Source organism: Sus scrofa, chromosome 8 (genome assembly GCF_000003025.6).
Source record: "Sus scrofa isolate TJ Tabasco breed Duroc chromosome 8, Sscrofa11.1, whole genome shotgun sequence".
NCBI classification, from domain to species: Eukaryota; Metazoa; Chordata; class Mammalia; order Artiodactyla; family Suidae; genus Sus; species Sus scrofa.
Window position 1 is genome coordinate 55,786,803 of NC_010450.4, and position 71,608 is coordinate 55,858,410.

At 45.9% G+C, this 71,608-nt stretch overlaps 1 protein-coding gene across 1 annotated transcript; it reads left to right on the top strand.

The window, feature by feature from the left end:
• Window positions 413–43,578, top strand: THEGL (theg spermatid protein like). The gene is made up of 11 exons (XM_021100537.1): window positions 413–851; window positions 1,096–1,169; window positions 7,491–7,564; window positions 7,654–7,735; window positions 14,554–14,633; window positions 21,835–21,959; window positions 24,441–24,582; window positions 26,967–27,081; window positions 37,754–37,885; window positions 40,335–40,510; window positions 42,777–43,578. Exons 1-11 carry the CDS (start codon window positions 413–415, stop codon window positions 42,889–42,891), a joined length of 1,554 nt encoding a protein of 517 aa, XP_020956196.1. The 3' UTR covers window positions 42,892–43,578.

Consider the following 71,608-nt stretch of genomic DNA (forward strand, 5'->3'; position numbering starts at 1 on the left):
TGGGGTTGTTGGATGGAAATCCTATAAAATTAGATTGTGATGATCATTCTACAACTATAAATGTAATAAATTCATGGAGTAATTAAAAAAAAGAAAAAAAAGAGAGGGGAATTACGTAGTGATAATGAGGTCGACTCTCCAAGATGTAATGACCCTAAGTGTTTAAAAAGAGCCCGTCCCTCCCTCCCCCCGCCCCGCGGATTCACCTGAGGCTCCGCTCCTTGGGGAGGGCCCGTTAGCTCCTGTGGATCGCTTGTCCCCATAGCAACGGGGAGGGGCCTGGGCGCGGGGCCTGCCTGGAGGCAGCTGTGGCCTGCAAGGTTGGGGCAGGCGGCCCCTGCCTCTGGGCATCTCGGGGCATCCGAGCAGGCGGCCCGCGAGGCGGTCGTCCAGCTGAGCTCCTGGGCTGCCCATGGGGAGCCCAGAGTTTCCGAGCCCTTCTGGGCTGTCGGACGGGTGTCGGACGACAGAGGTAGCCGCTGGCTCCGAATCCCCCCAGAAGCCTTTGGTAGTCAGGATATTCAACGTGCACAACCGGCCAGAGGAGTCCGAGGGGACGGACGAACAGGACCAGAGAGGCGAGAGGGAGGAGCCTGAAGAGTCCGACGAGATCCTCGAGGGCCACGAACACTACGAGCGCCCCAAGCCTTCCAGACACTGTGCACACTACAAGACCCACAAGCCCTCCAAATCCCAGGCACCCTACAAGCCCCGGAAACCCCAGAGCCCCCACGCTCCGAGTAACCCCCACAAGCCCTACGAAGCCCAGCTGCTTCCTGGAGCTGGCGTGATGGTCTCCCCATCTCTGGTGAACAGATTCCAACCGCGGATTCCGCCCTCTTCCCTGAGCGGTAAGTATTGGGGTCCCTCTGGGACACTGACCTGGGGGCTCTCATGGGGAGCATGTGCCTAAGAGGCCCGTTTTGTTTTCAGGGGAGATAACACTTGTGCCATTGATCAGCTGCTTTGCAGTGCTTTATCTTGGGACCTGAGGAGACTCTGATGGGACATCGAGAGTCTGGTCATGAAGCAGAATCTCCTCACCCTGCCCTCACTCCACCTGGTCCCTGTTAATCACTGTCTCTTCTTGTCTAGGCCCCGCTTCAGCCTTCTCTGCAGGCAATCATTGCAGTTGCCGCTTTGAACATATCTTCATGGCAGCACTTAAGGTTTTGTTTTCTATCACTGTCTCTCTCCAACCCAGGGACCAGGTCCTTAACGGGAGGCTATTTTTTCAGTGTTTGGCACACGGTGGTGCTCACTAAATGCTATTGCATTGTTGGAGTTGCAGTAACACAACACTCATTGAATGAGAATTCAGGGAGTACATTTATTGAATGTGTGCTGTATGCTCAGTCTTCACCAAGTTCATGAGAAAACGGCATTGATGGGACTTGGGTCTAAACAACCTCTGCTCTGACAACACTAGCTCACTTAAGACCTCTCATTGATGACCCCAGCCAGAAGTGTTCCTTATCCATACCGGGCTTCCCATCCCTTGGCTGACCACGTGTTATCTCGTGTCCTCCTTGACTGGTCTGTCTGAGCCGAGGCTCTGTCTTTCAGTTGTTCACTTAACAACATCCTCTACCACCAGACCAGCTGTTTGGTTACTTCCCACGCCTCAGCACTGGCTAAACCTACCCCCCCACCCCCACACCCAATGCTGGCATCTGAGCAGCTGATTCTTCCTGGAGCAAATCACACAATCATCCCGTTTTTTTTTTAAATTTCCGTTTCATGACCACAGATCTCCTCTGGTCACGAGGCACTGCCCAGCAAGCCACTTTATTCACCTCGTACAGTTAACTCTAACTCTAAGATGACTAAATGCTTTCTTTTCACTCCTCCAGCCTTCACACCTTTGGCCCTAAACAGCTGAAGCCTTTGCCTCATGCTTGAGAAAACAGACGTGATGTCACGAACTGTCTTGTTTTCTTAGCACCTTCCTCGAATCCGCGCCCCTGGCTGCCTCCTCTCTTGTGTCTCAGCAAATCGTGCCTCTCTCTGAAAAGCAGCTTCCTCCACCTGTGCTCTGCACTCCACTCCTGTCTTGTCTCCTGAGAACTCTTTTTCTTTTGTCTTTTCTAGGGCCACACCCACAACATATGGAAGTTCCCAGGCTAGGGGTCCAGTCGGACCTGTAGCCGCCGGCCTATGCCACAGCCACAGCAGCGTGGATCCAGGCCGCCTCTGTGACCTACACCACAGCTCATGGCAACGCTGGATCCTTAACCCACTGAGCGAGGCCAGGGATCGAACCCACAACTTCATGGTTCCTAGTCGGATTTGTTAAACACTGAGCCATGATGGAAACTCTGTCTCCTGAGAATTTTGTTGGTATAGTCACCCCCTCTCTCTCTGACAGCATCAGTTTCACCCTTTCTGATGACTCCGATCTATGAGCAGACACACAATCTCTAGAATCTTCCATCTGGAAATAACCCTTGACCCAGTGTCTTGCTCAGACCCTTCCTCCCACCATCAGCATGCTTTATCTGCACATCACTGCCGAGCTTGTCATAGAGTTGTCTGCCCTCTCTGCTATCCACCTACTCAGGCTTCCTTTTTCTCTGCTCCTGATATGGTGCTGGTCTCCTGCCCTCTGTCCACCGCTGACCTTGCTGTCATGTCCTGGATGGAGATTTCAGGGTCCATATGGATGATCCCCTTGGCTTCTTAGTTCTTTGATGTCCCCACTTTGAATAAGGGGATCCTTCACCCCGTTCCAGCCCCCACCACACCAGCCTTGGATAATGTCTGTTACTGTACCGTTCCCAAGACCTCTATTTCAGCTACATTCGTCTCTAGCCATGACCTTTCTTTCCAGCTCGCTTACAATTCCTTGTAGTCCCAGTTCTTCAGCTTCGAAGGGATGCGGAATCCGTCGATGCTGTCACCCTTTTATTATGTATCACTGCTTCTTTCTGTCCTATCTCCCCTTACCTGACAGTCCACGGCCCACCTGTGGATTCAGCCCCTTGCAGGTGTTCTTAGCTCCCTGTCTCCCCCTCTGTGATTCATGCCTAGTTAAATCCAATCCTTGCCTGCACTTGAAAACCAGATGATGGCAAGAGAAAACAAACAGCCGTGTTGACTAATCTTTAAATCCGTGACCTTGAACTTCATTGTACTTGCAGTGCTCTCCGTGCTGCTTGGCGATCGTACTGTATTTCCCTCATCTATTTGTTTTCTAACATGGAACCTGTGAAACTGCCAGGTTCTACACAAATCAACTCGACCTTTTCTCCTGTTAGTAATGGACAGACTATCTCTGTTCTTAACCAAAAAAGCCATTCTCTCAACCTGTGTGTTGGATCCCGTCCCACTTAACTTTAAGCTCTTTGCTCCTAAAATCAGGCCCCCTTCTCTCCTGCAATATTTTATCTTGCTCTTTACTGGGTCCTTCCATCAGCACAAGGACATGCAGCAGTAACTCCTATGTTGAAAAACCCAAACCTTCCCTTAACCCTGTGTACCCCTTCAGGTACCACTCCTGTCTCCTCCTTTTTGGAGAAAAATTCCTCAGAATAGTTGTTTACAAGTCGTCATCTCCATTTCCTCTCTTCCATACTTTGAGAACCCATTTAAGCTTTCACCCCTCTGCTCTGCTGAGTGCTCTTATTGAGGTCACAGTGACCTCTGCCCTGACAGCTCAATGGCTCTTTCTTCATCCTCATTGTCCTCATTTGACATCTTCCTTCCCTCCTTCTGGGAAAGCCTAACGTGACTCCTGGGATCCCACTGCCTTCATTGTCGTCCTGCCTCATCAGCAGTTCCCGACTCAGTTTCCTTTGCTTCTCTTCCCAGCCTCTATGCCAAAGTGGGCAATGGCTCAATTTTCTCAGATTCTTTTTTTTTTTAATAATAATTTTTTTTATTTTCCCACTGTACAGCAAGGGGGTCAGGTTATTCTTACATGTATACATTACAATTATATTTTTTCCCCCACCCTTTCTTCTGTTGCTCTCAGATTCTTTAGAACGCTCCACATTTCCAGGATGATGTCGCTAGCTCTGTGGCTTTAACTGTATGCTGATGACTTCCCAGGTTATCCTCAGCCTCAGTTTCTCCCTTTAGCTCCAGAGTTTTGTAATCACCTGTCCCTTTAACATCTCTACTTGAATCATCTCATAGGCATGTAAAGTTTAACATATCCATAACTGAACACTTACTTCTGCACCCAAACTCGCTCTTCCTCCATTGGTCCCTGCTGTAGAAAATGTCCCCATTCATCCAGGTGCTCAGATCAGAAACCTTGAAGTCATTCTTGACACCTGTTTTCCCCTTAAACTTTGCCTCTAAAACCTTAGAAAACCCTAATTTTGAAAGCTGTCATAATGATGACCACTTTTTAACATCTAACCCATCATCATGTCAGCAAGCCACTGCCCTCCCCCACTTGGTTGCTTTGGTGGCCTCCACTCTTGCCCAGGTGCCCTCCCCATGACCTGCTCCCATCAGCTTGTGGCTGGTATAGCTGTCACAGGCCTCCTATAGAATGCACACCGTACACACCTCCCCTGCCCTCACCTCTCCTGAGGTTGGTAATGTAAAGTCCTAAGCAGGCTACCAGATCACTAGATCTAGTCCTAGTACGGGTACTAGATATACTAATGCTAGTGTGCTAGATCATTCTGTCAAAAAGACACTCTTGGCCTGCTCATGGCTCCCCTGCCCCAATTTTAAGACTGCATCTTTGAGATATGGAAGCTCCTCAGCTAGGGGTCAAATTCGAGCTTTGGTCTACACCACAGTCACGGCAACACTGGATCCAAGCCACATCTGTGACCTACACTGCAGCTTGTGGCAACACCAGATCCTTAACCTACTGAGTCTGGGGATGTAACCTGCATCCTCATGGAGACAATGTTGGGTTCTTGACCTGCTGAGCCACAGCAGGAACTCCTGGTCTGCTTGGGTTTTAAACTCCCACACTCACGGACACCTCTGGATATATTGTAGGCATCTCAGATGTAATATACTTTGAGACGGAGGTCTTGATTTTCCTTCTAGTCTTGTTCCTCCCTCAGTCTTCCACCTGGATGCTTCTGGAAAATAGCATCCAGCTGCTGAAGCAAAAAAACAAAAAAACAAACAAAAAAAAAACCCAAACAAACCAAAACCCACCTGTTTCTCTCTGATTCCTTTTTCTTCAGCCTCAAATCCAGTATGTCCAGTGCAGGTTCTGTCCATGTTCTGTCCGGATGACTGCCCGAGTCCATTCACTTACACTGTGACCCCCCTCCCGCCTGTGGTTCACACCTCCCCGGGCTTCTGCAGGAGCTTGCTGCGTGTCTCCTTGATCCTGCTTTTGTTCCCTTCAAGCTCTTTACTCCTCAGCTGGAGTGAGGACTTGAAAGGATCACATATTTCCCATACTACCTGTCCTTCCTGTGGTTTCCCATTGCTTAGCACAAACCCACGCCTTCTGTAGGGCTCTCTGGCTGCACCTGCCACTCTCCTTCCTGTTTGCTCAGCCCCAGTCACACTGGCTGCTTCTCTGTTCCCCTGAAAGGCCTTGCCTCGGCTTCACAATTTTCATGTGTGCGTTTCTGTCTCTAAATGCTTAATGTCTTCCCAGGATCATCTCATGATTAATTCCTGTTCAGGTTTCAGTCCATGTTTCCAGAAGACAGGAAAGCCTACCTTTTAGGGGGTCTTCCCTGCCCATATAGCCCTCCCCACCCTGGCCGTTGACAAAGTAGCTTGATTCAGGGACTCTCTAGCCAAAGTTTTCTAACTCTTCTTTAGAAAAGACTACTTGAAAGCTTCCTGTCTCCTCAGGTTGTCTTCTCAGTTTTCCTTTTTAAAAATTCTGGTAAGTTTTTATGTTAATTCACTAAGCAACTTGTATACATTTATATAATACTTACATCAGGTAGTGTAAACATGAGGCCACATTTAGTCAACGTGTCACTATGCCCCTGCTCACTCGACAGTCCGTCAGGTGGAGACATCTACTAAGATGCTCTGCTGTGTCCTGGGAGGGTTAAGGTGACTGCGTTGTGGCACTTTGGTTGCGTGCACATTTTAGGATGTAATCATCACGTCCTCACTCCTGTCAGTTTATCGAGCATTTACTGTGTTCAGGGCACAGGCTCTGAGCTGTAGATGAAGCAGACATGGATCCCATCTTTGAAGGACTGTCGGTATGGTGGGTCCCTAGCACGTCCCCAGAACCATATAAAGCAGACCGAGTGCCCTCAAGGACCATCACTTCATTTTTCTCAGTTAAATGCTGACCCCTTTTCTTTTATGGCTTCTATTTTGAATCATAATTAGAAAAGTCTTTTTTTACTTCTAGGTGATGAAAGAATTCCCCATGGGTTTTCTTTTCTTAAACATTTACATCTTAGACCTATTTGGAATTTATCCTGGTGTGTGGTGGGAGTTAAAAACTCAGCTTCCTTAGTGCCTGCTTAGTTGCTTGTGCCATCTTGACACTGGTGAAAATGAACAAGAAGCACATATTTGAAAGTAGAGGAAAAAAGTTGCCAAAGCGCAGTCTTAGGAACGTGGGAGGAGGCACAGCTTCTTCATTAGCCCGGGGATGTGGTTTTGAGCCCCAGTTTGCAGGGAGGTGCCAGTTCTTGTTCTCGTTGTTGAGGAGGTAGAAGGGATTTTCCCTCTTCCTGCCTCTGCCTTCTCACCTGCAAGCAGAACCCTCTTGTACGCGCTCCCAATTCTTGCGCACAAGACTCTGAGCTAAGGCAGTACGGGGCACAGTGCTAGGGAGCTGTGCCTAGGAGAGGAGAAAGGAAGGATGAATAGTAGTCATGAGCACAGAGCTAACCTGCCATGTCAGAGGGCCTCTGCTGGCTACACAGTCATGCCTGCTGTAGAACTGGGCTGCTATCTACGGTGGTCTTCAACACCAGCGCACCTGAGACAAGCACCAGGTTTACTTGAGAAAGCCCTGAGGAGGAGTGGAGGTCTTCATACCTTCAGGGAATTCTGCCCTCCGATGCAGAGCAGAGCCTGTGGAGATGCTCCCGAGCTTGTCTCTTCCCAGGTCCCCGTCACCAGGACAGCTGTTCCCTGCAGACACCTTCTCTCTTTCTTTTTTTTTTTTTTTTTTAAACATTAGATAATGTAATGTATTTTCCTTTTTTTTTTTTTTTTTTTTTTTTTTTGTTTTTTGTTGTTGTTGTTGTTGCTATTTCTTGGGCCGCTCCCGCGGCATATGGAGGTTCCCAGGCTAGGGGTTGAATCGGAGCTGCAGCCACTGGCCTACGCCAGAGCCACAGCAACGCGGGATCCGAGCCGCGTCTGCAACCTACACCACACTCACGGCAATGCCGGATCGTCAACCCACTAAGCAAGGGCAGGGACCGAACCCGCAACCTCATGGTTCCTAGTCAGACTTGTTAACCACTGTGCCATGACAGGAACTCCTTCTCTCTTTCTGTCAAGCTCCAGCTGGCCCCTCTCCTGCCTTTCTGCCCCTAGACCTCTTCTGAGACATGTGCTCTGCCTTTTCTTTTTAGGTTGGTGGGATCTCGCTCGGACCTGAGAGTGCGCAGCTCGGACCTGGGCTTTTAGGAGGCAGGGTAGCCGGCAGGTGAATATTTGTGTAACTCATGTTACACAGCGCCTTGCTTCTGTAGTGGCTGGAATCCCCGTGCTTTGCACGCGTGCTTTTCCCGGCAGGTGGCAGCCTCCTCCGCGGTCGGCCTGGAGCACAGACAAGACCAGCCCTGCTGTTGGTCTTGGTGGTAACTGGAGCAGTGTGGTTGGTATTCTGGGGAGTAAACACAGACAAAATGTCCTGGTTGTCTCTGCGAGGGAGACGCTGTTCATCTCAAAATCCTTTCTCGGCTTCTTCCTGTTGGCTTTGGAAGAGAGCCAGACTCTCTGAGGGGGCTCATGGTGTTGTGAGCCTTGCCCTTTTCCCTCCATCGCCGTGACTACAGTCTTGCTGTGCCTTCCCTCATCCAACCCCCACCTTTATGCTTGCTCATTCCTCAGTCTGAGATGCTCCTGCTCTCTTGTTCCCCTTTCTCCCCATCATCCTGGATCTGTCACCTTCCTGGCTCTCAGCTCCACAGGGAGAGGGTCATTTCCTCCCAAGACGCTACCCTGACTTCTGAAACCAGGTGCCCCTTCCTTCTGTGTGTGGTGCATCCCCGTCATGCTAGAGCGTCCTCTTCCTGAAATTGTTCACCTGCTGGTGTCTGTCACCTGAAAGGCAGCTGCCCAAGGCTGACACAGGACCTCATCTTAGCCCTTTTCTAGTCGGAGCTTAGAACAACTAGATGAATTCCACAGAAATCCTTCATATGGACACTGTCTAGACTTATCCAGCTGTTACTGAGCTCACAGAAACCTGCCAGCAAGTATCCTCTATTCAATATTGTCTCTTTTTGCCTCAAAACCACCCTTTGAAATAAGTACTCCGTTGCAGAGGAGGAAACTGAGAGAGAGGAGGTAAGTGGCCTGCCAAAGTTGCACATGCATGCACACGCACACACACACGCACACCACATACACACAGTGCGTGCACACTCACGCACACACTTGCATGCATGCACACACACGTGCACACATGCACACACACCACACACGTACACATAGTAACAGAGCAGAGAGGGCCCAGGCGGTTGCCCACGGTCTGCCCATATCACTCCCCCCCCCACCCCCACCCCATGCTGTGTGCTGTGGGTGACATAGGCTAGGAGGCGGTAGAGGGAAGGAACTCAGTGCAGTGCTCAGTAAACATTTACACCTAGTGGGAGTTCCTGTCATGGCGCAGTGGAAACAAACCTGACTAGGAACCGTGAGATTGAGGGTTCAATCCCTGGCCTTACTTGGTGGGTTAAGGATCCAGCTTTGCTGTGGCTGTGGCATAAGCTGGCGGCTGCAGCTCTGATTAGACCTCTAGCCTGGGAACCTCCATATGCCTCCAGTGTGGCCCTAAAAAGACAGAAAGACCAAAAACAAAAACAAACAAAACATTTACACCTGGTGCGAAGTAACATTGTCTATTCTGTCACCTGTGTGAGAACATTGTATGCTGTGAGGAGAACAGAATCAAGGTGAGTCTTACCACATCCTCTACACACAGGTCTTCCCATTCTTGTATCCCTCTGCAAAGTGTGTTTTTTAGAACTCAGCGTTAATTTTTTCCCTGCAAAATTTGGCTGTGTCTGCAGCATGTGAAAGTTCCCAGGCCAGGGATCCATCCTGTGCCACAGCAGTAACAAGGCCGGGTCCTTACCTGCTGAGCCAGCGGGGAACTCCTGCAAAGCATTTTTGTCTTCGGTTTACAGATGAGAAATCTGAGACTCTGTACTTTGTGGACATGTAATGGTGGGACCAGTGTTCAGATTTCCTATCACTTTGATCCAGAGCCTGTGAAGTGTTGCCGTGGCTCGACAGGTGAGCCCTGGAATGAAAGAGTGAAGGAGGGAGAAGAGAGGTACTGCTGTTACTCCCCGGGAAGATGGAGCCAGGAAGTACATCGTTAGGGTCGGGAGTGGTACTGGACTTGCAGTCAGGAAGGTCTGCCCCTCAGGATGGGCCGGACATGTGAAATCCTGCCCTCACCCCACAGTGCTGGTACTTGACCACTGCTGTGCCCAGGTCACAGCTCCAGCCTCACCCAGAGATTGTATCTCAAGCACGTACTTGGTAGATGAGGAAGCCTGGTACCAGCTGGAGCACTGAGCCAGGGGGGCATCACAGCTGCATTTCTGTTTCCTTCCTACACTGCACACCTCAATGCACAGGTCCAGTGCCAAGAGTCTGGATTTTAATACAGCTGCTTAATTTCATAGAGCAAGATGTTGCTAAAGTGAGATTACTATATATTCTTGAATATAAGGAAATTTGGAAAAAAAAAAAAACTCCAGCCAACTTTTAGGGATGAAGATAAAATAGACAAATGTTTATTTAGAATTATGTTTAGTTATACCTATAAAATTAAATGTTATAAGAGTTCCCACTGTGGTGCAATGGGTTAAGAACCTGACTGCAGCAGCTCGAGTCAATGAGGGGGTGTAGGTTCAATCCCTTCCTGGTACAGTGGGTTAAAGGATCCAGCATTGCTGCAGCTGTGGTGTAGGTTGCAGCTGTGGCTTGGATACAACTCCTGGCCTGAGCACTTCCATATGCTGTGGGTGAGGACATAAAAAGAAAGAAAAAGGAAGGAAGGAAGGAAAGAAAATTTTTTTAAAAATGATGTAATTTAGAATCAGTTTTTTCTTTTTTCCTTTTTTTTTTTTTTTTTTTTTTGGCTGGACCTGAGGCATGCAGAAGTCCTGTGCCAGGGATCAAACCTGTGCCACAGCTGTAACCAGAGCCACAGCCGTGACAACACCAGGTCCTTAACCTGCTGAGCCATGAGGGAACTCCAACATTTCTATTTGCTAAGAAGTTAAAAACAAAATTATCATGATATTATTTATACTGAACAAAATTTACAATTATTCTTTAATACTGTCTAATATTTAAGCTTCCTTAATTGTCTCAAGAGTGTATTTTTACAGTTGGTTCATTTGAGTAAGCTTCAATAAGGGCCATACATTCTCTTTTGTTATACTTTAACGCTAACCCTGATCCTCTCCCCCTTTGAAAAACACCACTTCTTTGTTAGAAAAGTAGGGCAAAACATCCCATATTATGAATTTGATTTGTTCTTTGTGATATATTTAATTTATTCTTCTAGCTCGCATGTTTTTTGCAAAGCATCTATATTAAGAGACTTGGCTTGGATTGAAAATAAAATGTTTTAAGCAATAATTTTTTCCCCTCACCTATGGCATGTGCAAGTTCCTGGGCCAGGGATTGAATCTGTGCCACAGCAGCAACCTGACACACTGCAGTGACAACACCAGATCCTTAACCCGCTGAGCCACCTGGGAGCTCCTGTGATGGCTGTCTGTATCATAACTTCAATTCTTACTGAGTCTAATTTTTGCCTTTGCTTTTCTTTTGCAGATGTTGATCTCTGTGATTTCATAAGGAAACGGTAAGAATACAGATACAGGACCTTTTCCCAGACATTCCTGAGGGCCAGCCTAGCTGGATGGGCCACTCTGTCTGGGGCATTTGCAGTGAAAGCCTATGTTGGGGGTTTTGAGAAGGTTACTCTGCTTTCCCCTTGTCATAAGACCCTTTTCTAGTGGCAGTTCCTGGGGGAGAGGGAGAAGGGAGAAAGCGGTTGAGATGGAGATGTAAGAGAACACTCCTCACACTCACTTGGTGTCTGCTCAGTGCCTATGTGTCACAGAGCAGGGTTGAGCCTCAGGGGACTGGGGATTCTGCATTAACAGTCTCACAGCCTCGTGAGTGGGTTTGTGAAGCTCCAGGTGAACACACCCCAAGCCTCTTGCCTCTGATTCAAATACAGCAGCTAATGACATTTCAGGAAAACGCTCTCTATGAAAAAAGTATGTGTGTGTGTGTATACAGTGTACAAACTAGACACCTCCCTATAATAGATACTTACTCCTGGTTTGGCTAAGATGTACTTTGAAGAGAGAATAGAATCATTGAAGAGAAAATACTGAAGTTCAATGGTTTGTATGGATAAGTTAATAATACCAGATTTTACTTTTTCCCACTCTTCCCCTACCCCCATGTGATATGCCAGGTTCTGGGTATCCACTCTTTTTTTCTTTTTTCATTTTAGGGCCACATCTGAGGCATATGTATGTTCCCAGGCTAGGGGTCTAATCGGGGCTGCAGCTGCCAGCCTACACCACAGCCATAGCCACGCTAGATCCAAGCTGTGCCTACAACCTGCACCACAGCTCATGGCAACCCTGGATCCTTAACCCACTGAGTGAGGTCAGGGATCGAACCCATGACCTCATGGTTCCTAGTCAGATTCATTTCTGCTGCTCCACGACGGGAACTCCTGGGTATGCACGCTTTTAATAAGTGGATTAAAAACATTTTTTTTTTAATGGCCACACCTGGGAGTTACCATCGTGGCTTAGCAGTAAACAAACAAGACTAGTATCCATGAGGATGTGGGTTTGATCCCTGGCCTCGCTCAGCAGGTTAAGGATCCGGTGTTACCGTGAGCTGTGGTTTAGGTCACAGATGCGGCTTGGATCCTGCATTGCTGTGGCTGTGTGTAGGCTGGTGGCTACAGCTTCAATTCTCCCCCCAGCCTTGGAACCTCCATATGCCATGGGTGTGGCCCTCAAAAGACAAAAATAAATACGTAAATAAATAGCCGCACCCACGGTGCATGGAAGTTCCTGGGCGAGGGATTGAATCTGAACTGCAGCTGCAGCCTAAACTGCAGCTGTGTCAAAGCTGGATCCTTTAACCCACTGAGCTGGACTGGGGACCAAACCCTTGCCTTGCCTCCATAGTGACCTGAGCTGCTATAGTTGGATTCTTTTTTTTTGCTATTTCTTGGGCCGCTTCCGCGGCATATGGAGGTTCCCAGGCTAGGAGTTGAATCGGAGCTGCAGCCACTGGCCTACGCCAGAGCCGCAGCAACGCGGGATCCGAGCCGCGTCTGCAACCTACACCACAGCTCACGGCAATGCCGGATCGTTAACCCACTGAGCAAGGGTAGGGACCGAATCCGCAACCTCATGGTTCCTAGTCGGATTCGTTAACCACCACGCCACGATGGGAACTCCCATAGTTGGATTCTTAACCCACTGTGCCACATCGGGAACTCCTAAAATTATTCATAGTAATTATTATTTCACTTATTTTGCATTTTCTGTTTACTATGCTTTCTGGTTGTTTTTTCCTCATCTCTTTCAGGCCGTAAATACTGCTAAATTTTTATGTAAATTTTTAAGTAAATTTTCGAACAAAAAATTTTTTTTTCACAAGAATTCTGAGAAGTTGATAGTGTAGATATAATCAACTAAATTTTGCTGAGAGAAAATGAAACTCAGAGAAATTGTGTCACTTTCCCAAGGTATGTGATGGCTGAATAGAAGATCCAGTAGACCTAGCATTTACTGAGTATTCCTGACTTCCCTCTTAAAATACCAAATTACTTCAAATAAGCATGTGCTGAGTGAGCAGACTCTCCTGTCATTAAATCGACAGTGAGATTGTTTACATCTAGTTAAGTTTTTACACTGTTTTAAATCTGTGAAGAGGATGTTTTTAAATATATATATTTTGCTGTTGTTGTACTATTTCTTGCTTTTCTTCAGTTACCTTGGTGGGATTCTGTAAGGAAATTGTTCTGTCTCTATTACACATTCCTGTTCTAGCCTCTAAAGTCATCTTCTAACAAAGGTGTTGTGCCTGAGATAATTATTTGAATCACCCTTTCAGCTCAGACCTGAAATCATTTCCTTAATTGTTGCTATAGAAACATATTTATTGCTCTGCACCCAAGAAAAGAATTTCCAACCTTTCTTAGCTGTTGGCAAATATAGGAGGCTGATTATTAATGAAGATGTGGAACAGCAAAGTAATCCTTATTAAAAAAAAAATCTTCCTGCAAGAGTGCTAATCCTTCAACCACATCCTTTTGTTTGTGCACAGGATCAGGACTAGGCATTGTGAGGTAACGTAACACCTGAGAGGGAGAAAGGAACTCATGGAAAAGATGAAGAGACGTAGCTTGAGAATGTAGCTATGGTGACATAACGCACATTGAGTAAATGAAAAGGAGACAGAGGGCTCCGCGCAGAATTAGCAGATGTCAGTGAGATCATTTCCAGTTGAAGTGACAGGTCACTGTATCTACAGCAATCAAGTAGGAAACTGGCAATAGTCTTGTGTAAAATGATGCATTCAGAGAACATTGTTTAGCTGGTGAAGGGAAGGTGGGGAGGGAAGTCTGGGCTTGGAGGAGATGACGGAAGCCAGAAGCTAACCTGCCTGCAGAGACTAACACAATAAGACATTTTGTCTTTGCTGTGGCTGGCTCCCTCCTCCACCCAGCTGTGCTCCTTGGAAAGCCGGCTCAGGCAGTCTCCATGGCACAGGCAGTACCTGCAGGGCAGAACCATTCTGTGGTTGAGTAAGCATGTCCACTTTTTTTCTGGCAGTGGACAGTGTCTTCATTGTTTCTAGACAGTAACCCACATGGTCTGGGGTGCATCGCATCAGTTACAAGGCAGATCTCACACATTTTGCCACAAAAGAGTCTTGGCTGTCTCAGCCAAAAGCTCATGTTTGCAAAGATTTTTCGTTGTTGTTGTTTATTATATTTGTTAATTTTGTTTAAGCTAAGGACATGTGTAAGTATTAAGCAGAGTCGCCTATAGCATGAAGTAACATGGAAACGATATAGTTCAGAAACAAATTTGGTGATACTTCATGTGAAATTGAGAGTTTTTCCCATTAAGTGTGCAATTGACCTGGATTCTTTTAGGGACAACATGCTCTTGGTTATATTGTGTATTTGTTGTCTTTGTTTTACTATGTACTATATTTTTAATGATTTTAGAGGTAAAGATTTGGGGTCCACAATATTTTAGAATACTTTGAGCTTTTTAGTACTCTTTAAATCATGTGAAATAGGACATTGATTTTTTTTTTCTCCCTCAGATGAGATTTGTTTGAATAGGAGCTATCTAATGTCATATTTTTCAGTATTTTCTTTGAATTAATCAGCTGGTCTTTGTTAGTTCTTTTTCTAGGAAGAGAATTCAAGATCTTTCTAGGCCTAAGAAGCAATGGGGAGCCCCAGACAGGTAAGGCAATATTCTATAGTCTTGTTTGTAATGATGGATTCCTTACATTAAATAGGTAAGTATTATTCTTACCTGTCCTCTAATGCCACACCACAGGAGTCTCCACCTGTTTGCCCTTCTTACCTGTCCACTGATGCCCCACCCCAGGAGTCTCTGCCTGTCTGCCCTTCTCACCTGTCCTCTGATGCCACACCCCAGGAGTCTCCACCTGTCTGCCCTTCCTACCTGTCCACTGATGTCCCACCCCAGGAGTCTCCACCTGTTGCCCTTCTTACCTGTCCACTGATGCCCCACCCCAGGAGTCTCTGCCTGTCTGCCCTTCTCACCTGTCCTCTGATGCCACACCCCAGGAGTCTCCACCTGTCTGCCCTTCTACCTGTCCACTGATGTCCCACCCCAGGAGTCTCCACCTGTCTGCCCTTCTCACCTGTCCACTAATGCTGCACCCCAGGAGTATCTACCTGTCTGCCCAGCTGGATCACTGAACTAAGATGGTCACTTCAGCTGAGTCCACATAGGGAGGCAAACCCTAGATCAGTGTCCCCAAATTTGTTTGCATGTTGGGGTCACCTGGAAATTTTAAAAACTGACTTAGGCTTGGGGACCATTCCCAGAAACCCTAACTTACTGTGTCCAGAGTGCAGCCTAGGCTTCCCGAGGGTTAAAAGGTCCCTAGCTGGTTCCAGCAGGCAGACAGGCTGGAGAACCACCTTTCAGGACATGACTTATATACTTCTTTGAAACATTTGTGTCCATCCTCCAAGTTCAGCTTTGTCGCTTCCAACATCAGGTCCATCTGCCTGTAAGCCTTTGCCTAAAGCACACCTGTTCTCCAGGTCTGCAGCAGGCTGGCCCCACTGTCTTTCCACTCATGGTCACAGGATCACCCCCACCCCGGCCCTGTTCTTTTTTGTCTCCTGAGTAAAGCCCGATTTTTTTCACTTTTTTCCTAATGTCCTATTGCTTTTTAATTTTTTTAATACATAGATTTTATTTTTAAAGCAGATTTAGGAGTTCCCTTGTGGTACAGCAGGTTAAGGATCTGGTGTTGTCAGTGCAGTGGCTTGGGTCGCTGCTCTGGCGCTAGTTCAGTCCCTGGTCCAGGAACTTCCACATGCCATGGGTGCAGCCAAAAAAAAAAAAAAAAAAAAAAAAAAGCAGTTTTAGATTACAACAAAACTGAAATACAGAGAAAGTTTCTATATTACCACCCCTCCCTTAGAGCTCCCTATTAGTAGCATCTTGCATTTGCATAGTACATTTGTACAATTAATAAAGAAATGTTGACATTATTATTAACTAAAGTCTGTAGTTTACATTAGGGTTCACGTTTTGTGTTGTACAATTCTATGGGTCTGGACAAATGCATAACATCATGTATTCACACTGCACTGTCACACAGTACTTTCATTGCCCTAAAAATGACCCGTGCTTTGCCTAGTCATCCATCTCCCTCTCTTCCTCCTCTCTGAACTCCTGGCAACCACCGATCTTTCAATTGTGGCCATAGTTTTACTTTTTCCACAATGTCATATAATGTTGGAATTGTGCAGTATGTACATTTTCCAGGCAGGCTTCTTCCATTTAGCCTATGCATTTAGGGTTCTCCCGTGTCTCTTCATTGCAGGAGTGTGTTTCTTTTTAGCATTGAGGAGTATGCCATAGTCTGGATGGACCAGCATTTATTTGTCCATTCACCTGCTGAAGGACATGTAGGCTGCTTGTGATTTTTGGTAAATATGAATAAAAATGCTGCATGATGGTGAGCCTCTTAGACAAGCTTATCTGCCTCTGTATCTCATCTTTCATAAAGTGTCTGTTCAGATCTTCTGCCCTCTTTTTAATGAGGTTGTTTATTTTCTTGTTGTTGAGTTTTAAGAGCTCTTTGTATGTTTTGAACATCATACTTTATCAGATGTCATAGACTGAATGCTTGTGTTCCCCAACTCATATGTTGAAATCCTAACCCCTTAATGTGTTGGTACTTGGAGGTGGGGTCTTTGGGAATTGATCACGTCATGAGGGCGAGACCATCATGGGTGAGATGAATGCCCTTATGGAGAGGGTCCCAGGGAGCCCGTGTCCCTTCCACCAGGCGGGCACACAGCAGGAAGAAGCCCCTCTATGAGCCAGGAAGTCAGTCCTCAGCAGACACTGAGTCTGCTGGCACCCCAATCTTGGACCTCTCAAACTCCAGAGCTAACAGATGCAAATGTGTGTTGTTTATGAGATGCCTCATCTGTGGTGTTGTTCTAGCACCCCGAATGGACTAAGATTTCAAATATAGTTTAGCAAATATTTCTCTCAGTCTGTATCTTTTCATTCTTGTAGTTGTATCTTTTGCTGGCTGAACAAAGTTTTTAATTTTAATGAAGTCCAGCTTATTTTTTCTTTCATGGATCTGATGTATTATTTCATGGATTCTGATGTATTATAAAATCCATTGCTAGATCCAAGGTCACATAGATTTTTTTTTCCTGTGTTATCTTCCATAAGTCCTTTAATTTTGCATTTTGTATTTTAATCTATGATACATCTCAAGTTAATTTTTATGAAAGGTGTAAGGTGTGGATCTACTTCTAGGACCTATATTCTGTCCCATTGATCTGTTTGTCTATTTCACCACTATCACACTATCCTGTTACTGCAGCTTTATAGTAAGTCTAGAAATCAGGTGGTGTTAGTCCCCTGATTTTCTTCTCCTTCAATGTTGTGTTGGCTGTTCTAGGTCTTTGCCTCTCCATGTAAACATCAGTTTGTTAATATTCACAAAGTAACTTGTTAGGATTTTAACCTTGTTTGCATTGGATCTGAAGGTCAAGTTTGGAAGAACTGACATCTTAACATTACTGCGTTTTCCTATCTGTGAACATGAAATGTCCTTCCATTATTTAGGTCTTTTATGTCTTTCATCAGAGTTTTATAGTTCTTTTCATGCAGAGCTTGCATATGTTGTTAGATTTAGACCTGTGTATTTTTTTTTTGGTGAGAATATAAATAGTGTTATTATTTATTTTGGCTACATTTGCACCTGGGCACATGCTATTGATTGATTCTTGAAAGAGACTCTACCTAAGGAAACTCAGACCAGGCAAGAAAGGGCTAGGAAAAACAAGGTCTCAAAAGCCAAGGAAGAGAATTATTAGAAGAAAAGTGGATCCTATGAGGACATATTCAAAGAATTTGTGGTCGGTCAGACTCTCAGAGAAAGATTCAACACTGACATCTATCTCCAAGGACGTAAAGCAGTCTAAAGAGATAAAAGCAGAGTTCCTGTCGTGGCACAGTGGTTAATGAACCCGACTACTAACCATGAATTGTGGGTTTGATCCCTGGCCCTGCTCAGTGGGTTAAGGATCCAGCGTTGCCTGGAGCTGTAGTGTAGGTCACAGACGCTGCTCAGATCCCATGTTGCTGTGGCTGTGGTGTAGGCCGGCAGCTGCAGCTCTGATTAGACCCTAGCCTGGGAACTTCCCTATGCCGTGACTGTGGCCCTAAAAAGACAAAAAACAAAAAATAAAAAACAAACAAAACAAAAAAAGAGATAAAAGCTAAATAAATATTTGTTACAATAGAAGAGATTATAAGGATTTCAGAAAATAACACCCTGGAAATAGGCTGATGAAAGTTGTTTTGCGTTGTCTGACTCAGGGAAATTGTGAAGAGACGAGAGATTTAGCTGCTCAGAAAGCGATGACAACACGGAAATCACTGGGAACAAGAGAACCCATTTAGTTCCATTATCTAGAATTCTGGGGGTGTGCCTGTGCCAGGCTCTGTTATATCCTGAACCCTTCAGATGGGTATGGTATGAACAAGAATCCTGTGCTCTGTGGCCAGGTCCTTGACAGGGACCACAGAAGATGAATTCTTATTTCCTTGCTGTTGCTGGTCATGAAACAGCAGCTGGTAATGCTTCAGTACTACCACAGTAAGTGAAGGACCATGTGCGTAATAAGCTGCTATAACAGGTGGACTGGTCTCCCCGCTTCCTGGTGAACTGCATTCATATTTTTCTTGACTGGACAGTCTCTGCCCTTTCTCCTTCCTCTGCTCCTCTCTTTCCTTCTTTCTTTCTTTTTTTTTTGGTCTTTTTGCCATTTCTTGGGCTGCACTGTGGCATATGGAGGTTCCCAGGCTAGGGGTCTAATTGGAGCTGTAGCCACTGGCCTACACCAGAGCCACAGCAACGCCAAATCCACAAGCCATGTCTGTGACCTACACCACAGCTCCAGGCAACGCTGGATCCTTAACCCACTGAGCAAGGCCAGGGATCTTACCCGCAACCTCATGGTTCCTAGTCGGATTCGTTAACCACTGAGCCACGGCAGGAACTCCTGCTCCTCTCTAACTTACTTTGAGCAAATCATCTGCCTTTTACATAATCCTCAATACTTTTGGTTTTATTGTGTGTTTTCTAGTTTTTAGAAAACTAGAAAAATATTTAAGCAGCTAATAACCTCCTGAGTATTCAGTTCCTGGAAGGCATTATAAAGACTCTATTTTGTGGGTTTGATTTAATTGTCGTGTCTAAATACCTTCTGCTTTGACTCTGAAGTGGTGATGGCAGTTTGTGTGTGTCATACCTGCTCGCTAACCCCGTCCCTTCGCCTCTCCTCACCCACCCAGAGTTGTCCTGCACATCTCTCTTAGGCTGGGGACAGTCTCATGGCCAAACCCTGTTGTCTTTTGCTCTTCTGTTTCCATTCTTTTTTGATGTCTAAGTTATATGTGCTGCTTTTTGATGCACCTTATCTTGAAATCTTCCCCTCCTTGACTTCCATTCCATGGCGCTCTTACCCACTTTTCTTTCAGAAGTGTGTATTTCCCTGTCACTCTTACCCTGGTGCTTGTCACCTGAGGCCCCCACTTCCTTGTTAGCCTCTTATTCTCCCTGCACTCTCTTCTGTCATCTGTTCCACATCAGCATCAGGCGAGCGCTCAGTTTTCACCATTAGTTCATTCATCAGATATTGGTTGAGCACCAGTTGTGTCCACTGCTACACTCTGCCAGGGGGAACCTCCAGCAGATTAAGACCTGATCCCTCCTTTGGAAGAACATATGGTTGGAGAGGCAGGTGTTCTTTGTTAAAATTGTGGAGGTCTTATAAGCTGTAGTACAGGGCTGGTACTTTATTGTAAAGCTGATGGGAACCTTTGAAGTGTCTTAAGCAAGGGGGTGAGCTGATCAAGTTGGAGTTGAGCAAGTGGCAGTGGTGTGGAGGAAGGGTGAGAATAATGGGATCTGGAGAAGGCAGGTAGCAACAGAGGTGATGAGAAGTAGACAGATTTGAGCCATAATTAGGAAACAGAATCAGCAGAATGTAAGGATGGGAATATTAATTGATAAATTACTAAGTGTTTCTAATAGTGATGCTGTCTGAAGCTTATAGTGTAGAGAAAGGTTATATACAAAAATATAGGCAAGGGAGTTCCTGTTGTGGCTCAGTGGGTTAAGAACCCAACTAGTATCCATGAGGATGTGGGTTCTATCCCTGGCCTCGCTCAGTGGGTTAAGAGTCTGGTGTTGCTGTGGCTGTGGTGTAGGCCGGTGGCTGCAGCTCTGATTTGGCCCCTAGCCTGGGAACTTTCCTATGCTTCAGGTGCAGCCCTAAAAAAAAAAAGAAAAAAAATATATAGGCAAAATTGGAAGAAGACCTGATTGGGGCCTTTTAAAGAGGTAAACTTAATTGGTTGTCGAAATCAGTCTCGTGAAAAAGTCAGGCTACCCAGGTGCGTTTTTTGGACTCTTCAGCCAGCCTCCGAGGCCCCCCTCCCTGTCTAGCACCACGACCTCTTATTTCACAGAATGGCCCCTGCTCTGCCCCAATATGCTTTGTCCAGTACTTGATTATTGCCATTTCTCATGCCGACCCCCGCATGGAAGAGGCCTCATTTCTGGCAGTCTGTGCCTTTGCTTTCTCCCATGAAGCCTTTGCAGGTTCATTCTAGACTGATTTCAGCTAGTATTCATGCCTGTGTCACAGGGCCATTGAGACTAACTAATTGAATGTATGGAAAACACTCAGCCCAGTGCCAGGCCCACAGGAGGTGTTCCACCAATAGTGACAGTATTCTGTCACTGTTGTATTTTCCAGTCACCTGGTACAGTGCTTCACCCCAGGTGGGGGCACAGTGTCAGTGACTGGCGTGCCCATTTTATGCCAACCTGACTATAAATTACAGTGTTAATGACACGGTGACAGAAATAGAACTGTGTCTAACAGGTGCATTTTTGGTCATCACCTTTCCAAGACAGTAGATAAAACAGTCTTGTTCTTTTTTTTTTTTTTTTGTCTTTTTGCCTTTTCTGGGGCCGCTCCCGCTGCATGTGGAGATTCCCAGGCTAGGGGTTGAATCGGAGCTGTAGCCACCGGCCTACGCCAGAGCCACAGCAACGCGGGATCCGAGCTGTGTCTGCAACCTACACCACAGCTCACGGCAACACCGGATCCTTAACCCACTGAGCAAGGCCAGAGATCGAACCTGCAACCACATGGTTCCTAGTTGGATTTGTTAACCACTATGCTACGACAGGAACTCCAACAAAAGAGTCTTGTTCTTATTGTAACTTCCCTAAGTAGTTTACCTGCTTCTGATGCCTGGACACTGTAAAATTCTATAATAGAGATAGTTGGGTTTTTTAAATTTTTTCCCGCTGTACAGCATGGGATCAAGTTATTCTTACATGTATACATTTTTCCCCCACCCTTTGTTCTGTTGTAATATGAGTATCTAGACATAGTTCTCAGTGCTACTCAGCAGAATCTCCTTGTAAATCTATTCTAAGTTGTATCTGATAACCCCAAGCTTCTGATCCTTCCTACTCCCTCCCTTTCCCATTGGGCAGCCACAAGTCTATTCTCCAAGTCCATGATTTTCTTTTCTGTGGAGATGTTCATTTGTGCTGGATATTAGATTCCAGTTATAAGTGATATCATATGGTATTTGTCTTTCTGGCTCATTTCACTCAGTATGAGATTCTCTAGTTCCATCCATGTTGTTGCAAATGGCATTATGTCATTCTTTTTTATGGCTGAGTAGTATTCCATTATGTATATATACCACATCTTCCTAATCCAATCATAGAGATAGTTCTTAAAGTGAGACATGAAAGCAGTAGAGAAGCCACCAAGAGCCATTTTTTAAGATGTCAATTAGCAGTAAATTTCTTACCATTGTATTTTTCTGTTTTTAACAGAAAACTGCTTTGGGGAAACCAAGATCCTATCCGCCCTGTTTCCCGGGGTGCTTTGAAGGCTCAACTGACAGAAAGACTGGACAACCTTGCCCAGCCTAAGGAAGTCTCCCATCGACACGTGCCGACAGGTTATGTGTGTTAGCATGTTATGTGTTAGCAGGTGTGTGTTAGAGGTGGTGTGTTAGCGGGTGTATGTTAGCAGGTGGTGTGTTAGGTGTGTGTTAGCAGGTGGTGGGATAGCAGGTGTGTGTTAGGTGTGGGTTAGCAGGTGTGTGTTAGGTGTGTGTTAGCAGGTGGTGGGTTAGCAGGTGGTGTGTTAGAGGTGGTATGTTAGCAGGTGGTATGTTAGCAGGTGTGTTAGCAGGTGGTGTGTTATGAGGGACACAAAATTTATTGAGAACTAGGGATTTTGTATCTGTTTCCAGTCTAACACTACAGTAAAACTTTTCCAGAACAATATCTAGTATTTAGCTACTACAGACTTGAATTGTATCTTACAATGTTTTGGCTTATCAGGATTTTGATTTTTTTTGTCTTTTTGTCTTTTTAGGGCCACACCCATGGCATATGGAGGTTCCCAGGCTAGGGGTCTAATCAGAGCTATAGCCGCCGGCCTACACCACAGCCACAGCAACGCCACATTCTTAACCCACTGAGCGAGGCCAGGGATCGAACCTGCAACCTCATGGTTCCTAGTCACATTTGTTTCTGCTCTACCATGGCAGGAACTTCTTGATTTTCTTTAATAAAATGAGGGTCTTATGAGGATGTGTACCGTATATAACACTGATGTGGGAGAGCTGGTGTATAACATGCAACTCTGAACTGTGTGTATCAGCCATGGGCTGGGTACCCTGAGCCAATCAGGGCCTCTAAAGGTAACAACATCGTTAAGGCTTTTGATGCCCACTGCAGATCTGTTTTCAGTGCCTGCTTGTGGAATGACTGCACTTTCTCTTGCTTGGCTCTTTGAGGAAAGCTGTGGGGAGCAGGCAGGATGGGTACAGGCAGCACCTGGAGTTTGTTCAGTGAATGAATCAGGAAATGTGTTTCCAAAGTGTTGTTATCTCTAAATGGCAGAATAATATATCCTTTTTGTTTTTCTCTTTTCAACTTTCCTTCCTCTTACAAATTTTCTATAATAAATATTTATCTCTTTTACAAGGAGAAAAATGCAGTGCACTCTATTTTAAAATAATATTTAAGCACCTGCTATGTTGCTGGAATTATGAGAATTGGGTGTGTGGATGACATAGGAGGGGAGAAGCATATAAAAGCAGTAGCTCTACTTCCTATTAATTTGTGGTATCTATAAGGAGAAAAGATATGCACACATGAAATTTAAAATTAATATACACATTGGTTAATAATAAAATTTTGCTTGCATAGTGCTTTGTAAATTATAAAAGGACTTCGCACTCTCTTATTTAATCTTCCGAACCATCATAAACTATATTATTTGCTCCCTATTCTGGAACACTCATGCACCTCTGGTTATTGGCAGCCCAAGGCCTAAGTATTATAGTCAGTACATTATAGTCATGGCATTTGGTGGTGGCTGCCCTCACCTGAGAGACTTTTGAATAATTGAGTTCTGTCTCTGGTGTCCTGGGGTCTTTGTCTTCGCATTCCCTGCCCGGGCTTCTACCCTTTGCCCTGTCCTCTGAGCTGCTCACCCCTTCCTTCCTCTCCATCTCTGAGATGCCTGTTGCTCACTTCCCTCTCTTTCTCCAATTCCCAAACTCAGCTGCCAGATCCTGCAAAATGCAGATTCAGGTGAGTGTTGGAGCTTCTTTGCTTGTTTGAGCTGTGCAAGTAAGTGGCTGTGGCTGAGTCTGTTTGATCAGGTGGTAGAGCAGGGCCGCGCGCTCTCAAGCCCCTTGAAAACTAGTGTGCGACGGTGTGGACGAGCTTCAGGTCCAAGTTGCTGCAAGCAGGAGAAGTACAGGCTTCTATTAGCAACCAGCAGGCGGAGGGCCAGATAGACAAAGGCAGACCTGCATCCGAGAAGGTCCTAAAAGAGAGAGGTCTTTGGAAAATCATGGAAGCAGAAGTGGGGCTGATCTGAATGAACACCTTCCCCAGAGGAGCCAGTACCACTTCCTTTCCCACTAATGACTCTACTTTGATAAAGGAAAGATTGAGGGACAGGAGTGATAAGAAGAATATTATTATTAAATCTTAGTAAACACAACCCCATAATGATTAAATAATCTGCATACCATGGTCAAGTAGAATTTACTCCTAAACTAAGAGTTCTTTAACACAAAGAAAAACATCTATGTAACTCACTCTCTTAACTAAAAATATAATAAAAATATTTAAATTGTCTATGTAAATGCTAAAGAAAATATATTCTTCAAAAAACAGCACATTTTCTCTTCAAATAAAGATGAGCTTTATTTATTACAGAAAGTTGTCTGTTTTGGAATAGGAGATAGAAGCCAGCTGAAACTTGTTGGCTGTCTCCCTACGTAAAAACTAGCACAGCAGTGAAGGGATAAACTGTGCTCCCTGCTCCCCTACACCTGGGGGTCAGTGTTAGAAATTCTGTGCTCATCTAAATTCATGCCTGTCTCACTCACTTCTTTTCTCTTCTCCAACTCGCAGGGCTCACTATTTTTATAGCTGCGGTAGAGAGTCTGTAATCTGGGAGATCCCTCCTCCTGCGCTGCTTTGCCGACCTTCCAAAAGGATCCAGAAGCTAGCAGAGCCCAACAGATTCAAGACAGGGTATCTAATAAATAGGTAGAGTATCTTAGCAAAACATTCTCTGACATCAGCCTTACAAATGTTCTCTTAGGTCAGTCTCCCCAGGCAGTGGAAATAAAAACAAAAAAACTCAATGAGACCTAATCAAACTTAGAAGCTTTTACACAGCTTTATGGTTTCCATAAAAAAAAAATGAAATGACAGGAGTTTCCATTGTGGCTCAGCGGTAATGAACCCAACTAGTATCCATGAGGACGCAGGTTTGATCCCTGGCCTCACTCAGAGGGTTAAGGATCCGGCATTGCTGTGAGCTATGGTGTAGGTCACAGATGTGGCTCGGATCTGGCGAGGTTGTGGCTGTGGTGTAGGCCAGCAGCTGTAGCTCTGATTCAACCCCTAACCTGGAAACCTCCGTATGCTGCAGGTGTGGCCCTAAAAAAAGCCAAAAAAAAAAAAAAAACAATAATAATAATCCTACTGAAGGAGCTCAGTTCCCTGTGGAGGGAGGTTTGATCCCACCCAGCTCAGTGGAGTAAAGGATTGGGTGTTGCTGCAGCTGCTACTTGGATTCACTCCCTGACTCGGGAACTTCCATAGGTACCTCAGGTACAGCCATGAAAAAAGTACATGTGAGATGCTAGGTATCATCAGGTGTCTTGGAATTGCACATTAAAATCATGAGACGCTACATCATGGCAATGATAATACTTAATAAACAGGAAACAACTTGTTTTGGAGAAGATGTGGGGAACCGAAACCCTCATACGTCACACATGGGAATGTCACGTGATGCCACTTATGAGGACCGCTCTCCAGCTGCTCAAAATGTTCAGCACAGAGTTATCATATGATCAGCATGGAGCCCCCAAACTGAAAACATGTGATCACACAAAAACTTGTGCATGGGTATTCACAGCAGCATTCCACGATAGCCAGAAAGTGGAAGCAACTACATGCTCACCCATGGGCACATGGTAAACAAAGTGTGGCAATTCCATGTGAGGGAGAACATTCAGCTGTAAGAGGAATGACACAGGGCTACATGGGTCTTTTCTTTTTTTCTTTTTTTTTTTTTTTTTTTTTTTTTTTAGGGCTATACCCGTGGCATATGGAGGTTCCCAGGCTAGGGGTCCAATTGGAGCTGTAGCTGTCGGCCTACCCCACAGCCACAGCAATGCTGGACCTGAGCTGCATCTGCGACCTACACCACATCTCACGGCAATGCCAGATCCTTAACCCACTGTGCAAGGCCAGAGATCGAACCTGCGTCCTCATGGATGCTAGTCAGGTTTGTTACCACTGAGCCATTACAGGCACTCCTGATACGTGTATTTTGAAAATATGCCGAATGAAGGAAGCCAGACACAAAAGATGACATATTTGTATGACTGTTTATTTGAAATTTCCCAAACAGACAAATCCACAGAGGCATAAGGTCAATTGCTCATTCCTAGAGGTGGGTGGGGTGGGGGAATGGGGGGGGGGTTGCCCATAGGGATGGCTTCTCTTGAGGGCGTGGGAAACGTTCTGAATTGAGGTAGTAGTGATGGTTGCACAATTTTGTGAAAATGCTAGAAACCACTGAATTGTATATTTAAAAGGGTAAATCCTATGGTATGTTAACTATATATCATTTAAAAAAATGAACAGACTACCCCTAGAGGGTAATCATATTTATTTAATAAAAACTTTTTCCTATATTAGGTTTGTAGGTTTGTTTGTTGATAGGTTTCTGTTTCTGGGAAGGAAGATGTGGGGGAAACCACCTCTGAATATCAGCCAGGGCGCTGGGAGCTGTGACCAGCACCGTCTTGGACTGCACTATGTCCGACTGCACTATGGGCTGGGCTGGCCGCCATGGAAGGCTCCTTGGTAGTGACTGGAACTTTTATATCGGTGTTTCAATATGAGGTTTTGGTAGGAAGTAGTGTTTTTAAACTGCAAGTCTCAACCTGTCAGTGGCGCATGAAATCAATTCCAGGTTTTTTAATGAAATCAAACAAAAATGGGAGTGCATTGCCTGGGGAGAGCATCGTTGCGTGATTGTTTTGTTTCACACGCACAGATTTACATACGTACATTGCATCACAATGTAAAATGTGCTTCTGGAGTGCCTTGGTGGCTCAGCAGATTAAGGATCCGGTGCTGTCACTGCTGGGACATGGGTTCAATTCCTGGCCCTGGAGCTTTTGCATGCTGCAGGCGCTGCCCAAAAAACAACCAACCAACCAACCAAACTGTACTTCTTACTGCGGATCATAGTGAAACAACTTGAGAAACACCAGTCTAGTAGAGAGAGGAATATGTGTTCCTAAGATAGAAACAGTATATGTCATTGATTGGAGGTTGGCTATAGCAGTGAAGACTGCAGTTACTCTTCCTGTCATGATTGTAATATTTCATCTTTCATTTGCATGCAGGCCCTTCAGTGATTACTTGACAAGAGAGTCTCTTCAAATCTCTGGCCCTTCTCCCCGGATATTACGACTCTCAGTAGCCAAAGGCACCAATCCAAACTATGTTCCTCCAAAAAGTGTAAGTGGATCCATGTGACAGAAGCAGTTCCTGGTAAACTCTGTAAAATGTAGCATGTTTGTAGCTGTAACGTGCCCCCCTCTAGGTGTATATTTTCCTTCTCTTCCGGTTTATTGTCCCCTATCATCAAATGTCTGTCTCCCATGAGCCTAAAGTATCAGCCAGGATTTGATGAGAGAATGGAAACCACTGTGAGTAATACAAAAGGATCCTTGAGTGGCTGTGGAGCTGGTGGAGAGGCTGTGGGGGGCTGTTAAGCCTATTAAGGGACTTGGGTCTGGTCATAGATCTAAAAACAGTGAGAGCCTAGGGGCTGGTCAGCAGTTTCCTAGAAGGTGTTTCCTTCCGGGGAAGCCATCACAGGCTCTTCAGGTGGGGAGGGTCTGGCATCCTCAGGCCAGGGAGAAGGGCTGATTCTCTAGGCAGGGAAGGCTCAGCAGTGTTCAAGGGTCTAAATTGCCAGCTTCAGTGGAATCTGCCTGTACGTCCACATTCTAATTTTCAGGATCCCATTCCTTCCCAGTCATTTCCTAGACTTTAATATAGGAGACCATGAAGTTTGGGAATTTAGTTAGCACTGTCATGCACCCACTCACAGAATTATATTTGACTTTGGTTCTCAGAATTTTCAGTCCTATGACCATAGACAATAAGGGTTTCTTTAAGGTTCCCGTCGCAAAGACTTTCTTGTCTTTAACTACCCCTTCAGGTGGGAATTTAAAGGCCTGAGCTGATGGTCTCTTTCCTCAAGTTCTCCAGCCCACTTACTAGCAATGAGCAAAGCCCACCGTACTTGTTTATTTCGCTAAAATGATTTCTGTCAACAGCTGCCTGGTCACCTAAATCTCACTTTCTGTTTAGCCAGCGCCTGCCGTGGACCACCAGTGTCTTTTCTTATTTTGTTTTATTTATTTATTTATTTTTTGTTGTTGTTGTTGTTGTTTTTTGTCTTTTTGCTATTTCTTGGGCCGCTCTCGCGGCATATGGAGGTTCCCAGGCTAGGGGTCGAATCGGAGCTGTAGCCACCGGCCTACGCCAGACCCACAGCAACGCGGGATCCGAGCTGTGTCTGCAACCTACACCACAGCTCACAGCAACGCCGGATCGTTAACCTACTGAGCAAGGGCAGGGACCGAACCCACAACCTCATGGTTCCTAGTCGGATTCATTAACCACTGCGCCACGACGGGAACCCCCCTCTTATTTTATTTTTTAACCATTGGCTATAGAGTTATTAATACTCTTACATTTAATCAGTTCAGAAAGCAAATTCCAGATAGTCTAGAACCAATGCAGGCATACCTCAGAGATCTTGTGGGTTTGGTTCTAGACTACCCCAGAAGAGTGAATACCGTATAAAAGTTATGATTACCCTACTGTAGTCTGTCAGGTGTACAATAGTATTATGTCTAAAAAAGCAACGTATATACCTTAATTTAATAAATGCTTTACTGGAGTTCCCATTGTGGTGCAGCAGAAATAATTCTGACTAGGAACCATGAGGTTGCGGATTTGACCTTTGGCCTCTCTCAGTGGGTTAATGATCTGGCGTTGCCTTGAGCTGTGGTGTAGGTCGCAGATGCGGCTCAGATCCCCCGAATTGCTGTGGCCGTGGTGTAGGCTGGCGGCTGTAGCTGCAATTGGACCCCTAGCCTGGGAACCTCCATGTGTCACAAGTGTGGCCCTAAAAAAAAACCAAAATAAATAAATACATAAATATTGCTTTACTGCTAAAACAAACAAACAAACAAACAAACAAACAAACAAAAAAACACCTAATCATCATCTGAGCCTTCACTGAGTCAATCTTTTGGCAATAGTAACATCTGAATTGCTGAGCAGCATTATGACTATAATATACTCCTAATGAAAAAAGTCTGAAACACTGTAAGAATCACCCAGATGTGACACAGAGACACAAAGCGAGCAACACACCTTCAATTGGTAAAACACCGACCCTACACAGGGTAGTAAAACCCAGTGTGTCTGAACAGAGAACTCATCCTTAAAGTTCTGATCTGATTCTCTGTTGCTTTGTACCAAACCACCCCAAACTCAGGGATGGAAAACACCAGCCCTTATCATGCTCCGGGACTTTATGAGCTAGAAGTTCTGACAGGGCAAACTGGTGTGGCTTGTCTGCTTCCTGATGTTGGGGGCTTCAGTTGGGACACTGCTGAATAGCTTGAATGTCTGAGATGGTAGGGCCGGGAGTCAGCTGAGGGCTTCTTGACGTGTCTTAGCTGGAGCTGCTGGGATGAAGTACCAGAGCTTACACAGCGGACATGTATTTCTCCCGGTTCTAGATGCCGAGAAAGCCAAGCTCTGATGCCTATGGGTGGTCTTCTTGATGAAGTCCCCTCTTGCTGTGTGTGTGGCACATGACCCCAGTGCAGGTGGGCACAGAGGAGGTTCTGCTCTCTTCCTTGTCTTGAATCACACCACTATGGCGGTCTCACCTTCATGACCTCATCTAACCCAGTCACCTCCCCCAACCATCGCTTTGGGGTGTTAGACTTCGGCATGTGAATTTGGCAGGGGCCAGGCTGGGCGGGTATAATGTTGGGTCCGTAAGGACACCTATTGGTCATGCCTCAGCTGGGATGGCTTCTAGGCTGGCCCCAGCTGGGAAGACCTACTTGGCAGCTGCCTGCCCATGGCCTCTCCTTGTGGCTTAGCCTGCTCAGCATGGCAGTGAGTTCCAGGGAGAGTACCCGAAATGGACTGTCCTGAGGGGAAGCATTCCCAAAGAATCAGGGAGGCCCAACATTTTTGTCATGACTTAGCCTTGGAAGTCACATTGTGTCACTGCAGTCATGCTCCATTGGTTGATATAGGTACAAGTCTGGCCAAATTCAAGGGGGTAGGGACACAAACACCACCTCCCAATGAGAGAAGTGGCAAAGAATTTATAGGCACTTAAGAGAAAAAACTTCCACATCCAATGATGTGAGTCTCTTGGTTCCTTGAACAGGGGTGTGTATGCTCCTGATTTAAATAATTAATAGCCAGTTTTTAAATTTTCAAATTAGAAAATCTCTTTCTTAGGCTTTTTTAGCTTGGAAATCTTATGTTATTTATAATTCTAGCAGTTTTTGACAATTACTTTTGAGTCCTAAATAATGTTTGGTTTCCAAACTTAATTAAATACTTTCAACACTTTAAACGATATTTATAAATAGATTTCTTTTTCTTTCTTTCTTTTTTCTTGCTCTTTTAGGACCACACCTGTGACATTTGGAAGTTCCCACGCTAGAGGCTGAATCAGAACCACAGGTGTCAGCCTGCACTACAGCCACAGCAACACTGTATCCTTACCCCACTGAGTGAGGCCAGTGATCAAACCCACATCCTCATGGATACTAGGCAGGTTCTTAACCCATTGAGCCACAACAGGAACTCCTTAAGTTTGATTTATTTTTAAAGTATTTTACTTCAACCATCTACATTAACAAATAAAACCTTCTCAAATGTTAAATAATTATTTTATTTTATTTTTTAAATAATTATTTAAAAATCTAATTCAGTAAACTTAGAAATACAGTGAACCTGAATTTTTTTTTTTTTACCATTGTAAGAATTGATGTTGACTCAGGTTCTTGGATTTTTTAATCACTAGAAATTGATAGGAGGCCAGGTGAGGAATTCAGACCAGGCTGTACTGGGCTGGGGCTGCAGCAGGGGCAGGTGAGGGGGACAGGACGCAGGTGCCCCTGCTTGCTCCTTGCTCCCCCAGGGGAGGCAAGCTTGTTCCTTACCTGGGTGAGGGTCGGGGCAGATCAGTGGGTCAGGCTGGAGGGGTGGCTTAGGTGGTCTGCCCTCCCCTGCCACCTCCACCCCGCCCTGCCCCCTTGGTGTCTTGTGCAGGGACCATATGCAGTCCCCTCTCTGCCTCTGCTCAGCAGGTGGTTTTTTGTATCTTATTGTTCACACTTTGCCCCAACTTTGCATATGCATGTAGTTATTTTTAATTCACTATTGTCCTTCTGTTGCTCAGGAGACATTTGTCCAGGTGCTGGCATGCCAGTAAATGGTCCCAGGACCCAGCCTATCTCAGAATGACGTAAACTTAAGATTTCAACTTAATTTCAAAATTCTAAGTCAAATAGACATTTCAGTTTGCAGTTGTAAGTATTTACAGGCCAAATTCTCTTAAAACATGTACCTGCTTTTTATTTTTTATTTATTTGTTTTTTTATTTCAATGGTAATTTCAAATTTACTGAAAATCTGCAAAAATCAACATTTCGGTCTGTTGGCATTGTCAGTTTCGCTCCTTTGTGGAGGGGGTGTGTGTGTATGTATTTTCCCCTGAATCATTTATGGGACGTTTCCTGTTGGGGCTGTTTGGAATAAGGTGGCTGTGCGTGTTCACATACAAATATTTTTGTGGACCTGTGTTTGCATCTCTCTCAAGTAAACTCCTATAGGAGGGATGTCTGGGTCATAGGTAGCCGTATATTTAGGTTTATGAGAAACTGCTCGGGTATTTTCCAACAAAGTGTACCGTGTTGAATCTCGCTGGCAATGCATAAGTGATCCTGATGCTAGGCAGACTTTCCTATACTGGTTTTGTCCGTGTTTAAATTGTGTTTAAATGTTTAGCCATTTTAGGGAATGAATAGTGGTATCTGGTGGCGGCTTCAATGCACATTCCTGGGTGACTATCAGTGCTGAGCACTGGTCATTTGCTTGTGGGCATTTGTGTACCTTCCGGCATTTAGCGGGTTTTTTTACATTCTTTAGGATTTTCTGCAGACAAAATCATGTGTATTAATGAAATGGTTTTCTGACTTATCAAGCTTTTACCTATTTAAGAAATTAGATTGGGGAGTTCCCCGTCATGGCTCAGTGGTTAATGAACCTGACTAGTATCCATGAGGATGTGGGTTTGATCCCTGGCCTTGCTCAGTGGGTTAAGAATCTGGTGTTGCCGGGAGCTGTGGTGTAGGTCACAGACACAGCTCAGGTCTGGTGTTGCTGTGGCTGTGGTGTAGGCCGGCAGCTATAGCTCCCATTCAACTCCTAGCCTGGGAACCTCCATATGCCATGGGTGTGGCCCTAAAACCACAAAAGACAAAAAATTGAAAATTAAAAAGTTAAAATAAAATAAAAAATTGGGTTGGACGTTCCTGTTGTGCTTAGTGGATTAAGGACCCAGCATTGTCTCTGTGAGGATGTAGGTTTGATCCCTGGCCTGACTCAGAGGGTTAAGGATCCAGTGATCCTGTGAGCTGCAGCATAGGTTGCAGATGCGGCTCAGATCCAGTGTTGCTGTGGCTGTGGTGTAGGCCAGCAGCTGCAGCTCTGATTCAACCCCTGGCCCGGGAACTTACATATGCTGCGGGTACAGCCCCAAATATCAAAAAAAAAAAAAAAAAAGAAAGAAAAGAAAAAAGAACTGCTTTTGCAGCATCCCATAGATTTTGTATGGTTGTGTTTTCACTGTCATTTGTCTCAAGGTATTTTTTAATTTCCTTTTTGATTTCCTCATGACTCATTAGTTTTTTAGTAGCATGTTCTTTAGTCTCCAAGTAGTCAGTTTTTTCTCTTTTCTTTTCCTGTGGTTGATTTCTAGTTTCATGCCATTGGGGTCACAGAAGATGCTTGAGATAATTTCTATACTCTTAAATTGGTTAAGGTTCTGTGCCCCAGTATGTGGTCAGTCTTTGAGAATGTTTCTTGTGCACTTGAAAAGAATGTATATTCTGGGTTTTGGGGATGTAATGTCCTGAAAATATCAGTTAAGTCTAACTGTTCTACTGTATCCTTTAGGACCTCTGTTGCCTTGTTGCTTTTCTGGCTAGGGATCTGTCCATTGTTGTAAGTGGGGTGTTCATGTCTCCTTCTGTTGTATTCCCATCAGTTTCTCCTTTTATGTCTTGGTTCCTCATAGTTTCTCGTTCCTTTTAAAAGATTACTGTTGATACCATTCTTAATTCCTGAGTATTTTCATCACCTCCTCATGAACTTGGTTTCTATTAGACTCCAGAGGTCTGCCTCATTGTTTGCTCCTTCGGGGGAATTCTCCTCTTCTTTTAACTGGGAAGGTTCCTGTGCTTCTTCATTTTGCTTATATTTTTCTTACTCAGTGAGATTAGGGAAAACAATTATTTGCTGTATTCTTGGAAGGCTGTTTATATGGGGGAGAGCCCCTGGGTGCCTGCATGGGTTTACAATTTTTTATTTTTTATTTTTATTTTTATTTGGCATGAGGGCTGCTTTTGGTTTGGATACTTGCTGTGCTTTCCTTCTTGTGTGCAGACTATTATCCCTTACAGTGGGTGTGCAGGTGCACAACCTGTGTCTGCTTCCAGGGTGGGGGCAATGGGCAACGCCTGTAGGCGGCACCTGGTTGCCAGGCCTTTGACAGTGGTGGGGACCCATGCGGAGGTGGGGGCAGTGCAGTGCCCAGAGTCCTTGGCAGTGACAGTGGCAGGGTGCGTGTTGTGGGAGGGGTGGGGGTGGAGGGAAGCGTACCGCTCTCAGTTGCAAGGCCCTCCAAAGTGGAGACCCCTGAGGTGACTGGTGGCCGCAGTGCCTGGTCATAGGTTCTTAGTGTGGGAGGCTGTGGGCACCTCTGGAGTTGAGATGCTGAAGCGATCTTGCCCCTGTCCTCCTAGCTCGTGCACAAGGCTCCCTGCTACTTGAGAGCCCAGGTAAGCCCAGAGAAAGAGGTTCCTATGGAACCCAATAGGAACCTCTCTATGGCAGTTCCACTCTCCTCCCTCACCCTCCCCAGCAGTGGTGCCTTGCTTCCTGAGTGGGCTCAGGCCCCCTTCCAGGCTCCCTTGGCCATGGAGCACTGCTCACTAGCCCCACACAGCCAACCCCATCCTCTTCCAGAGCTGACCTCGGTTTCCAAGGTCTCAGCACCCAGCCCCCACCTGAGTTTCCAGGCTGTGCTGTCTGAGGCCGTGGTGCCCATGGTCTGTGCAGCTCTCTCTCTGCTTTGGCCTCCTCAGTCCAGCTGCAGCATTTTTTCTCCAGGTCTTGCGGTCCCTCCGTCATCTGGGCTGGTCTCCCCATCAGTGAAGGGGCCTGAGGGCGAGGTTCCTTTCCTCTCTCACAGCTCCCTCTCTGGAGTGCTGCTCCCTCCTGATTCCTTTTTACCTCTTCTCCTTCCTTTTTCCTTTTTGTTCTCCCAAGTTGTGTGATGGGTTTCTTGCCCCTTGGAAATCTGAGGTCTTCTGCTGGTGTCCACTGCATGTTCTTTGTGAATCGTTCTCCATACACTGGGGTTGGTATGTGCAGGAGAAGCTGAGATCCACTCCCAGCTGCTCTGCCATCTGGGTCTCCCCTCCTTTCTTTATTTCTTCATCAGCCCTGTTTGGGATTAGCAAATTAACTTTATTAATCTTCCCAAAGAGTCAACCTTTGTCATTCCAACTTCACATTTAGTGAGATCACCTTGGTAGTTTATTTATTTATTTATTTTTGTCTTTTTGCCTTTTCTTGAGCCGCTCCCGAGGCATATGGAGGTTCCTAGGCTAGGGGTCGAATGGGAGCTGCAGCCGCTGGCCTACATCAGGGCCACAGCAACGTGTGATCCGAGCCGCATCTGCAACCTACACCACAGCTCATGGCAATGCCGGATCCTTAACCCACTGAGCAAGGCCAGGGACTGAACCCACAACCTCATGGTTCCTAGTTGGATTCATTAACCACTGTGTCACGACAGGCACTCCTCACCTTGGTAGTTTAAAACTGACCGTGGTGGGAATTTTTATACTATAGAAATTGGCAGCATTACAGAGTAGTCTTTTTCTCTGAGGAGCTAACTGTTGAACATTTATGTGCAAACTACCAGTCCTCTCTATTTTCCTGTAGTATTTTTGTGATTTCTTTTTATTTTTAAAATAGCTCATTCCTCAGTCTATTTGAAGTTCATTTTGTATAAAATATAGGGTAAGAATCTGCCCTTGCCCCAGCCCTTATTTATTCACTGTTGCAGTTATCATATACACAAGGTTATTTATTCTAGGGCAATGGTTTTTTAAAATGTGGCCTAGGTATGCATCAAGGTTCCCCAGAAGCTTTTAAGTAATCTGCACGCCAGAATCATACTCGAGTAAAAGGTCCCTTCAATGTGCAGGTGGACCAGTGGTGGTAACGTGATGGAGTGTGAAAAGCTCCTCGACAGTTACAGGACATTGCAGCTAGTATTTTCTAAGAATCCACACTTAGTTAAGTTTTATTTTAGTACCCAAGAATATCCCCAGTTATCTGAAAAGACTCTTAAAATATGCTCTTTTCCAACTATTGTGTGAGACTGGATTTTCTTCATAGACTTCAACTAAGCACGTGTCCTCTTAAGCTGGGTATTAAAGAGATTTGCAAAAATGTAAACATACCAATCTTCTCACATTTTTTGTTTTGGAAGATATAGTTTGTTGTCATAAAGATACTTGTATTACTGTGTAATGGTTTTTTTAGATGAAATTATAGATTATCTTAAATGTCTCTGGGAGCTCTCAGTCACTTTTTAAGAGAATAAAAAATGTTCCATATCAAATTTATTCAATTAAAAAATTGAAAAGGGGCTCTAGATCAAAGAAAATTGAGAACCACTGTGCTAGATTATATTTCTGAATTCTCTGTTTGGTTACATTGATCTATTCTTATTCAGGTATGCTTTTGCTTAAATTGTTGTCACTTTAAAAGTATTTTAGAAGAAGGCAGATGAGATATGGCCTTGTTTTTCTTCTCTTGGCCATAACTTCCTGTCTTTCCCACTTCCCACGTCCCTGCTCAGTCCTTCTCCCCTGTTCCAGTTCTTGGCTGGCTGTGCACAGCACCCTCCACGCTGACCTAATCGCAGAGGTGTTTGTCAGACAAGGTTGGCTTCCTTGCTACTGTCTAGACTTTCCTTCCATCTCCCTCCCTCCACTTTTCTCCTCCCTCCGCTTTTCTCCTCCCTCCGCTTGTCAGAATCGATCCTTCCTTTGGGGCCCCATCTAATGCTTCTTTATTCATGAAAAGAGAAACCTTCTTGGATCCTCCCATCCTTCCTTTGTAATTCCTCAAAACTTTACCTGTTCTCTTTTGTGGATATCAAGTGATCAATGATTTGCTTATAGGCTTATGGTTTGTTTGAAGGAAGACTTCTTTAAGGAAAGGTACCAGTTTATTATTCTTTGTTGTATCTTACATAATATAATTGATTAAGAAATATTTGTAGTTCCCTGGTGGTCTAGTGGTTAAGGATCCAGCATTGTCACTGCACTGGCTCGGGTTTGATCCATGACCTGGTAACTTCTGCATGTCATGTGTGCAGCCAAAAAAATTTTTTTAAAAAAACTTGTTTAAAGGAGTTGCCATCATGGTTCAGTGGTTAACGAATCTGACTAGGAACCATGAGGTTGCAGGTTCAATCCTTGGCTTTGCTCAGTGGGGATCTGGCATTGCCGTGAGCTGTAGTGTAGGTTGCAGATGCGGCTTGGATCCCAACGTTGCTGTGGCTCTGGCGTAGGCCGGTGGCTACAGTTCCGATTCGACCCCTAGCCTGGGAACCTCCATATGCCACAGGAGCGGCCCAAGAAAAGGCAAAAATACAAAAACAAACAAACAAAAAAAACCCTCCAAAAACCAAAAACCAAACAAACAAACAAAAAACTTGTTTAAGGAAGTGAATTAATGAATGATTGTTTTATTTCTTTTGTGATGGTAAGCCTTAATTGAAAGCAGTGGTTGTCATGTATTTCTTTGGTTTCCCAGACCCTGACGGGAGACAACGCTTTGCTCTTTGGAACTGCTTGATTAGCACTTCTTAGTTTTATGCAGATACATAGGACCTTTGTTTGAATAAACTTGAATAGATTGCTGAACATCACCATTTCTTGGTTTCTCCGTTAGTGAAGTAGAAATGTAAATGATAGCCCAGTTGAGGAATGAATGAATGAATAAGTGTAACTCATGGTCAGTGCTACTATCGTTATCATCCTTGTTTTAAACAAGAAGAGGTTTGGAGCACACCTGGTGTGTGACTTTTCCACCCACGGTTCAAACCCTGTTTTATTTCCAGTTATTGATTCGATTCCCCCTCCACGTCATGTGGTAGGTTTTGAGTTTGGATATAAGTAGTTTCAGTAGGAAACCATGTCATTGGAACCCGTTTCCACAGTTGAGGGGTTAGGAGTATGTTGGGGGCTAGTTCACCACTGGCCATGGGTATGCACTGTTGTCTCCCTCTCGGCCTCTGGTACGTGGTCTTACCTGTTCCAGTTAGAAGAGAGCCACTTCAGTTCATCTGAAGCCTGGGGATTGTGATCATGTGAACCTTGGTTTCCAGAGGGCAGCAGAATTATGAATGAAGAAGATCTCTCCCGATAGTGTTCTCATGTGCTCAGGCCAAGCCCTCCTGTGGCTGAGTTTATCATTGTACTGATTAGCATGGCCATTTATCTGTTAGTCATTGTGTGTACCTGTCACTCCCCACCCCCCCTGTCTTTAGTTTAACGGTAAGTTCCAGAAAAAGCTAGATTGGAATCTAGACAGCCTACTTTGAGAAGGCAGGAAGCTGATCCTTTCAGCTCTGAGCACAGGTACCTGCAAGATCTTAATAATTTCTGCTGGCCTTAATGAGAAGCCTGGTCCCCACAGCTTTGTCATTTTCATCCAGATAGTGTTTATTGTTGGATGCTGGTAGGGACTGTTTTCTTGTTCTCCCCTAGATTGAAACCAAGATTTCGACATCTGCCCTGAATGCTGTTGCAACTCCAAGAATTGTAGACCTTGCCCAACCCAGGATTAAGATCGAGGGTCTGTGCTTTGAAAGAGAAAGTAATGAAATGCCCATCCGTCCGGTAAGCCATCACTGCCCTGGCCTCCCCAACCCTGACCCTTCCTGCCCTGGCCTCTCCTGCCCTGGCACCATCACTGCGCTGGGTCCTTTCCCACCATCCCCCTTCCCGCCCTGTCCCCTTCCTGCCCTTGGCCCCTTCCTGCCCTGACCCCTCCCACCCCCACCCCCTCCCGCCCTGGCCCCTTCCCCCCCCCCCCGCCACCCCCTCCCGCCCCTGCCGGCACACTCCCGCCGTGGCCCTGGCCCCCTCCTGCTGACCTTCTTCTTGTTCTGAGGGTGGGGCTTTACCTCCACAGCATAGACCAAAGTCACTGGAAAAGAGAGCCTGGAAAGCATGGTGTGTGGCAGGAAGGAAGACCTGGCACCCATGTGCAGAGGGCTGGGGTGGGGGGATGAAGAACATGGACTCTGTGTGTGCCAGGTACTGTGTCCAGGACACAAAATAAACAAGTAAGCAGATGAGGTAATGCCAGGGAGTGATGAGTGCCATAAAGAAAATAAAATAGGAAAAAGGGGCACCTGTGGCCGGGCGGGGGAGTAAGCCGCTTTGCGTGTGGCGGTCAGTGAACACCTGTCCGAGGAGGGCATTTGAGCCAGACCTGAGCACTGAGAAGGAGGCATCTGAGTGAGAACGTTCTGGTGAAAGGAAGAGCACACGCCACACACACCACCGCCCTCCAGTTGGGGCGGCCCTGGATCGAGCCAAGCGAGCCGGGCTGTAAAGATGGCAGCTCTGGTTCCAGGCTGGAGGACCTGTGATCGCAGGTAAGGCAGGTGCTGAGTGGGGACCGGACACACACGGGGCCTGCTGTCCGCCCTGCTCCCTGACACTCGCCCCCACCCATGGCTGTGACTACCTGGCCCATTCCCAATGGGGTTTCTAATAAATACCTAAGGATTGTGTTGCTAAAGGAGGTCAGACCAGTTTCACATTCTTTTTGTCTTTTTAGGGCCACAGCCATGGTATATGGAAGTTCCCCGGCTGGGGGCTGAATCGGAGCCACAGCTGAGGCCTATGGGCAGCTTGTGGTAATGCTGGATCTTTAGCCCACTGAATGGGTTTGAACTCAGAGACCATGTTGGGTCCTTAGGTTGCTGAGCCACAACAGGAACTCCAGAAGTCAGACCAACTTCACCCTCATTACAGGAACCCGGGGATTTGATATGGAATGCTGTTAGGAAATTCCCTAGGAAATCAAAAACCCTTGGGAGTTTGCCAAAGGGACTTACCTGGTGACCTGTGGCAAGTCACTTGGTTCTTAGTTTCCTTCATGTGTAAGATGCGAATTAGAGGCAGCCTTTTTATTTGCTAGGATTGTTTAGAAGTTTAAAAAGTTTTTTTTTTTTTTAAGTGATACTACTGCAGGTAATCATACTCTTAGAACCCAAACTCATCTGTATCAGATGATATGGATTAGGGTCAGTGTTCAGTATAGAACATTTTCAAGGCTGCTGAGTGGTATTTGCTGTCGTCCTAATTCTTTTAATGAGCACGTTAAGAGAGAGGATAGTAGCTCTATGCCATGGTTCCTGTTTTACCAATAAAGCAACGAGATAGGATAGCCTCCTGGCAGAGGTGGTTTCCAAAGTAAAAGCAAAAGGAGTCAGTTAGTCAGTCGGTCAGTCAGTTGGTCAGTCAGTCCGTCATTTAGTCAGTTGATCAGTTAGTCACTCAGTCATTCAGTCAGTCAATCAGTCGGTCAACTGAATGTAGGTATTTATTCAGCACCAGTCACGCACCAGCACCAGCCCAGCTTCTGGCAATCCAGGCCTTCTCTCAGACAGCTGCATCCTAATGAGGAGAAGCAGATAAGACATGAACTAGCTGGGCTCAGTGAGGTGTAGGTAGGGCCATGAAGAAGATGAAGTAGGTTCGGAGGAGGAGGGTGCTCAGAAAGGGAGCTTGATCTTGGCCAGTCAGGGAGGAGCTCCTTGAGGACGTGATGTTTGAATCTCAAGACCTGAGTTCCTCAGCCGTGGCGAGACAAGGAGAGAGCGCTTCACACAGAACCAGCCGGTGCACAGGGCCTGGGTGGGAGGGACTGGGCCAGGGGCTGACAGTGGCCAGGATCACACCACCAGGGTGGGACAGAGGAAGAGGAGGTGCGTTCTGAGGCCTGCAGCAGATCCTGAGGCCTTCCAGCCCCGCGAGGAGCCGGTGGAGAGCCACTGCAAGGTGTCAGAGCCAGGAGTGACAGGGCTGGCTCGGGCCTCAGAACGCACCTCCCCTAGAGTTGTCGGTGACGGGTGTCACAGATACAAGGCACTTACAGCCCTGGCTCGTGGCGCGCACTCACTGAAATGCCCCTTCCTCCCTCAGCAGCACAGAGACCACTTAGGAGGGTCTGGAGTGGAATCCGGAGCGGGGCGACAGTGACTCTGTTAGGGCTGTCGCTGTGAAGGGGAGACGCGGTGAAATTAGGGGCACACTCTGTGTCTTTCCCCTCTAGGTATCCCGTGCTGCCCTGCTAGCCAGCGCGAGCCCTCGGACGCTGGCTCTAGCGAGGGCCAGGCCCCCACATCGGGATTACCTACTTCCCCGTGATGTCCATTGGCCTGTGTCTCGGGCTGCTCTCCATTCCAAAATATCTCCCAGAATTCAAGAACTAGCGAATCCCAATACAAGGTATGTCAATTTAAGGCTGAGGTGGACAGGAAAGCCTAGGGTTGCCAGGGAGAGGGAAAAGTTGACCTAATAATTTCAGCGAAAAAAAAACTGTAGAAGTGGAAGAAATTTTAAAACTCATCTCCCTTGTTCCATTTATTGGGCTTCTTACCTTAAATATAAGGCTATAGTTAGAAGTGTTAGTGGACTAGTATTGGGCTTGAGACCTAGGTGTCAACTCCGTAACTATGGGTGTGGGATTATTTATCTAACATATATTGTTAAGGGAAACAGGGTACAGGACAGAAACATAGCATGTTGCAATTCGTGTAAGAAAGAAATATATACATGCCCTGTATTTGCTTCCATCTTGGAGGAGCAGACAAGAAGCTAGTAACATGGTTCTTTGGGGGCCTAGAGAGCTGGAATGGGAGGGAGGCTTATTTTCACTAAATAGGCTTTTGTGTTTTTCAGTGTTCTGGTGTCATACACATGTATGACCTATTTCAAATAAATCAGAACATATTCCACAAAGAAGAAATTGCCTCTAACTCCTGTTCATTTTTTAGAAGACCCCATAACTTCCTTGGACCTCAATTCATGTTGTTACCTTTGAGGATTCATGCCTGATCCTCTTTTTATTTTATTTTTATTTTGTGGCCATCCCATGGCATATGGAGTTCCTAGGCCAGGGATCAGATGCGGTCCACAACGCTGGGTCCTTTCACCCACAGTGCCAGGTATTGAACTCCCATCCTAGGGCTGTAGAGATGCCACTGATCCCATTGCACCACAGTGAGAACTCCCTGATCCCTCCTTTTTTTTATTTAATTTTTAAAAGATTTTTATTTTTTCTATTGTAGATGATTTTCTTTTGTTTTCTTTTTTCTTTTTGTAATTCTTAATTTTTTTTTTTTTTTTTTTTTTTTGCTTTTTAGGGCCCCAACCTGTGACATATGGAGGTTCCCAGGCTAGGGGTCAAATCAGAGCTATAGCTGCCAGCCTATGCCACAGCGACAGCAATGCGGGATCTGAGCCGTGTCTGTGACCTACACCACAGCTCATGGCAACGCTGGATCCTTAAGCCACTAAGCAAGGCCAGGGATAGAACCCGCAACCTCATGGTTCCTAGTCGGATTTGTTTCTGCTGCACCATGACAGAAACTCCTATAGTTAATTTTCAATGTTCTGTCAATTTCTGCTGTACAGCGAAGTGACCCAGTCATACACACGTTGTATACATTCTTTGTCTCACATTATCCTCCATCATAAGTGACTAGATATAGTTCCCTGTGCTATACAGCAGGATCTCATTGCTTATCCACTCCAAATGCAGTAGTTTGCATCTACTAATCCCAGACTCCCAGTCCATCCTATTCCCTCTCCTTCCCCCTCCCCACTGGCAACCACACCTGATCCCCTTTTTAAAGCACCATCAGCAAAACCTAACTGAAGAAGCTTCAGTAGTCTCGAGCTCAAGGAATAGGAAATATGTTTGGTTTTATTAATGAAATATTTGAATATTTTTATAATGCATTTTTCCTTGAAGAAAATGTTCAAAATCAAATGAAATGACAGTCACTCTCTGTACATTGACAAAAGAAAAGAGTAAGATCAAGTTCTAAGATTCTACTCAGGGAGTTCCCGTCGTGGCGCAGTGGTTAACAAATCCGACTAGGAACCATGAGGTTGCGGGTTTGGTCCCTGCCCTCGCTCAGTGGGTTAATGATCCGGAGTTGCCGTGAGCTGTGGTGTAGGTTGCAGACGCGGCTCGGATCCTGCGTTGCTGTGGCTCTGGTGTAGGCTGGTGGCTGCAGCTCCAATTCGACCCCTAGCCTGGGAACCTCCATATGCCGCGGGAGCGGCCCAAGAAATAGCAAAAAGACAAGAAAAAATAAATAAATAAGATTCTACTCAGGTAGCAAAATTATTATTTGGTGGTCAAGGTTAAGAATGGAAACTTCAAAACATTGATTTCTTTAAGTTCCCCGAGGACTGACTTTCCGGCTTGCTTTAGCATTGCTAAATTATTAACAAATTTCCAGAATTTACTTTCTGTGCAAAGAGGAAAGACTTTGGAATCTGACACATATCCAATCTAGATTTGGCCATAGGTCATTCTTACCACTTTCCTGAGCCTTCATTTCTTTATCACCAGGAGGTGATGACACCTATTTTATGAAAATCCAAATGGGACAGTGCCATGATGCCTAACGCATAGCAGGTGCCTGAGGAGTGTTTGTTCCTCTTTCTTATTTCAGGTTGAATTTTTTTTTCTCCATTTCAGGAGTCCTATGCACATTATATACTACGATCCAGAAGTCTTTAAGGTCAAGCCAGCTGCCTTGAAAACACGGTGTTCTCCAAGGATCCAAGAATTGGCAGAACCTCTCAGGCGTTAAATACACAAGCCACGTCAGTCCACCAGCAGTTATGTTTCTAGAAGACATAACAGATACCTTAGTTCCCTAGTCTGGTTCTGTCCAGCAGTATCCACCCCCGACCCCCACCTCCAACACACAGACCAGGAACACCACTCTGACCTGGAATAGCAATTGCTCCTGTCACCTGTAATCACATCAGGTCTGGGGCCTCCGACATGTAATAAAACAGAAAACGGCAGCCTGCCTTCTGGTCCTCACGGTCCGCTCACATGCCCCTGGGCTGTTTCACTGCTCAGACGTGAAGAAACACTTTCTTACATTTGCCAGTTTTGCTTTTCCCTGCAAGATCCGAGTTTTCCAGTAGGTGATTTGGCCTTGGCACCCTGAGAACTGAAATCACGATCTGTGTCACTTTTCCCGTGTCCCCTAATTACCGAAAAATAACCTAGAAACAGAAAAGCTTTTGTGGGTGAGTTAAAATGGTTTTTATAATCTGTAGATGAAATCTAGGGAGCTGACTGCCGTGACTTAGTGGGTCTCCTCCACTGATCACTGTTCCCGCCCACGTGCTCAGTGTCATTTATCAATGTCAGAAAAAGCAAGATATTTGGTAAGTGGTCTGAGGCTTTGTCCAGATGCATCTGCCCATAGTTTTTTAATTTATTTTATTCTCTCCATGGATTAGTATTATGCAAATTAAACTCTTATGGCTTATATAGACTTACAGGAAAATGAACTTATTTGAAAACCACTTTTACAGATGAATGAGTTCTCTCTGAGGCCTTTGTGTTAAGGAGATAACTAGTGCCATGAGGAGGCAAGACCGTACAGTAGTGCATTTTTTTTTTTTTTTTTTTTTTGGTCCTGGTTTTGGTTTTGGGTTTCTTTTTTGTGGGGGGGGGTGGTTAGGTAGGAAAAAAGTTGGGTTTATTGATTAAAATGAAATATGGGGATGCAGTTCTTTTCCTAGCTCTGATTAAAATAGGCCAAGAGCTATAGGCTTTTTATTTGTATTTATTTATTTTTGCTTTTTAGGGCCACACCCATGGCATATGGAGATTCCCAGGCTAGGGGTCTAATCAGAGCTGTAGCCACAGGCCTACACCACAGCCATAGCAATGCAGGATCCCAGCCACGTCTGCGACCTCCATCACAGCTCATGACAACACCAGATCCTTAACCCAATGAACAAGGTCAGGGATCGAACCTCAACCTCATGGTTTCCACTGTGCCATGACGGGAACTCCAGTTATATATATTTTTAAAATACCCTTTTCCACTAAGGTCCCATAGGCCCTTGCGTGTGTTTCTCTGTGCTGTGCACCAGGACCTGGTTGTCTGTCCCCTCCATGTGTAATCGCTATTGGATTTGAATCCAATAGCCAGGGCTGGTCCCTTTTCATGGTCCACACTCTCCAGCCGGGCCGAGGTAGGTGGTTTGTCTCCGCTCTGGTTGCACAGCAGATGCATTTTCTATGCTTTTAGAGTAAATCACCTAAATCCCCCACATTGGGCCTGCAGGTCAAAAAGTCCAAGTGGACTTTGTCTGGGATTCAGATAAATCATGAAATTTATAAAACCCAAGCACATTTCTGAGACACCTTCAACGTTTGTAAGTTTGGGGACATGGTGAATGTACCTGTGAAGATGTGCTCCGAGGAGATGGACTTCTGGCAAGATGGCAGGAGGAATGCCAGTGATCACCCTCCTCTAAAATGTGTAATATTGTTATTATCTTAAAATTACAGTTTCTGGAAATGGCCCTTGGGACAAATAGCTAATGAAGAAACATCTATTCAAGGATATCCATCAAAATTCAGTAAGTGGGAGTTCCCGGGTGGCCCTACAGTAAAGGATCTGACATTGTCACTGCTGTGGCACGGGTTCTGTCCCTGGTCTAGGAACTTCTGCATGCTGTGGACACAACCAGAAAAAAAACTGAGTAAAAGCTATGTGAGAGCCTGTGATATTTGAGCCACATTTAAGCAGATTGTTTGTTTCTTGCCTCAATTTCAGTTGTGTTTTTAAATTGCTAAATTATATTTCCCTTCTGCCTGTTTCCTCCCTTTGACTTGGGTACAAGCATCTTAGAGCCTAATGAATGTGACATTCAAATGTGGTGATCCCCCCACTCCCAACAAGTAACATTCCCAGCATCGTGACTCATCATAGCAGGAAACCAAGACAGGACGGCCACACAACCGTCCTTACCTCCACCACCACCTCAAGTGACGGACAGCCCATCTGCATCCCTCTTCTGCCTGGTTTCTGGTTAGTTGTATATTTATTTTTCAGCTGTGCCCTCAGCACATGGGCGTCCCTAGGCCAGGGATCTAATCCAAGCCACAGCTGTGACCTACGCCACTGCTGCAGCAATGCTGGGTTCTTAACCCACTGGAACTCCTCTGGTATTTAATCTGAGTTTATTTTTACTTTCTCAGTGGAGTATACACACTCATTTCGTGCATATTCATATATGTATGTGCCTGTGTTTGTTTTTATTATGAATTTGTGTGTAAATTGAAAACTTCCTAAAGAGTAAAACTTCCAAAAACTACCTTTACAGAAATAGTTAAGGAGGAGTTCCCTTCGTGGCTCAGTGGTTAATGAACCCAACCAGTATCCGTGAGGACGCAGGTTCGATCCCTGGCCTTGCTTGGTGGGTTAAGGATCCAGCATTGATGTGATCTGTAGTGTAGGTCACAGACTTGGCTCGGATCCCAGTAGCTGTCGCTCTGGTTCAACCCCTAGCCTGGGAACCTCCATATATATGCTACAGGCGTGGCCCTAAAAAGAAAAAAAAATTAGTTGTTATAATTGAATAATCTCATTGAGGAATACTGCAGAGGCCTACGATGAACTACCAAATTTATAATAACCTCACTGAGGAGTTCCCGTCGTGGCACAGTGGTTAACGAATCCGACTAGGAACCATGAGGTTGCGGGTTCGATCCCTGGCCTCGCTCAGTGGGTTAAGGATCCGGCGTTGCCGTGAGCTGTGGTGTAGGTTGCAGACGCAGCTCGGATCCCATGTTGCTGTGGCTCTGGCATAGGCCGGTGGCTACAGCTCCGATTGGACCCCTAGCCTGGGAACCTCCATATGCCACGGGAGTGGCCCAAGAAATAGCAAAAAAAAAAGAAAAAAAAAATAACCTCACTGAGAAGTTCAGTGATGTTCTCAGCCCTCTTAGCTACCTGTAATTGCTGTAAATGCCCACCTTTCTTCAGCTTTTACCCCCAGGTGATTGTACACCTGCTCCTGTTATAGCCCGTGGTGATATTTAGCTTCCTGTTAGAAGGAGAAAGGTGGAGAATGGGATTCTCTCCTTAGTAGAAAAGTGAAATTTAGGCAACTTAAGATTTTCCGTTTTGGGAAGTGATGTCAGTGAGACCCTTCACGATCTACCACAGCCATAGCTCACAGCAGCACTGGATCCAAGCCATGTCTCTGACCTACACCACAGCTCACGGCAATGCTGGATCCTTAACCCACTGAGCGAGCCCAAGGATCAAACCCAAGTCCTCATGAATGCAGTTGGGAACTCAGTATTAAAATTAGTGTGAAGAAAATCAACTGCCTTAATGTACCAATATAAATAACTATTTAATAAACATCAGCGTTTTTTACAGGGAAGTAAAAAGGAAAGCTTCCCGTTGTGAATGGTCTCTTTTGTTGATGGCAGTTCACCGCCAGTTGCAATGTTGGTGTTTTCGAGAGAGGAGGTGAGCAGGAGTCCTTCTACTCCACCATCTTTTCTCCTTTTTCCCCCTTGTTAATGGGTGTTTCATTTTACTAAATAGTGAACTGATGAGTAATAATTGACCACTATTTTTTTGGCTGCACCTCCAACATATGGAAGTTCTTGGGTCAGGGACTGAAACCGAGCCACAGCTGTGACCTGCTCTACAGTTGTGGCAACACTGGATCCTTAACAATAATTGACCACTATCATTCTGGTAGCTGTAATTGGAAAGCAGTAGCAGGAAAGCACCTCACATTTAAGTAGTGATTTTAACTTCTTCGGTTCCCAAATATTACTAGTTTTACCATCAATTACACTCTTACAGTGAAGTGATAGAGAAGCCATTATTCTACCTTGTTTTGATTTCTTACTGAAAAACAAAACCAGAAGTTATATACCAAAGTGCTAAACCACGCATCATCTGGGTGTTGTTTTATTGTATTTAATTGTAGATTTGCTGCTTTTCTTGAACAAAGAAATGTTCTGTACTCTGGAGTTTTATCTGAAAGACTGAGACTAAACATGTTGAACAATCTCCCCAGATTGTTTTAAAAATTGGTAACAATTCTAAATAGCTTCTTTTGGAACCAGAAGGAACAATTAAATATGGGTATATATTAAATATAAATACATGTTTTTAAAATTTGACCTCAACTATTTCTTTTTTATTTTTTAATTGAGGCAAAATTGGTATATATCATATAGTAGTTTTGAACTTGAGTTTTGGAATCAGGCAGACCCTTGGTTGGTCACTAACCAGTAATGTGATTTTTAAAATTGATTTTTTATTTTTTTAGGGCCATACCCTTGGCATATGGAAGTTCCCAGGCTCGGGGTCGAATAAGAGCTGCAGCTGCCAGCCTACACCACAGCCATAGCAACACAGGATCTGAGCCGCTTCTGCAACCTACACCACAGCTCACGGCAACACCAGATGCTTAAACCTCATCAAGTATGTACACCTCAGCAGAGAGGAGTTTATAAAATCCCAAACAGGAAGCCCAGACACTTAGAATATAAGCTTAACTAACTCTGTAGGGGAAATGGCTCCACAGTCCTGAGGCTGTTCTGGAAGGGCCTTGCTCACCTCCAGTTCCACGCGAGACTAAAGGACAATGGTGCCAGATCCAGAACCCCTGGGTCTCTCCCTTTCAACCCCGTGTGTCAGTCTGCTCAGGTCTGCTAAGGTGCACTTACCTCCTCGACAGTGTGCTTGACCCAGGTTCTCAGAGAAATAGAACCACTACATTTTCTTCCTTTCCTCCCTCTCTCCTTTCTATTACTTATAGTCTGTCTGTCTATCTATCTGCCATCTGTCTTAGCTATCTATAAATCTATCTTATCTATCTATAAATCTATCATCTATCTATTTACCATCTATCTATAAATCTATCATCTATCTATTTAAATGGGTTTTCTTATGAGGAGCTGGCTCATGAGATTATGGAGCATGAGAAGTTCTAGGGCCTGCCATCTGCAAGCTGGAGACCCAGCAGCATGACCAGTCATGTTGTGGTGGTGTAGTTTGGTTGGAGTCTGAAGGCCTGAGACACAGGGAGCTGATGACGTCAGCCCCAGTTGGGGGGCCTGAGATTGTGAGATGAGATATCCCAGCTCTAGCAATGAGGCAAGAGAAGAGAGGCCAATTCCACCTTTTCCTGCGTTGGGTTGTCCTCAGGCCCTCAGAGGACTGGGAATGCCTGCCCACATGGTGGAGGGCGGGCCGTCAGTACGCCAGTGCGAGTGGTTAATGTCGTCTGGAAAGACCCTAATAGACACACTGCAGAGCGTCGTGAGCCTGAATGCCCACAGACAGTCAGGTTGATGCGTAAAACTAGGTGTCACATCCAGTCACGGGTGGGAGAGAGAGGCTTCATTAAGGACCAGAGAAGGAATCTGGTTGTTCTGGAACTCCCACAGGAGCTGTGACGTGCCCTCAAGCACCCAGAGGACCTGCACTGGGTCACCTTCTCTGCGCGTTTCCACAGCACGCCAACGGGCTGTAGACGCGCCTCCGCCGTACCTGAGGCCCTGCGAGGCCACGGGGCAGCTGGAGAAAAAGCACAGCCCCCCTGCACCCTCCACCAGCTGAGCCAGAATGCCGAGGGGAGGCCCAGGCCCCCCTTTTTCAGCGGTTCACCGTGCTGGTCCCTGCGGCAGCCCAGCTCCAGCCCAGCACTGCCCCCATCAGCTGCCCCAGCCCCTAGGGTCTGCTTGGAACCAGATCCCAGGTTTTCACTCCCCAGGGATTCGGGCTCAGCAGGTGTGGGGCAAGGGGGAAATGGAGCCCTGTGCGCTGCTGCTGCTGCTGGTGATGCGGAGGCTCCACGTCAGCCTCCAGGGTGCGGAAACAGGACTGCAGCTGGGCCTCCACCTCAGACTTAGGTTCCCCAGTTCTGGAGGCAGGGAGGCCGACTTCTCAGCAGGGCTGGTGTCTCCTGAGGCCTCATTCCTTGGCGTATAGAGGCAGCCTTCTCCCTGTGTCTTCCCTCTGCATGTCTGTGTGCAGAGTTCTTCTTCTGAAAAGAAGACCAGTCATGTTGATTAGGGCCAGCCGTAATGACCTCATTTTAACTTAATGATCTTTCAAGACCCTACGTCCAAATACAGGTGCATTCTGAGGTCCCGAGGGAGGCATTTTATTCCTGAAGGCGCCACCTGCTAGGTGAACACTTTACTACTTTAGATAGCAAGGCTCTAGATGCCACAGGTGGGAGAAACAGTGGTTCGCCGGTTAACAGTTGTTTATAGGCAATAGGATCTCTCGTGGCTTCTTTTATGTATTCCTTTGATATTGATGAGACCTCTGTGTTCTCTTTGCCCTGCTTTCTGGAGTGAAGGGAGCCCTGCGGAAGGGGTACACAGAGTACTCTGAGGTCAGGAAATCTGCAGGAACCAGGCTTTGTTCCTAACCTTAGGACACGGGGACCACAGCGACAGCCTGCTTGCTATTTATGCAAAGCAGCCTCTCAAGGAAAAGAAAGTTGTAGCCCGAGAATCAGACTGAGTCGTGCACAACCAGGATGACTCTAAATTAATTGCCATTGTCCAGCTTCTTGGAAATCCCCAAGATGAAAAAAAGAAAACTCTTGGATGTTAGCTAGATTGATTGTGGTGATTATTTTGCAAGGTATACAAGTCTCAAACAATTAACCTGAAACTAATATAATGTTGTGTGTCAACTATACCTCAATCTTTTTGAAAAAGTTAACATCTGCAGTTCTCGTTGTGGCTCAGTGGTGACAAATCTAACTAGGATCCATGAGGATGTGGATTCGATCCCTGGCCTTGCTCAGTGGGTTAAGGATCCAGCATTGTCATGAGCTGAGGGGTAGGTCGCAGACTCGACTCAAAGCCAATGTCGCTGTTGCTGTGGTGTAGACCGGCAGCTGTAGCTCCAATTTGACCCCTAATCTGGGAACTTCCATATGCCGTGGGTGCAGCCCTAAAAACAAACAAAGTCTCATTGAAAGATTATTAAAACTATTTTAAAAATTAAAAAAGCTTACATTCCACAACAGATTTTCTTTTATTTCTTTCTTTCTTTTTTTGATGATCAGATAAAATGAGTTGTGGCTTTAAGGGAACAAAACAAACCTCTAGTGTTTTTAAGGCACATGAAATTCAGGGGAGGGGGCAGGCTGAGGGCTGAATTCAGCTATGGAAATGCATAGTAAAATAATTTGATTTGTGTGAGTCTAAAATGTTAGGAAAGGGGATTCCCTGGTGGTCTAGTGGCTATGATTTGGCACTTTCACCACTGTGGCCCAGGTTCAATTCCTGGTCTAGAAACTGGGATTCCATATCAAGTCACTGCATGTGGTGGCTAAAAAATAATTTTTAAATAAAAAAATTTTTTAATTAAAAATAAAATGTTAGGAGTTCCTGTCGTGGCGCAGTGGTTAACGAATCCGACTAGGAACCATGAGGTTGCGGGTTCGGTCCCTGCCCTTGCTCAGTGGGTTAACGATCCGGAGTTGCCGTGAGCTGTGGTGTAGGTTGCAGACGCGGCTCGGATCCTGCGTTGCTGTGGCTCTGGCGTAGGCCGGTGGCTACAGCTCCGATTCAACCCCTAGCCTGGGCACCTCCATATGCTGTGGGAGCGGCCCAAGAAATAGCAACAACAAAAGACAAAAAAATAAAAAATAAAAAAAAATAAAATGTTAGCAAGGACAGATTTTTCCTCTGCTCTGTTAGGTTTAGTGTCTTTGGGCCTGTGAATTAAACTGACACAGAGAGATTGACAGGAGAAAAATGTTTATTCCCATGCTCATGAAAACCAATCACAGCAGCAGGTGGCTCTTTAAATGGTTAAAGTTATAGGTTTATAGACCAAGGGAGGGAAGAGAAAGGCTTTGTGGGAAGACAAATTGGTTTCCTCAGGAAAGACAAGTGGATTTTTTAGGAAAACAAATGAGAAATAAAATTTGTGGTGCTGTCTGTTTGTGCAGGTACAGTGGTCTTTCTCTCTTCCTAGCTGTGACCCTCCCTGCACGGGTGTTTATGGCAGCCTCATTGCCCAGAGGTGGCTGCTTTGGGTCAGATGAGGGAACCTCTGAGACAGCTGTTTTTTGCATCTGCTGAATCTCAGATATCTTCAGCTTAAAATAATCTTCATATCAACTCTAGGTTCCACAGTTGTAGTGTGATATGGAAATATTGCCTTGCTGTGTAAGAAAGTGACCAGTAGACTCTTCTCTATCGCTGCCAGCACCACGCAGTGCCCCTTCAGCTGGCAAAGCTTTAATCCTCTTCGTCCTCAGTTTCAGGAGAACTGTGGTTATTTGAAGACATCTGAAATCCTATTTGTGATTTTAGCATTTATGACATTGTTATTCTGGCATTTGCTATTACTATAATTTAAGAGATTTTATAAATCCTATAAAAATATTATTCAAGTTATGTTATTGCTAAAACTAGGGCTTGAAAACTACCTTAGATCAAAAAGTTTGCAGTAAAAGGTAGATAAATTAAAATAGTGCTTAAAAATTAAAAGCAGCATTAAGTAAAAATGTGCTCCAATAGTTATAGATTTTTGTACTCTAGGAAGGTATTCATCATACTCTATTTTTTTTTCTTTTGAGGGCGGCACCTACAGCATATGGAAGTTTCCAGGCTAGGGATCTAATCTGAGCTGCAGCTGCTGGCCTAAACCACAGCCACAGCAACACAGAATCTGAGCCACATCTGTGACCTACACCATAGCTCATGGCAATGCCAGATCCTTAACGCCCTGAGCAAGGCCAGGGATTGAACCCACATCCTTTGTTCTTGACTTGCTGAGCCACAATGGGAACTCCCTCATCCTCTTTATTTATACCTTTGGGAAAATGAGCTCAATTTATAAGAGATCTCCAAAAACTTGTTCTTTGAGTGAAATATGACTTCTGTATAAAAGGGTGGACAAAAGCTAGACATCCTTTAGTTCATGAGTAAAGAGTCAAATTGGAATTCAATGACAAATGTTTGTGTAGAAGTAGAAGGTGAGTTCCCTGGTGGCTGAGCAGTTTAAGGACCCTGTGTTGTCACTACTGTGGCTTAGGTTCCATCCCTGGCCCAGGATTTCTGCATGCTGTGGGTGCATCCAAAAAAAATTAGGACAAGATTAGAGATGGTAAGTGGGTGAATTCTGCTTGCCTGTGGAAATAGATCTATGAAATAATGTTGATTGAAAACAATTAGAATTCAAAATAGTTATTTCAGCTATGGACAAAATATAAGCTTGTCTACTGACAAAGATGGGGATTTTAATATAAATCTGTGTAAATACTGCTTATATCCACTGGGTCCTCATTTGCTTCAGAGTTGTTTGTGTTAATGATAAAAGCAAATGGAATGGTTTCAAGGTTTGGGAGGGGAAGGAAGTGAGGAGGAATTGATGGAGCACAGGGGATTTTTAGGGGAGTGAAACTGTTCTGCATGATATTGTAGTGGTATATATGTGTCAAAATCCATAGGCTGTACAACAAAAAAATGAACCCTAATGTAAACTGTGGACTTTAGTTAATAATAGCGTATCAATGTTGGCTCATCAGTGATAACATTGTACCACACAATACAAGATACTAGTAGCTGGAGAAATTGGGGGAGGGGGAGTAGGGGTGAAGGAGTATATGGCTGAAAATGTAAAACTGTCCCCAAATGAGAAAGTCAATTAATTAAAGAACAAAAGTAAATTGGTGGAAAGGAGATGCTGATCCTTAGGGAAATCTTGATTCATTCAACACAAATCAGGCTAAACATGCTTTTGGTTCTTTGTTTACTTTGCATAAAGGTACTTTGTTTATTTTGCAAGCATATAAGGATTAAGAAAAAAATGAAAGCAGTAGAATGTCGCCGCAGTTGCCAAAATAAGCTTTCTCATTTGGTTGACTATGCATGGACATGAACCAGTCTATTCAGAGGAATCAGTTTCACCCTCTATAGGAAAAGTTCCAAATCTTCTTCAGTTGATTTAGCGAGTAAACACTGTATCTTAACAATTCTCACTCCAGGATTCACCACCACAACAAATGTATTCGAAGGTATTCCACACGGTGCTTTATTGCTGGTGTCTTGTGAGTCTGCAATCTCACACTGAACTTCAACTGAACACCCAGCTGTTGCTCAGGCACAGAACAAGGTCTGTAGCCCTCTTCCTGCAATGGAAGCACTATAATCCTGGAAAATTCAGACTCCCTCAAACAACCACACCCCTGTCTTCTGCCCTGGAGCCACTCTCATTGGCCACTTGCCATCTTCTCTGCCTTATATCATGGGCGTAAACTCAAGTCAGCTTGCTTTCCGACCTCAAGCCGTATGCCTCTGAGCTGATGGCTAATAGCATCCGTTCTTTCTGCGGCTCTGGAAGCCTCGAGTGCCAGGGTGCTGAACGGCTGGAGCAGGCTGGGATGGGGAAGGTCCTCTGGCCTTGGTCCCTGCAGGTACCAGCTAAGACACGTGCCCTGTCTCGGAGTGTCCCCACAGGTCCCCTGTTGTCCGCTGCTGGCTGTCGTGACAGCGTGGGGAATCCTCAGCAAGGCTGCCTTTGATTCCGGCTGCCCCCATGGGCATTTTCTGTCTGGGACGGTGACTGTGCTGCAGGCTAGGCACAGGTCTTTGCTGCTCCTGGAACCCATGACCTCTCATGTTTTCTTCTTGATGCCATCTGTTCAAAACTTTCCAGTCTGAGAATGACATGGCTTGTCTTTCTTTAATCTTCTCCACTTCGCTCCAACCCCAAGTTTCCCTAAGGGCCTAAGCTTTTGGAACAAGAAGATAAAATACTTTGTCTTTTTAGGGCCACACCCGGCATATGGAAGTTCCCAGGTTAGGGGTCAAATCGGAGCTGAAGCTGCGGACTTCACCACAGTCACGGCAACACCCAATCCTTAACCCACTGAGTGAGGCCAGGGATTGAACCTGCGTCCTCATGGATGCCAGTGGGGTTCTTAACCTGCTGAGCCATGACTGGAACTCCAGAGTGTGTGGGATTTTAAAACTGTGTTTCATAAAACGGAAAGGCTTTGGTCCAGATCATGAAGAGGACGGAGGATGAAGTGACCATCTGACTGTGGCAGAGAAGGGGTTAGACACCCTAATAGAGCACGTCTCCTACCCCGAAGGCCACCATGCTTCTCCTGCCCCTCGTCCCTCACAGCAGCTTCTCCTCTAAGCAGAGGCACCTAAGGCCTAGCTTAAGGTGTAAATGTTCTATTGAGTGATGATTTTAGGTGACCTTGGCTACCCAGCAGAGAGCAAACCCTGAAGGAATGAGACACAGGACAAGTGTGTTTGGGGTTTTGGCTGTGCAGCAGCTTGATGTGGGATCTCAGTTCCCTGACCTGGGATTGAACCCAGCCTGCAGATGAAAGTGCTGAGTTCCAACCACCAGACCCCCAGGGAACTGCCAGGACAGGTGAGTTTTGGTGGAAGAAGGTGGGAGGGGGATGGAAAAGGCCACAGCCTAGCCTGGGCGACTGGGGTGAGACGTAGAAACCGCCAGGTGAGTCGATGCTTGTGTCCAGGACGGTGGGCCCGAGTTTGTGCAAAAGGGATCATAGGAGCCACCAGCTTTTCTGCGCGCTGTCCCATGAGAGCTTGATCCCTTCTCCATTCAACTCCGCAGGGGGTCTGCAGGGGCTCCAATAGCTCCCCAAGGCTTGGCCTTGTGGGGGGGCCCCTCCCCCAGAGGGCTGCACATGGGTGGGGGAGGGGAAGCAGCTCTTTTCTGCTCCAAACCCGGTTTCCCACGGCTCCCCTCAGTGTTCTCCACACCTCCCCACCTCTCGCAGCCCTGAACCTTGGCCAGACCTTTAACTCTTTGTATTTTTCCCCCAGATGTAGCAAATGAAATTCTTTTTAACAATTGAGACAATTGATTGCTAAGGTTATGACTTTCAGGCGGGCAGCGTAAGGTTCACTGTGTATACCAAACACAGACAGGGCACCCAACGGCCTGCCAGCCCAGGGTCCCCACCCTGGAGCCACTGGCTTAACGTTTGCTCAGCTGAAATGGACCTGCAGTCAGGCCCTGGTGCTGGAATTTGGGTCCATCTCACCAAGCTTTTTAATATCCTCCCACAAGCCTCAGGCTCTAAAACGGATAAATCACTCTGACGCAGGAGGTTCTCATTCCTTGTCTTGGCTTTTCTAACTGCTCCATCCGGCTGGCCCACCCACAGGCAGCAAGGAGCCGGTAGCAAAGGAAACGGCCCCTCTTGTCCTCAGGCTGGACATTCACATGCTTTTATGGAATAAGCATTTTGGGCCAGGACTGGACAACAGAGCGGATTCCTGATGAGAGATGGCGAAAGGAACCATGTGCTGGCCAGGGCGAGGGTCCCAGGCCCTCTGCCCTGTGGACAGGCGGCTGCTCAGCTGCTCTGGCTGCGTCAGACCTGTTCCTGCAGTGCCTTCCCCAGACCGTGACCGTGAAAGGCAAGTTCCCTGCTTATTATCCTTGTTTAGACTCAGCTCCACTTGTACCGCCACCTCTCATGTTGCTCCTATTGTTTTGGAACTTCCCGGGCTTTGAAGATGGTCTGTGACTTATTTATTAATTACTAGCCTCAGATTCTTGGCTCATTAACTCTTTCACCCTTACGGCTCCCCATTGTTGGTGCAAGTGGAATAACTTAGTTGAAATGGATTTGAATGATCTAAACCTGCCAAGGGTTCTGGTGGTTGCTGTTTGACCTTGTGGTGCACCTGTGACAAATGTTGTCTGAAGCCCAGACAGGACACAAGAAAGGAGATTTTAAATCCACTGTCCTGGGAATGGGCTGAATGGTCACTTTATGTATATTGCATATTATTTGGATAACGCAATCATTTTCCTAACCTTGTTTTCCTCAGACAGATGTTATAACTTCTTGTGTAACCTCACACCAGAGCAAAGGCCCTACATGTAGTTGTGGGAAAGAAGGGGAGAGAAAGCTGACTCAGGTGTTGCGAATGAGTGTTTCAGAGTTATAGGTGCTCCTGATCTGAAATTATATTTTATTGTAGTCTATTATATAACATGTATTAATATAATATAGAAGTATATATACTTTATGTTAAATTTAATGTATTATATCAATATGTGTTTTAATTTATTATTTGATATATTTATTACATTAATTTATTTAATTTATTAATAAATATATTACTTTAAATTTGACATGTTATATCAAATATAAATTGTATAGAATTAATTAGAAGTCCCTTTAGAAAAATGAAACAACTTTTGACAGCTTAGTGAATACCATTGGGTTAAGCACTCAAATTCTAGTTGCCTTACTTTAAAGGCAGGAGAGCTTTGCTGCCAGGGCTTTAGTTTTGTTTATTATTTTTCCTCATTTTGCTCTTGCAGAAAGTCATTATATGAGTTTCTATTGCTGAGTTGTGTTACCCTAAAACTCGGTGGCTTAAAATATAAGCCCTTACTGCTCAGTTTCCGTGGGTCTGGAATGTGAGTACAGCTTAGCTGGGTGCTTGGCTATTGATGGGAAACTGCCCTCAGTTCTTTGGCACATGGGCCTCTCCCTAGGGCGGCTCACAATGTGGCAGGTCATGAGTAGGAGGCTGAGCAGAAGAGAGCAGAACTGAAGTCTGCCTTTCTGTAACCTAATCTTGGCAGTGACTTTCGGCCCTTGTCTGGTCAAGGGTGTGGGCAGCGGGGTGGGGGAGATTTCACCGGAACGTCAGGCACAGGGATTTGGAGCTAAAGACAGAAAAGTTGCCATTTTATTTCTCACAATTAACCTGGCCTAGATAGGACACCAAATACACAAGCAATCAAAGAAATCTAAGTGAATTGGACTTCATCTAATATTGTTTATGAGGTGTCTGCACCCTCACGTTCATGACAGCGTCATTCACAAGAACCGCAATGGGGGATAACCTGTGTCAGTCAGTGGATGAACATGGATAAATGTGATATATGCACTTTCCACGAAAGAATCACTTTTTTTTTTTTTTTGGCTTCTCTGCCTTTTCTAGGGCTGCTCCCACCGGCATATGGAGGTTCCCAGGCTAGGGGTCGAATTGGAGCTGTAGCCACTGGCCTTCGCCAGAGCCACAGCAACACAGGATCCGAGCCTCGTCTGCAACCTACACCACAGCTCACGGCAACGCCAGATCCTTAATCCACTGAGCAAGGCCAGGGACCGAACCCGCAACCTCATGGTTCCTAGTTGGATTCGTTAAGCACTGCGCCAAGACGGGAACTCCAATAATCACCTTTTAAGAAAGGAAACTCTGCCGTCTCCAACAATAGGGGTGATCTTGGGACGTTACACTCAGAGAGATAGCCAGTCACAGACAAACACTGCGTGATCGCACTTACATGTAGAATCTGAAAAAAATCAAGTGCCTAGAAAAAGAGACTGGAATGGTGGCCACTGGGGGCTGAGAGGCAGAGGAAAAGGAGGGATGTTGGTCAAAGTCTTTTTGAGGCGATGGAAATATTTTGAAACTAAATAGTAGTGAACAGCCCTGTGAACATACTCAAATCCATTGAATTATGTATGTTAAAATGGTGAATTTTATGTTCTGTGAACTTTGTCTCAGTAAAAATTCTTCTTTTAAGAGTGCTCTGACCGGAGTTCCCGTCGTGGCTCAGTGGTTAACGAATCCAACTAGGAACCATGAGGTTGCGGGTTCAGTCCCTGGCCTTGCTCAGTGGGGTAAGGATCTGGCATTGCCGTGAGCCGTGGTGTAGGTTGCAGATGCGGCTCAGATCCCGAGTTGCTATGGCTCTGGTGTAGGCTGGTGGCTATAGCTCCAATTAGACCCCTAGCCTGCGAACCTCCGTATGCAGCGGGAGCAGCCCTAGAAATGGCAAAAAGACAAAAAAAAAAAAAACGGTGCTCTGACCAACCAACAGCAGTAAGTGTTTCCTGAGCATTTGGTAGCCGCTAACTACCCTGCTGGGTCTGTGTGCCCTAGAACGCAGCTCGGTGGTCTTCACCCTTGGCTGCACATCAGAACCACGTGAGAGCTTTAAGAACTCACGACGCCTCAGTCACACCCCAGACCAATTAAATCAGAATCTTGGGGTGGAACCCAGGCCTCCGTGGGTTTTAGGCACCACATGAAATTCCACGTGCAGCCAGGGTTGGGGAGCACCGGCCTGGGGCATCAAGACTTCTAAGCAAGCTGAGTTCCCTCGAGAAGTGGCCCTGTCATGCCCTGTCTTCTCTGCCTGCAGTGATCAGTCAAGAAAGCGGCTTGCCCTCCTCCAAGGCAGGAGGCCCCGAGTTCTCTTAATTTGGCACTGTTCTCCTTTCTGTGGGGTGCTCAGAATGTTGGGTAGAGAGGAAATATTTTTATGCTTTGCAGTTTTTTATCTCGCTTTGGATTAGGTTGCTGTGGTTCAACTGTGGGCAGAGGATCATTAGTTCACTTTGGAACAAAAGTTGGATTCTGTCCAAATGGGTTGGCCCTTTTGCTCTGAAAAATCCAGATTTTATAGATTCTGAAGTTCAGAGTGAAATAGTGAGAGGCGAGGAGCTGGAAGCACAAGGACATTTGCACTGGGCCTGCGCCCTGTTCTGTGTTTGGCGTCTAACTGTAATGCTTCTGTGTATTTAACTGTCTCCCTCTTGGCGCCCCAAGTCCCAGCCTTCGGCGCCCCAAACTGTTTTTGTGCAGCGTTGACGCTGTTTGGCAAACCTATATGGTTTTGTGTCCCAAACCACAAGTGGATCTAGTTAAATCTACCAACCAATGAACTAACTTTTTTTTATTTATCCCCAGAAGCTGAAGCTAATTCGTGAAAAAGGTGGAAATGGGTTAAAAGAAAGAAAGAAAGAAAGTAATTAGAAGATTTAAAAAAGCCGTAAAGAAAGGATTAGCCCCAGCTCCTTTGGCTGTAGAAGGTTCAATGAGGTTTTAGCTAGTAACCCACCCGGGGGGTGGGGGGTAAATATAGCTGGCCCTCCGTACCCTGGGGTTCCATAGCTACAGATTCAAACAACTATGAATCAAAAGATATTTGACAGAAAAATCCCAAAATGTTCCAAAAAGCAAAGCTTGAATTTGCCAGGCACAGGCAACTGTTTACATAGCATTTATACTGTATTAGGCATCAGAAGTAACCCAGAGATGTTTTAAAGTAGGAGGATGGGCATAGATGAACTATATGCAAATATGATGCTATCTTGTAGGAGTGGCTTGAGCATTATGAGCATTTTGGTATTTGCAGGGGGTCCCAGAACCAATCCCTCAAGGATCCCAGGGGACAGCTATGACAGGATTGGCTCTGATGCCACTCATGGCAACGAGGAGAGAAAACTCTAGAAGGGAGACTGAGCAGACTGGCAACTGCAGGAAACTTCTGCTAAGGATGCAGAAGGTTGCAGAGGTCTGTGCAGTGGAGGAAACCCAGACAGGAAAGACCACGAGGCAGTGGTAGAAACCAGCCATCCTTCTAGAATTAAATAAACTAGAATGCTCAAGCTTTAAGAATATAGCTCATTGAACTTGTACCTCGAGACACCTGTGAAGTAGTAGCCAGATCAACACTTGGGATATTTCTGTCTTTCCAGGAAATTCTCTCCCGCCCTCCAGGTCAGTGGCCTCCCCTCCTCACCCAGAAGGCCCTGTTCTTAGTCATGTCACTGTAAGTTAGTTTGGCCTGTTCTTTTTTTTTTTTGTCTTTTTAGGGCTGCATCCGCGGAACATGGAGGTTCCCAGGCTAGGGGTTGAATCAGAGCTGCAGCTGCCGGCCTACACCACAGCCACAGCAATGCAGGATCCGAGCCAGGTCTCAGGGCACACCATAGCTCACGGCCATGCTGAATCCTTAACCCACTGAGCGAGTTCAGGAATCGAAGCGCATCTTGAGTCCTAGTCAGATTTGTTTCTGCTGTGCCACGATGGGAACTGCCCTGGCCTGTTCTTGATGTGCATGGAATCAGACAGTGTATTCGTTTGAGTGTGCCTTCTCTAGCATATGCCACAGGGTTTTGAGATCCATCCATATTGTTATGTGTATCAACAGTTTGTACTTTTACTATTGCTGTGTAGTATTTCATGATAGAAATGTGCCTTAATCTTACCCATTCCTCTGTTAATGGACACTCTGGTGTTTAAAGTTCAGGGCTGTTATGAACAAAGCTGCTGTGAACGTTGGGGTCCACGCCTTTTCATTGACATACATATTCGCTTTCCATGGAGCTGTATGTGGGAGTGCGCTTTCTGGGTCATAGGTAGATATATGTTTCACTTTCATAGAGAACTGCCAAATAGTTTTTCAGGATAGTTGTATCATTTTACACTTTTACCAGCAAAATTCCAGTGGTAGTTTTGAGATGAAAGGAAAGTTAGCAAACACCCTAACCTGGGCCGGTTCCAGCAGCATCAGATCTGCAAGCACCTGTGAGGCCTGCACTGGCCAAGCTCTGCAGCTGAGCAGTGAAAGGAAAGCAATACCCACAGAGGCAAGGGAGGTGCCTGGAGCTGCCCCACCCCAACTGGTGCCAGCAGGAAAGAAACCCTGCAGATATTTTGGAGGATTTCCTGGCAGGGACTTTGATGGTTAAAAGGAAAAGGGATTTGACAGAATGAGAGATGCAAAAGTTGTTACCAGCTAACGTGTTGAAAAACAGTAATTTTTTTAAAAAGGCAAATTAGGTAGCAATGTTCCTCCTCCCTTTCTGGGCAGGAGAGCTGGTTAAAACTCCAGTATTTGCATTTTTAAAGAAATACTGCAAGTGGTATAATAAAAAACTACTCCACAGCAGTACTTACAGGTTCAGCAACATTGACATGTGTGTGCTGGGTAAACAGCAAGAATGTCCTGACCCAACTTACATCTTGGCTGCTTGTGGCTGATCTATTGGACCCCTAAATATTTCCTTGAGTATCCTTTCATTTATTTTTTATTTATTTGGGGCGAGGGGTGTACCCACAGCATATGGAAGTTTCTCTCCATCTTGAAGTATTGGCCGGTAGCTGGTTGGAAATGTTTGTCCTGGACCTCACCTGTCTCCTGCCTTAGGAAGGGTAAGTACGAGAAGGTGCAGGTGTCTATCCCGGAGCCTGTCTACCTCCTGCCTTAGTACTACACGGGAGGGACACCTGACCCAGGCTGGGTTTAAGCACAGAGAAGATTGTGAAGGAGCTGAAGCCTGGGCTGAGCAGGAAAAAGGTCCATTTCTATCTAGAATATGGTACCTTGTCCCCCTGAGATCCTACTCACTTGCATGAACAATTCAAATCTACCCCCTTCCCCCAGGAAAGTAATCATTAGAAAATAACAAGCCCTTTCCTGGGCGCAGCCCACCCTCGGCTTAGAGGAGAGACGGTCCTGTGGTCCACATGCTGTTGGCTCCTGCCCCAGAGCCCAGTCTTCCTTCTTCCTTGATGACAAAATGCAAATGTTCTTCAGCCATCAAGCAACAATGCTCTCTGGAAAATGGATTCTAGGAAATGGACTGTAATTAGTCTAAGGCAACCATGGTAAGCAGTTCACCTTTCATTTTGCTGACAGACGTTCAGTGAGCTCCTGCTGTGCGGGCTGTCCTGAGGGCTGTCTGTCTGCCAGTTCTAAGCCCAGGGCAGGGGCTGTGTGGTGTGAGTCCAAACGAGGAGCGGAGGGAGCCTGGGGGCTTGCGGGGAAGGCTTTTCCTCCCTAAAAAAATAACACAAGAGGAGTTCCTGTCGTGGTGCAGTGGTTAACGAATCCAACTAGGAACCATGAGGTTGTGGGTTCGATCCCTGCCCTTGCTCAGTGGGTTAACGATCCGGCGTTGCCGTGAGCTGTGGTGTAGGTTGCAGACGCGGCTTGGATCCCGAGTTGCTATTGCTATGGCTCTGGCGTAGACCGGTGGCTACAGCTCTAATTAGACCCCTAGCCTGGGCACCTCCATATGCCGCGGGAGCGGCCCAAGAAATGGCAGAAAGACAAAATAAATAAATAAATAATATAAGAGTGGCCTGAAGAGGAAGCCAGGCTTTTCCTTCCGTGTCTGGCAGTGGATGCAATGCTTGGAACCAGTGCAGTGATCTTGTGACCAGGAGGAGACAGAGAAGACAGCCTAGGAACGGAGGACACAGGGCCCTGGCCTTGTAAAGGCGAGTCAGCTGGTCCTGGGACCCCCATCTTTCTGCAAGAGGACGCAGGGCCTGATGCTTTCATATGGCTCGTTGCTCACCAGTAGCCTCCTGACACATATGCCTCGGTTTGTTTTGGGTTAGAATGAGTGAACATTATAACAAGTGGATGAGGAATCTGAGCTTTTTCATTTTCTTCTCAGCTGTGTTGTGTGATCATAGAGGAGTTCCAGCCCCAGACAGCTTGATGGATAAAAGTCATTCCTTGGTCTCTCTCCTCCTTTGGCCACTGCAGAGCCTCCCTCTGGAATCTGAGGGCTTGGTACAAAGCCAGTTCCCTTCCAGGTCCCCTGGCTGTGTGCCCCAGGAGGGGGGCACTCCAAAATGAAGATGTTTTGGTTTTTTAATGTCTTCCCTCTCCCTCCCCCCCTTACTCTCTCATTCCCTTCTTTCACTCTCTCCCCACCCCCTTTTATTTTGTCTTTTTAGGGCCGCACCTGCAGCATATGGGGGTTCCCAGGCTAGAGGTTGAATCAGAGCTGTGGCCTACACCACAGCCACAGCAACGCAGGATCCGAGCTGCGTCTGTGACCTACACCACAGCTCACGGCAACGCCAGGTCCTTAACCCACTGAGTGAGGCCAGGGATCGAACCCACAACCTCATGGTTCCTAGTCGGATTTGTTTCCACTGCTCCATGACAGGAACTCTGCTATTCCCTTCTTTCGGTCTCATTCCCTCTTTCACTCTCCTTCCTTCTTACGCCAGGATGAGCTGAGAGTTTGGGGGAGGCTCCCTGATTCTTGTTCAGACAGAAACCTGGCAAACTTCGTGTTCTAACAAAGCTTCCTGGATGAACTCAGTGGAACTCCAGTTAAGGAACTAAGTTGGTAATCCAGTGATATTTGAAATGAATAGTAGAGAGATATTTAGGGATAAGCTTTAAATTTAGAATAAGCATGTTAAATAACTTTCGTTGGAATGATTTGGTATAAGGTTGCAAATACTTAAGATGCTGCTTGGGCTTCTGAGCATCTTGATGAAGCCAATACAGGAGGATTCCCGTGCTCGGTGACATTTGGGTACTAACACCTATTTGACCTGATTCTTGCATTTTTTTTGTTGTTGTTGTTGTTTTATCTTTTTAGGGCCTCACCTGCAGCATATGGAAGTTCCCAGGCTAGGGGTTAGTTGGAGCTACAGCTACTGGACTAAACCACAGCCACAGCAATGCTAGATCCGAGCCACATCTGCAACCTACACCACAGCTCACGGGAAAGCCAGATCCTTAACCCACTGAGAGAGGCCAGGGATTGAACCTGCGTCCTCATGGATGCTAGTCAGATTTGTTTCCACTGCACCACGATGGGAACATTGTTGATCTGAATCATCATCCTTGTGGGATCGTCATGTCTACCCATCTCTTATGTCATTGGTGGTCTTGACTATGAGCTGGAAGTATAGACTGGTTGGGGTGCTGATGGGAAACGGCAGCAGAGAGAACTAAGACAAGTCCATGAAGGAACTCTGTGAAGGCGGACGAGCTTGAGGGAAACCAGCAAGGCTGTGAGACCCCAGGGCTGGTCACAGGTCCCGCCTCTAGGGTTAGAACTGGTCAAGGAGCTGGAGATGCTGCTGAAAGCTGCAGAGACTCAGCTTCAGAGATGCCTCCTGACAGAAGCTGCGGCCTCAGCCAGAAGAACACAGTCACTGTCCAACTGTGACTCGGGTGGGCATAGGTGGGGACAAAGAAGACCTCACTCCGTTCTCCTCCTGCTAGTTAGTGACTGTCACCGCTAAACCCCTGCAAGAGGTTGGGCAGGGAACCTAGGGTCACATCGCCCTCCTTGTCCACAGAGCAGGATGGAAAAGCTCTGGAAGGACAGACAGGACTATCCACGCATGCCTTCGTTTTCCTCGCCCTGCCGTTAGAGTCAGTGAGTAGGCAAAGCCTAGATCCACTCCTGCATCTACATGCCCATCGCTCAGGATAAAGGCCCTTAGGCGCTATGATAAAAGTCCCCAATCTGCAATTGATCAAGGTGGAAGTTTACTTCTCTATCAAGGACCGTCCTATAGAGACGCCCAGGGCAGTGCTGACAGCAGTGAGGGCTTTGGTAGATGTTTCTTCCGCTGCAAAAGCATTTCCAGTCTTTCTCCTCTGGAAATAAGGACGAGATGTGCTCTCCACCCCCTCAGGCTCCGCTGTGGTCACGCAGATTTTGCTGTGAGTGGGCGGGGGGCTGTCACCATAGTATTTGGTTGCCAACGCAAGGCTCTCTCGCTTTCATTTTCCCTCCTCAGAAATGTGTGGAAGCACCATGGGTAAGGAGGGCAGCCCCTCTGAAGAGCTTCTCAGAGCTACGGCAGAGTTGTGGAAGTGGGAAATAAAGCATTGCTTTTAGACTCTGAGATTGGGGGTTGGTGGTTAATGCAGCCAAGCCTGCATTTTGACTATTCCCCAACTAAGAGGAGACCAGGCTCAAGCGATCTGATAGCCCTCCAGAGCTTAAGGGGTTGCACTCATCAACATGATCTAAGACAGTGCATCACCATAGTCACATGCTAGCTCCTGGGACTGGGATGTGAGAAGGAGAAATGAGGGGGCACACACGCCTTTTTCAGGGGACCAGCCTGGAAGGAGTATGCATCACTTCATTGCACAGCCAGTGCGCTGGTTATCCATTGCTCCTATATTCTATCAAATTATTTCAGAAGCAGCTTGGCTAGTGGGGTGTGGTCAGGGGCTGCCCGAAATGGGCTGGAGGACACACTTGCAAGCTGACTCACCTCCTCCTCACTGGCTGTTGTCAGGAAGCCTGAGCTCCTTGCCACGTGGACCTCTGCACATGGTAGCTGCCTTTCCCCAGAGCTACTTATGCCAGAAAGACAGAGGGAGGGAGGGAAAGAGACGAGAGAGAAGGAGGGAGGGCGGGAGAGGGAGAGACAGAGAGGGAGAGAGAGGGGGGAAGAGAGAGATTGAGGAGGGGGAGGGAGAGAGAGTGTCTTTTGTAGAAACTAATCTCAGAAGTGACACACAGGATCTTTTCTGCTTTTCTTACTCACAGACCAGCCCTGGTTGAATGTGGGCAAAGCCTGTGCATATATGTGAATACAGGAGGCAGAGCTCCCTGGAGGCTGCCTGGAAAACCTCATGCATGGGAAATGAGAAAACGAAGTCTTTAGCTGGGCAGCCATCGTCCTCAGATACAACTATAGAAGAGAGGGCTGGGAGGACAACCAGAATTCCCTGCCCCAGCACCCCCGCCACCAAGGGGACATACATACATGTGTGTGTTCATTCTCCTCATCCCTGAATGCACATTGTGTCCTGAAGACACTTCTGGATTAGGGTTCCTTTGCTCTGCCTGTTAGCCTCAGTGTCACTGTCCCCAGAAACATGCCTTCTACACTCCCATACAACACCCAATTCCAAAGGAAAAAGATTTTTTAAGAGGAGTGTGGAAAGGGAGCCTCTATCTGGAAGAAAGAGAAGGAAGGTCCTTCTGCAGAGCAGTGCCTGTGCGGAACTCCAGGGGGGGCGTGGGAACCGCAAGTCCCCTTGTCGTTGTGTTTAGGCGGTCGGATGCGTTACACATCCTGAGATTCAAGTTGGATGTTTCTCGTGTTTTTCTAAGCTTAGGTAGGAAGCAGTTACAACGAGCCACCTGGGAGTTAGAGTTAGAAGCATACAGCCCAGAGCAGCTGTGCTGGTGTGCTTGCAAGAACACACCTGACAGTCCCGCTGAACCGAGAAGCTCTTTGGCTTCTAGAGACCACAGCACCATCAAGGCATCGGGCTTCACAAAGCCAAGACCCTTGTCTTCCTGCCCTGTCAGCCCTCACACTGGCTCTTGTCCCACAGCCCCACCTGGCTTCCACGCACGTCACCTCTTAGCTCTGCCATCTGGGGAGGAGAATGTGAGGTTTTAAATTGTGTTTCTTACCTTTACTCTTGCTAGATACCTTGATATGAGTTTGGACCATTAACATTTGAAATGGTTGGTCTGAGGTTTGAAAATGACCATTGGTGGGCAGTGGACTACATGACACGAGCTCTCTACATGGAGGTAGCCAGGGCAGGGGACAGGAGCAAAATGTCCCCAAGAAGGAAACAAAATAATAGCCACCACACATTTGCACTTAATTTGAAAAGTAAATGCTTAATATCCATAAGCTATCTACTTGTCAGTGGTCATCTTTTTCTTGAATATGCAAAAATAATCTTTTTCCCAAGTCCCCATCGACTGAGCAATGTCGGGCACTCAGTCCAGTTATTATCAAGGTTTGTTGGTCTGTGTATTCCTGGCTGTCTTTCAGGCTGAACTCCTATTTCTCCTGGATTCATCATTTCCCTGGTAGCCAACAGTCCTCCTTCCACGGCTCTCTTTTCCTTTCTTCATCCTCCCATTTCAGGACCCTTTTCTGCAAGTGACAGACACACCGAGAGGGGCGTTCCCTGGCTCACAGGGCCGAGAAGGCTGGGGTAGGTCAGGGGAAGAGAGGATCTGCCCCGTCCCCAGCAGCCATCCCTTGCCTGGCTCACCTCTCTCCCATTACCGTTACCAAGTCACCTTTTCTGCATGGAGGGGTGATCGGCTGCTGGTAGCCTGGCCTCCACCCTCACCTCTCTGTGCACAAGGGTGATGGACAACTCCCTGTCCTGGTGCCTTTGGGGAAGCTCTGGTGAAGGACTTTGAGGCAGCTTAGGTCAGGAGCCCTTGCCTCAGTCAGTCCCCGTCCGAGAAGGGACAGGGCTCTGTAATGGGCCAGCCTGGATCATGTGTCTGACTCCAGGTAGGGTGGGGAGTCTGGGATGCGGTGGTTAACTGCTCTACCAGGACCACATGAAGCGGGGGTGTTCCCCCAATGTAAAGGGGTGCTGTTACAGCTTTACAAGAGGAGAGCGGGCAGAAACGAGAGCTGCTGCTGCCCACTGTATGCCTCAAACATAGCCCCAGAAGCATTGCCACTGCCAGGCCATTGTGGGCAACAGCGCTTTCCTAAAGGAAGAGGGAAACAAGGCAGGAATGGTAGCAACGCTGTCCAGCTATTAATGCAGAATGAAGAGGTGACATTGTAAAGTCCCTGAGCCAATTCCACCAGCCTTCTGGGTCAGCTGACACGTTGCTAGAGCCTACGCTGCCCTCAGGATCACTCTCCTCCCTCCCCCAGTGGCACCTCACCCAGCCAGGTCCTAAGTTCCTGCTGCTTCCAGTGCACAGCGCTGAATTCTTCATTGTCTTCTCCTCTAGACCTGTTTCATAGCCAGAACTCTAGCCATGTTCATAAACAAAGGAGCAAATTCTCCCTTGGAAAGAATCTATCTTTTTTGTTTTTGCTCTGTTTTGTTTTTTTTTTGTTTGTTTTTTGGTTGCACCCACAGCATGCTGAAGTTCCAGGGCCAGGGATCAAACTCGCCCCACAGCAGTGGCAACACTGGATCCTTAACCATTAGGCCACTAGGGAACGCCCAGGAATAATTTTTCTAAGGATATCGTGATGAATAATAATAATATATATATTTTTTCTCGTTGTCTTACTCCTGGCATGCACCTCCTAAAACATTTGTAATTTCCTAAATGAGAAGAGTAATGTGAGCATCTTTTGTTATGGTATTTGGTCTTTTGCCCTCAAAGAGCTCCAGTTCCTGAAATACCTCCAGAGTGATAGCAGTGACAGGAGAACTTGTTATTGATAACCTTTCAGTCACACCTGAGTTTGTTTTTTTCTTTTTCTTTTATTAAAGTATAGTTGATTTACAATGTTCTGTCAATTTCTGATATACAGCAACATGGCCTTGTCATACATGTAAACACATTCTTTTTCTCATACTATCCTCCATCATGTTCTATCATAAATGACTAGATACAGTTCCCTGTGCTGTACAGCAGGACCTCATTGCTTATCCACTCCAAATGCAATAATTTGCATCTACTAATCCCAAACTGCTCCATCCCACTCCCTCCCCCTTGGCAACCACAAGTCTCTTCTCCATGTCCATCAGTTTTTTTCTTTTCTGTACATAGGTTCATTTGTGCCATATTTTAGATTCTACATATAAGTGATATCATATGGTATATGTCTTTCTCTTTCTGACTTACTTCACTTAGTATGAGACTCTCTTGTTGCATCCATGTTGCTGCAAATGGCATTATTTCATTCTTTTTATGGCTGAGAAGTATTCCATTGTGTATATATACCACATCTTCATAATCCATTCATCTGTGGATGGACACTTAGGTTGTTTCCATGTCTTGCCTATTGTGATTAGTGCTGCTGTGAACATACAGGCACATGTATCTTTTTGAATTATAGTTTTGTGCAGATATATGACCAAGAGTGAGATTGCTAGGTCATATGGTAGTTCTATATTTAGTTTTCTGAAGAACTACCATACTATTTTCCATAGTGGTTGTACCAATTTACATTCCCACCAACAGTTCAGGAAGGTTCCCTTTTCTCCAGCATTTGTTATTTGTAGCCTTATTAAGGATGACCGGGAAAAAAAAAAAAAAGGAGTTCCCTCATGGCGCAGTGGTTAACGAATCCGACTAGGAAACATGAGGTTGCGGGTTCGATCCCTGCCCTTGCTCAGTGGGTTAACGATCGGGCGTTGCCGTGAGCTGTGGTGTAGGTTGCAGATGCGGCTTGGATCCCGCGTTGCTGTGGCTCTGTGTAGGCCAGAGGCTACAGCTCCGATTGGACCCCTAGCCTGGGAACCTCCATATGCCATGGGAGCGGCCCAAGAAATGGCAAAAAGACAAAAAAAAAAAACAAAAAACAAACAAACAAACAAAAAAAAACGGAGTTCCCGTCATGACGCAGTGGAAAAGAATCTGACTAGGAGCCAAGAGGTCGCAGGTTCAATCCCTGGCATCACTCAGTGGGTTAAGGATCTGGTGTTGCCATGAGCTGCAGTGTAGGTCACAGATGCAGCTCGGATCTGGCATTGCTGTGGCTGTGGCGTAGGCTGGTGGCTACAGCTCTGATTAGACCCCTAGCCTGGGAACCTCCTTATGCCTCGGGTACAGCCCTAGGAAAAGATTTAAAAAAAAAAAAAAAAAAGTCTGTTCGGGTCTTCTGCCCATTTTTTGATTGGGTTGTTTGGTTGTTTGCTTTTTTGCTGTTGTATGCATTGTTTGTGTATTTTAGAGATTAGGCCCTTGTCAGTAGCATGTTTGCAAAGATTTTCTCCCACTCCCTAGGTTGTCTTTTTGTTGTCGTTGTTGTTGTTTTAATGGTTTCCTTTGCTGTGTGGAAAGCTTGTCAGTTTGACTAGATCCCATTGTTTTATTTTTGATTTTATTTCTGTTCCCTTGGGGGCCTAAGAACACATTTGCAAGGTTGATGTCAGAGAATGTTTTGCCTGTGTTCTCCTCTAGGAGTTTGATGGTGTATTGTCTTACGTTTAAGTCTTTAAGCCATTTTGAGTGTATTTTTCTGCATGGTGTGAGGGTGTGTTCCAGTTTCATTGATTTACATGCAGCTGTCCAGTTTTCCCAGCGCCACTTGCTGAAGAGACTTTTCCATTTTATATATACTCTTGCCTCCTTTGTCAAAGATTAATTAACTTTAGGTGTCTGGGTTTATTTCTGGGCTCTCTATTCTGTTCCATTGGTCTGTATGTCTGTTTTGGTATCAGTACAACACTGTCTTGATTACTGTAGCTTTGTAATATTGTCTGAAGTCTGGAAGATTTATACCTCTTGCTTGGTTTTTGTTTCTCAGGATTGCTTTGGCAATTTAGGGCTTTTATGGTTCCATATAAATTTTTGGATTTGTTCTAGTTCTGTGAAAAATGTCATGGGTAATTTGATAGGGATTGCATTAACTTTGCAGATTGCTTTGGGTGGTGTAGTCATTTTAGTGATATTAATTCTTCCAATCCAGGAGCATGGAATATCTTTCCATTTCTTTGAATCCTTTTTAATTTCCTTGATTAGTTTTTTATAGTTCTCAGTGTATAAGTCTTTCACCTCCTTGGTCAGGTTTATTCCTAGGTATTTAATTTTTGTTGGTGCAACTTTAAAAGGTACTGTTTTTTATATTCCCTTTCTGATATTTCATTGTTAGTATCAGAAATGCAGCCGACTTCTGAGTGTTAATCCTGAGTTTACTATGAAGGTGATTTTTGGAAAGCCCTTCGATAACCACAGGACAGGGGCTGGTCAGCATGGAAACTAGACATGTGACTAAGGGGTTGGCACTTTCAGCCCCCACCCCAACCCCTGTCCTCTAGGGAGGAGCGAGGGGCTGGGGATTGAGTTTAATTCTGAATGGCCAATGGGTAATCAATCAACTATGCAATGAAGCCTCCATCAAATCCTCCTAAAGCGCAGGGTTCAGAGATTTTCTGGGTTGGTGAACAGGCAGAGGTGCTGGGAGCGTGGTACCTAGAGAGGGCCTGGAAGCTCCATACCCTTGCCCCACACCCTGCCCTGTGCATCTCATCCGCCCAGCTGTTCCTGAGTTATATCCTTCATAAAAAACTGGTAATCTGGTGGTAAACTGTTGTCCTGAGTTATGGAACTGCTCTAGCAGACCAGCCCACTGGAGGAGGAAGTGGAAACCTCCAATTTACAGCCAGTCGATCAGGTAACACCCTGGACTTCCTGTTGGCATCTGAAGTGGGCATGCCTCCCCATGGCAGCAAGGGTGCTGCGGTAGCTCCATACATCACATCCTTAACCAAGAGCTTTCAAAGACAGCAGGAAAGAAGGATGTGGGCTGCCTTGTGGGGCCAAGCCCTTAACCTGTGGGCTCTGAGACTAACTCCAGGTAGACAGTGTCAGAACTGAACCAGATTGAAGGATACCCAATTGGGATCACAGATTTGCTGCCTGTGGGGAAAGAAAAAAACAAGTCCTACACATCTGGTGTCAGAAGTGAAATATTCTGAGTAGCATTCTAATGGAGAAAAATGAGAGTTCACCTTTATATGTCCTCTCAGAGCAATGGCTCAAACTTAGCTACCTCTGAAAATGTTTCTTCTCCCCGCTATTTATGCACTGAAAACATGCCCAACCTCAGAAGTAATAAGGTTAATATTAGGGTTACCTCTGCATGTTGGGATCATGGTTTGTTTTTATGAGTTTTGTTTCATTGTGTGATTTATTTATTTGGGTTTTTTTTTTTAATCTTTGTTTCTACAATTAACAGATGAAACTGGTGCCACTCAAGAGAAAAGGACAGAGCCTGCTCCTCTGTGCCTTTTAACCCCAAACTCTTCCTCAGAGCTTCTAGCCCCTCCCTTGCCAGGCTTTAGCCTAAACCTCGTTGGCCATGCTGTGTCGCAGGACCACCACTGCTGCCCTGAGGATGGAAAAGGCAGAGAGGAAATAACCCAAGGGTTGGAAGTAATTATCAGGCTCAGGAACCAAGAGTGTGCCGGCAGAACTAGGACACACAGCAGTGGTGGCAGAGAGGAGGCAGTACCAGTTTTCTGAGTCTAGGTGGGCATGAGTGAC

Excerpts from the sequence above, each read along its gene's own strand:
- THEGL (XM_021100537.1), top strand. The coding sequence starts at position 413 with ATGGGGAGCCCAGAGTTTCCGAGCCCTTCTGGGCTGTCGGACGGGTGT. Across the intron at positions 7,736-14,553 it reads GTGGTAACTGGAGCAGTGTG|CTGGTCTTTGTTAGTTCTTT; the intron begins GTTGGTATTCTG and ends TGAATTAATCAG. Across the intron at positions 37,886-40,334 it reads ATGAAATGCCCATCCGTCCG|GTATCCCGTGCTGCCCTGCT; the intron begins GTAAGCCATCAC and ends TTTCCCCTCTAG.